The following is a 54,061-nucleotide window of genomic DNA, read 5'->3' as shown; positions in this document are numbered from 1 at the left end:
CGATACGCGCTTCGCGGAAACGCCCCCTCCATTACTCGACACACGCTCCGAAGCCTCGATACAGAACGTCCCATCACTAATTTACATAACTAAGCTAGTAAGGCACTAGGAATCTAAACTGGGGAAATACGACACAGGCACACAAGGGATGAGGGAGATCACTACTGTCCTCTACTGCCAGAAAGAGGCTCAGACAATATACACAAGAGGGAATCAGGGCAGAGAGGAAACACCTTGGGAACACAGATGGACATAATCTAACTGACGAGACAAGGGAACCAAAACTGAACATGATGCACACAGAACAAGTGACTATCAGATTAAAACAGAAAGTACATGAAACACACTGTAACACTGACTAAACACACAGAGAGAGGGAGACACCAGGTAGACATACAAAGACATGGGGGAAAATAAACATGGAGACATGACTGACTTCACAGGGGGACACATATAACTAACACAGGAAACTAGACACAAGAGGATGGGGAACACAGACAAGGAATGATAACAGAAACCTGAAGGCTAGATATCAAACTAAGACCTGGGGATACAAACAGCAGAGTGAATACAAAAAACTGGAACATAACTTCATAAACCCAAAGTCAGTCATTAGTCCTACTCAAAACATTTACCTTATTCTGTCAATGTGTTACTACTCTGGGCTTTTTTGTTGCTATGCCTTACACTTGACTTTTCTGTCTGAAACTTGACAAGGACCAATAAGGAAGTACCTGTCTGCACAAGCCCATAGCCCATTCAGTCTGCGTGTTACCAATCAAATTTGAAATGATATTTTACTTTGGGCAATATTTACATTTTCTTTCTCAAAATAACAAAAAAGAAGTTAAATAAATAAATGTTGACAATAAAGAATTAAATTCAATGGGAAGAACGTAAATTATTGACTGAAAAACTGTAGGCTGAACCTTAAGACACTGCATATTTTAAATAGCAAAGATTTTTCTGACTAGATGTCATCAAAACAAACATGCTCAACTAAATTGTAACATTTTCAGATGTGTAGTTTATTGAATATTCACTTTGTTGGTTCCATTTATAATTCTTAGAGCTTTCGTGTGTAGCATATACAGTGGAGTAGTGTTGGTGTTGCATAAGTTGAACCATACTTCCACAGAGTAGATCACATATGGAACCGAGCTTGCTATTTGGAAGCTATGAAATATATGAAACATGAAATCACACAAGGCCAGTACATTAGATCTCTGTAATATCTCAAAATGATGACGGCTGTCATTCATTTACTTGCGTAGTCATTGGATAGGGCATAAAATATTATCCTAAATATTCTATTCAAGACATAAATCATTCTCATGCTAGAGTCAATTACAGATGATGCAAAAACAGCATAACTCATGTCACGCTCTGATACTTGCACCATATTAGTGTCTCTTTTCATCAGAGCTAAACAAATACAGTGTGATATGGAGCGAAAGCAGGCTGGTGATCTGATAGAAAGAGGCACTTTTTTTTCCTGTTTTGAAAGTGACTGCAAGTTGAAACGTGTGAGCAAAATCCCAGTATCGATTCCAGTAACAACCTCTCAAGTCAGAAAACCCATTAACATGAACCTCCGGCAAACCAATGCATCTCCATTAGGCTCCTTCTATTGTGGTGTGCCGCAACAAATTCATTCATTTGAACTCCCTACTGCACAGCCAAGCCCATGACTCAAGACACGGTGCTGACAACATCACTGTAACAAACAGACACTTTTTTTTTCAACTTGGGGAGTAAAACATCATTATGTTTCCAAATGATTAAGCCTGTGGACAGGTGATGGAGTGGAACAGAAATACTATTGTATGCTATATCATAAAATAATACCCTGAAAATAAATCTAATCAAAACAAAATACGTAATGCACAAACAGTTTTCTTGCCAAACATGAGCAACAGTGGAAAGTATTAGGACGCATGATGCTAACCAACTAACAAGCACGGTCTACTTACCATTTGAGAATGTAAATGAATGAATGTTTCGAGCCTTGGGGCTCCCGAGTTTTTCAGGATTCTTCAGTGTATGAGCTACAGTTATGCATGTATGAGAACACTGGGGGCAGTGAGTGGAGTATTCAGGTTTGTAGTGCTAAATGTTGCTCGCAGGACTACATAAGCCCTGAAGGAAAAACAAGATTCAGTCAGTCAGTGGCACTGCCAACTTTTTTACAATGAAGTAAAGCGAGTGGCAGCATATACCAGTGCAAATGGCCTGTATTTGTATAGCACTTTTCTAGTCCCTAAGGACCCCAAAGCGCTTTACATATCCAGTCATCCACCCATTCACACACACATTCACACACTGGTGATGGCAAGCTACACTGTAGCCACAGCAACCCTGGGGGGCACTGACAGAGGCGAGGCTGCCGGCTGGCGCCACCGGGCCCTCTGACCACCACCAGTAGGTAACGGGTGAAGTGTCTTGCCCAAGGACACAACGACCGTGACTGTCCAAGCCAGGGCTCGAACCGGCAACCTTTCGATTACAAGGCGAACTCCCAACTCTTGAGCCACGATGGCCCAAGTGCAGACCTGGAATAAATCAAAACAGTCGATCAATAAAATAATTAAAGCGTTTTGGGGTTTTTTTGTTGTTTTTTTACACAGTATATAAATACAGGGTGGGCCATTTATATGGATACACCATAATAAAATGGGAATGGTTGGTGATATTAAAGTCCTGTTTGTGGCACATTAGTATATGTGAGGGGGCAAACTCTCAAGATGGGTGGTGACCATGGTGGTCATTTAGAAGTCGGCCATCTTGGATACAACTTTTGTTTTTTCAATAGGAAGAGGGCCATGTGACACATCAAACTTATTGGAAATGTCACAAGAAAAACAATGGTGTGCTTGGTTTCAACGTAACTTTCCCATGTTATTACGGTGTATCCATATAAATGGCCCACCCTGTAGACTATAATTATTTAGTTGTTCTGGCACAATCTCACCTAGATGAATATGAATATGGTCAGACCTTAATCTGGTTACATAGGATCCTTATAACTGTCATGCAATTGTGCATCTTCTTAAAACACAGATGTATTTGATTGCCTGTAACAAACCTGATCTCCTTCAAACGCCCACATACATACAAACACTAGCAAGCTCTGCCAGGTATCTTGCCTTGCCTCTGCTCTTGGAGTTGCAATGCTTTCTCACACATAACAATTTGCTGTTATGAGGTTTTTATAAGACCACAGATGATAACGTTTCCTCTTTGTTGAGACAGGTAAAATGTTCTGATACAATGTATCATTTTAAAATGAAGGAAAATTTCCAAATTTGCAGATGTTTTTACATTTCTCTAACTATGCATTAAATGTGATTTATGGAAATGCCCAGTAACTTTTGTTTAAGAAGAAAAAAAGTACTATAGTGGCAGAAAGCTGCAGACATTGTCTTTGTTTATATTTGGTATTTAATTACTATTACAGTGTACTGTGTGTCCCCATGTGTCTCTAAAGTGACAGTTTGATAAGATGTGTCTAAGCAGCTTGGCATACATTAGCATATCCAGCAACTCGTCACCAACCTTTCACTCTCAACTGGATGCGATTCGAGCTGAAGCGTTACATCCTGTGAGACTCTGGGCCAACAGTGGAGGAGTGAGACAGCCTCTCCCCACATACTACTTCACAACATTTTTTTTCCAGCTAGGTTGAAATAAACATTTATTATTCACAGGCAAAGTCAGTGTCATTTCACTTTCTCCGTATGAGAGCTGAAGTCTCAACTAATGTAATGTGCATTTCACAAAGCCATCACCTAAAAGTGTAATGATTACCCCACATTAGCATAAATTATCCCAGGCAAGGTCAATAGTTATTTATTTTCTTTGATGGAGTTAAGAATAGAGGACGCCGGCTGCTGTGAAAAGCCTTCTGAGGCATGTTTGTGATTTGTGATTTGGGGCTTTATAAATAAAACTGGCCTTACTTCCCTCTAGGAGTCAGCGGCTGTTGTGAGACCCTAGGGATTTTTTCCCCCCAACTGAGTCGTTTGATCGGATTTGGAGGATAGAAGGCGCAACGCTGCGGAAGCAATGTGAAGGTTGTTCGAAGATCATGTGCATTCAGTTTTGCTTCCATCTGTATCTCATCTGCTGGTGGGGGATCAGAAATGCTCAAGGCAAATCTGAAAGGAGCTGATCCACATATTACCAAGTCTGGCTGGCATTTCAACTGGGAAAGGACTTACTCAGTTCTTAGGATGAGGTAAAGATCACTGCATTTACATGAAATTATGAATGTGATCCCTCAGTGCTTTTGACATCAGGATGGCTGTTTGTTTAATCTCAAACCTCTGCAAATAAATTATTCTGGGATTAAAAAATGTTCTAAAAAACACCTTTCGGTTCTAAAGTTTTATATATCAAACATAATTGTAGAAGTTCTTGCTTCTACTTTAAAATAAGGAAAATACAACCTCAGATAAACAACTTATTACAAAATGTTATTAAGTATTTAACAAAAACTGAACCAACGTGCAGAAAAAAAGTACAACCTTACTGCTTCCTTATGAGACGAGGATACGTATCAGCTAAATCCATCAGCCATCATGCTACAGGACTTTGGTAAAAAGCAAAGGAGCAGATCTACAACAGAATGGCTTTGAAAGAAAAGAATCAAAGCGTTGGAATGGCCCAGTCAACAACCAGTCGTTAACCTGACTGAAGTGAAGCAACGTTACAAAGAAGAGTGGGCCACAATTCCTTCACATCAAATAGAGACACTGATAAAATCAGAAAACAATTACTTCAAGTTATTGCTGCTAAAGGTGATTCTACAAGCTGGGTCATGGGATGTGCTTACTTTTCCCCTCACGCTGCTGCGTTTAGGCTTAGTTAGGCTAATGTTTCACTCATCTGAGGTTAAATTTTACTAATTACAGAAGGGTGAGATGACCATATGTTTTTATTTTTTATTTTATTCCTGATACATAAAACCTTTAAACTAAAAAGGTACTTTTTCCACATGACTGTACATTAGTTAAGTCACTTAACTATTAATCGAGCTAAAGTGACTCTTCTCTATAAAAAAAACAAACAAAAAATCACATTGTTTTAGTTTTGTCTATTTGTTTGATGACTATTCATGATAGCAACCATGTCTGTACATCTCAAAATACATCTAGGTCAAATGTTTCTCATCTATCTGTTGTTGCATTGATTTGCTGAAAATACACTGATATCTCTGTTACTTATTTAGCAGGATACAGATGCACTTTCTACACCCATTCATGTTTTTTAAAGTGCTTGGTTTTTGCAGCCTTCCTGTTTGTTCAGCAAAACAAGTATGAGTTTAGAGAGTCAGAGTAGCTAAGTGCTGCAGAGAACAAAATCCAGGTAATTTTTAAACAAGTGGTGCTTGTGTCAAAATGACAGATGGTGTGATTTGAGCTTAGAATCAATCTCACCTGATGGCTAAGCAGCAAACAGCACTGATGTCTGCCAGAGAACTGGCTTCACTAAGAACAAAACCAGGTGATTCAGCTGAAGATGAAACTGAAACAAATTCTTGTTTCTGCAATCGGCGTACAAAGCCACATATTTTGCATTTTAATCCATCTTTGTGATATTTCAGTAAATATAAGTGTGTGCTTCTTAAGTCAATACAGAAAGCCAATTTTGCATTAGTACATAAATTTTAATAGTAGCATATGTCTTTACAAAAGGAGCATTGTGTATGTGGTTTACAACATTTCTAAATATTTCTACATCAACACTTTATTAAAAATAACAGGCTTGAAAAGTCCTCTTATAGTAATTGAGTGTCTAAAGTTTACTTTACATAGTACAATACATACAGTAAGCCAGTTTTTTCTTTCTAGTGTATGAACATTTGAACAGTTATGGTGTTTACAAGACTTGATTATATACTGGTAATGTCTAAATCCCAGGAAAACATGACTTACTTGTCTGAGCAAAGAGCTATCAACCCTCTAAGGCCTTGATTATACTTTCAACGTGGGTCCACTTGGGTCTAAATGATGTCAAATTTTTCAGCAGACAGTGAGGTTGAGGATTCATGTGGCTATCCACATGCCTGCCATGTTTTGTGACCCACACAGACTAATTTGGAGACTTTACATTACAATACACCAACTACGCACGCGCCCCAGGCGGCAAACTTCAGATAAGTATAACAAGAATGACTATTCGGCTGTACTGTCTCCAGCTGTCTGTGTTCATATCCACAAAGGAGTATAATCAAGGCTTATGGAAAACAGTCAGTTTATCATACTAAAAAAATAGAACAGTTGACAGATAAAACAACTTGCCGACTTTAGTAGGCCCATATTTGTATAATTTTCTATTGCAGCTTGTAAGGGACATTTAACCAAAGCACAAACATCAATTAGCAGATCAAAGCCTACTAGCTACATTTTCAGTGTAAGTGCAGTGCATCGTATGGTATGTTTCATGTGAAAACCAATTTGTATCTTTGGGTCTTAAGGTAAAGTTACTGTAACCCCTTTAGGACAAGAACTACTTGCCACTGAAAAGCTGGCACTACCATCCACACTAACACAGAACAAATGACCTCCAGTAGTGAAAATTTTAAAGGACAACTATATATGAGATTTCATACATAGCTGAACATATTTATAACAAGGTTTACCACAGTTCTGCTTAGTGTTACATCATTTCGGGATACATACATTTACTGTTTTTACATACAGTACAACTGTAATATCAGAAACTTCCACCTTCTGCTGCTGGGTGATGAAATACATCGCTTACAGGTGAAAAAGCAACTATGGAAAAGGTTGAGCAGGGGAAAAAAGCTGTGTGTGTTTAATTTGATTTGTGCTTCTAATTACATTTTGTTCACATCTATCTAGTCCTATCTAAGCAGACTATGACAATATGATTAGATTTTGTAATAGCCACTTTTACTGAAGGAATTTGACATTAAGGGCATGACGACAACAAGTCATTACTCCTAACTCACTATTATGAGAATCTGGTCAGCGCACTAACCAGATGCCTTTCTCACACATAAAGGATAATATGAGATGGTCAAGTTCAGATGCATTCTCACAAATGGAAATACCCAGTTTATTTTGGGTAAGGAGAGTTATCAGGATAGAGCATGCAAAAAGCAGACAAATCATGCCCACTCACTCGCTGTGAATTCACAGGTCAGTTAGCTCCTCTATTCTCAGAGGTGCTATACATCAAGCTCTTGTGAGAGTGTACTGGGGAACTGGCTGGTTTTGATCTGACTCTGCTGGACATCTGCACATGCACTTCCATGGGGTGATGTCTAGAAAAATTACTCTTGTGTAATTGACATGCCACTGCTGTAACAGTCAATTTAAGTGTCTTTCATGAATGCAGTTTCCTGTTCTTTCACCTTAGAAAGACACCAAATACACTAATGATCATTATAACCATATGTTCCGTTTCATCAGCATATAGGAGAATCTCAGTGCTGCTTATCTTGCAGATATTTTAACACTTTCTAAATATTTTAACAAGCACCATCTCTGTTCAGTGGCATAATTAAGCTGCTTTGTCCTAAATTGCTTAGCAACTATCTGGTGGTTGTTTCAGATGGCCCAGTTCAACCTGAATCTTAAGCCCCATTTAATCTCCATCCTCCCTCCTACATAATAAGTGAGTGTCGTATGAGCAGAAACACGAAAACAAACTTAAGCTAAAAAAAAAAAAAAAAAGTTTTTGATTAATGGTTGAGAGCAAAGATTTCTTTCTGTTTTTAACTAAAGAGTAGCTGTGCACATAACCTTATTCTCAAGTTCTCAAGCTGTAGCATTCAAAAGTGCTTGTTGCTGATAAATGCTGCCAAATTTCAGTCTTTCCCCTCAACGAAGAAGTATAGCAGTGTATATGTCACTGTCAAGTATCGCTACTTTTACACCCTCAGGTCTGTCCCTCCCCTTCCCTGCCAAAAAGTGTGAGGGATAAAAAGAAAGACAGCGAGAGACACAGAGAGCGAGAGATTGTCTACAAAGCCTCCTTCGGGGGTCCGGAGACTGAGAAAAAGCAGGATGTGTGAGTGTGCGGGTTGTCTTTGTCAGCATGTGTTCATCAGAAAGTGCAGGCATAGACAACGCCCACCACCACAATGTTTCCAATAGTGGCGATGATGGCAATCCAGAGCCAGATGGCATCGCTGGACATGGACTGCGGCTCATCCTGCTGGCCTTGTACCGAGGCGGCTGAGGCAGCGGCATGGACGCTGGCCGAGGAATTAAAGAGCGAGTGCTCGCCGCTGTAGTCATCATTGGGCGAGGAGTCCATGAAGGCTCCTGTCATTACAGGGATCTAGGAAGGGAGAAGGGAAAGTGAGGAGAGAGTACAAAATAAGTTTTGCACTCAAGGGAGATGCAGAGAAAATTATTTTCACATTACAAGATTGTAGGTATATTCTTACATTTCATGCAGAAAAGAAGTCTGAAATCTAAATCTAAACTCCCAAATAAAAACTGAATAAAAAAGGTCACAAATTCATAAACCATTTAAAAATAAGTTTTTCCAGATGGATTTTGGTTGTTTATTTGACAACATAAACAATCATCTTTTTTGCTTTTAGGAATAAACTGTTGCTATTAGTATATCAAGGTATGGACAAAACCTTTTGTGAAAATGTAAATATAAATTGGAATAAAACTAAAAATGTTGATGTAAAGGTGCAATTACTGGCTTTGAATAATAAAGTTATTTTGCCTGTGTTTCTACTGTAAAACACAATATTTTGCTATAAATTCACCAATAGGAATCAGTGTGAAAATTACTTGATTTCATAACAATCATTATTTTTATTGTTAACGTTCCTGAAAATCTGTCATTAAAAATTCACCAACACACTAACCTCACAACTTTCGACATGTCTTAGAAGGTCAAGAAAATTAGCCAATCAGAATTGACCATGAATTATCCCTGCCTCCCTTTAGCAGTTGCACAAAATCTGTCTGAAAAATGATGGTAGACAAATGTCCCATTAGGGCCTCCTCTTCCAAAGAGTTCGTATTAACTGCACTGACATTATCGCTTCAGACCTTTTTCAGAAAGTTAAAAATTTATTTAATTTATTACCGAGCTCCCAGCATTGCCTGTAGTCTCTCATCTAATTCAACTGAATATTAATGTTTTTAAGTGACTTTGTCTTTGATGAAAGAATATAATCTGATATAGACAAAACACAAATCCCCACTTTGAGTGCAGCACATCAAACCTCCAAGACAAATATGCCCTTTCCCTCCAAACCCAGCATGCCAGATTGTAAGGTAATTGGTTAAGTTTCCTAAACAGGCATGGAGTGTCCTTTTAGTTTCAGATACTGCTGGATAAGTTTTTAAAACACAGCATGTGTGTATGCTTGATAAATATGAAAATTAGATTTCAAACATGACAACTGAAAATGACTCATTGCTTAGGAGTCCGAGTCCTATAAATGTTGACGCTCTGGCTTTCGCAACGTGCATGATTGAGAAATGCATGACAGACCATTATATTGTCTGACTGGAGAACTAACTCTGCAGAGGATGTTGGGGAAAAAGAGCAAAAAAACAAAACAAAAAAAAAAAACATTCTAAAAATACCTCGGAGGCATGTTGAGTGCTCGCTTACACAGACGTTCTCTCTTGCTCATTTACTTACCTTCACTCTCTCTCCCGAACACGGGCTAATGCACAAAGACGTTAACACACACACACACACACTTCTCGTCTTTCCCTCGCACAAGGGAAAACACTGTTTAGAAAGCATTCTGCCACTCTCCGTTCATTGGCCCCTGGTGGTGAATAATGACATGACACATCCTGTAAAGCGCCTGCTGTTCACATGAGCATGATGGGGATAGACAGGCATGCATGAGGTCCAGCAACCTGTGTTTTCTGCCCTCCATTCTGTCACTGTAAGTGCTGACTCATCCCACTGTGGCATCTCAAATCAACCTTTTCCATTTTAACGTTTCTTTTTATATTAAAAGTTTGCACGAACAACATGTAATGCAAATCAGAATCAGTGGGAGCCTGTGAAGTAGTCAGGCACGAACGTCAAGGAAGGTGGTTAGAGAAGCAGACTATGCAGACATTTCAGGTTTCCAGAGGTGAGCAATTTACAGTGAACTTAATGTATAACTTAACAAAACTTCCCCCAATTCAATTAACAAACCTCAACACACCATGGATCTGGTGACACCACTCACCTCTCCTCTCTCCTGCATCTGGTAGAGACTGGCTTTAAATAGGGCCATCAATTTCCCTCCAATTGCCCAGCCAGTACCACTCACTCAACTGAGGGATCTAAAACTCTACACAGATTATCTAAAAACACAAAACCTCTACACACTTCTAACATGCACATTTACACAACTAAATGGCAGTATTAACGAAAGGAAAAACATTCAACAAATCCCTTTAAACCTTAACACAAACAAAAGGAAGCATCTCTATGGAAAAAGAAACCCCTCCACTTGGTTTGACCTGCTGATGTCATATGTGACATCATCAGGACTTTAAAATGAGGAAATGCCAGGCGGGCGTTTCCCCACACCTGACCCTTATGAGACTGAAAAGACAAACAAAGTAAGTATGAACAAATGACTTAATCTGTAACATAATAAAGATATAAAGAAACATAACTTAGTATTTGCTTAATTTGCAGAATGTTTGATTTGCCGGCAACAGAACGCTTACACAAACAAACCCGGGATAGTGAGTGAAGCAATGTTACTTGACAAATAGCAAATCATAGCAAATACATAGAAACAGAATAATGTGTACAATGTGCAAAAAAAAGGTAAACCCATATGGGACAAATGGAGAGCATTGCAACTGCTCCTCCACTTTGTCACAGAGCCACACTACACAAGGCCGCACCTAAAAATGTCATACTATATATCTAACCATGTCTCTAAAACAAACCTACAATTGCAACACGACTGACATTAATGACATTTGCATGCACAGTGATCTGTGTCTTTCAAATACTGTCCCACAGGTTTATTTGTTTACCTTGTACCTTTACAAGCCAACTCTAACCTTTCTCCTCAAAAAGTGACTGATTTGATTATTTCACTCTAATCTCTAGACACTACCTTAATTGTAACCTTATCCTGCATTCAGAGCTCAATCTCCATCTTGCCTAATTTAACGTTCAATCAGACAATAACTGATGTGTGCCACGCTGTCTGCATTCTTTACCTTTATGTTTTATTTATTGGTAACTCATTAGCAAGCTGTCTGGATCAGTGGGTATTCATACTAATAAAGTGAAGTGGATAATGGAAGCGTGTGAAATACTAGTTCAGTAATACGTCTTAATATAAATATTTGATCCCCTAGGTTTGGCCCTCTTGTTCAGATGATAAGTGGGACTGCTTCTATAACTACTTCAAGTCCACAATTACTCTGTGGCTCATTCATATGAGAGTAGAGCATCAAGCAGTTAAAAACTAATGGATCACTGGAAATTAGAACCTTCAAGGTCACATGCATCCCATAGCGTTTGAACATTTAGGCAGGAAATGGAGGCCGTCCCCTAAGAATTACTGCTAGGATAAAGCTCTAGTACTGACTAAAGTTTCCTGATATTTGGAAACATTCATCTCCTCAACATAACAGTGAACAAGTGGCTAAATGGCTTCAATAACCACATTCAGCCACTTTCAGACCAGCTTGGTACCAAATTGAAACCTTACAAATGACCTCAGCACTCAAGAGTATCCCACTGGGAAAGGTGAAAAGAGTCTAATTTCTCTGGTTGTTTTGTAACTTGTGGATATTTGTGTTTCAACCACAAAGTAAACGGCGTAAAAAAAAAAAAGGATGATTTTCAAAAAAGCTATTACTTGTGTAATTACTGTAACATTTTCTCTATACTCTTGAAGGCCTTGTGGTACAAGACGTTGTCTTGATACAATTATGACTGTATAAAATCAGCCACCGGATGGGTATGTTCATAGCATTGTGGTTGATATATCCCATCATAAATGGTCACGTGTTTAATAAATCAATTGTTTAATGCACAGTACTTTTTTGTAGCTGACAAAAGCAGTGGACTAGGAAAGCTAACTTCTTCCACTAAAGGCCTTACTCAGCATTGTTGGAGTAAAATGCAGTCATTAGGAGAGATTGTCTGTTTGTTATTTGCAAGTAATCAGATTTGTCTGTTAAGATTTTTCAACCTACTTGTTATGGTTGCTTTAAAAAAAAAAGACCTCCTTGTCCTCCTAGTCTAAGAAATGAAGTTGATTTGGAAATGCCTTAAACTTGGAATTTGTAATATTACTTTCTACCACAGCTGATATCACATTGCATTTTTTTGTAATGCAATGCTATAAAACATTACTAAATTCAATAATCACTTTACAGATGGTGTGTTTTTTGTGATCTATCATTACTTGCATTTCAAAAGTGTGGCAGTTATCTGCATGATGGTTGGATACATGAGAAAAAAATCTAACTTGTATTTTTTTACCATACACACTTATGAATATCATTTTCATTTTCATTCTACCTTAAAGTCTAATCAATGAAGCACTCTTTGCCCTGGTTTCCAACTATGGAACAGTAAAATAAAGATACTGTGTGTCCTCATTTGGATAGAGATTTATGTTGGTGTGCAAGACTACAGCCTAAGGTTTAGGTTTTAATTGGTAGTTATGTGACATTGCACCCCAGGCCAATGTTGTAGAGTAATGCAAAAGTAATATAACAAGTAGTGTAACAAATTACTTTCTCCTGGGAATAAACGAGTAACATAATGTGTTACTTTTTGCAAAATTGATGCAAAAAAAGCCCGATTTTACAGAAGTCTATTAGAAATTGACTTCCCACTTGATTTATGACCTCAGTAAACAGATTCCTGTTACGGTTATGGCTTATGGCATACTTTATGGCTATCCTACCAGAATCATACTCTCTGTTTCCCCCTCTGTGATAATGTCTGTTTTCAAAAATGCCAAATACGAGGTCTGAAAATGAGAGACCACAAAATATAATTTCATATGGCTACATTTTCATACATGCATGTATCAAATTCATGGAGTAGGGAACTTGACTTTCCGATGATTCACTTCCTTGAGTCAGCTAAACAAATACATTTGCCTGACATCTGTGCCTCCTGGATACATTTACACGCTTTCCCAATTTCCAGTAGCTATCGAAAAGTGCAAATAGCTTCTTTCCTTCAATTCAAAGGACCAGCTGTGCAGATAATACATATGATAGTGTAGTATTTTGTGTAATGTTGTGCAGATGTTTATCCTTTATTTGAACACGAAGGGCTAGGATTCAGAAGCTATGGAATAGAAGAGAGAAAATGAAGTGGTTAAAATTAAAGCTATTGAGAGTGGGGTCTGGATTATTCAAAGCCAACACGACCTTGTTTTGGAAAAGACATGCAGTCACTAAATTTTTCAAGTGTAACTTTCCATCCTTGGAGTGGCATCGAATTACGTTACGCCACTCAAATGGGTTTGTTGCAGGCACCTCAGGAAAAAAAATACTCACACATTTGCACATATATACATATATCAGTAAAGGAGTGTGGATAACAAACCAAAAACTATGAACAAGCATATATAAAAAATAAATTTGAGAAAAAAAAACTGTAAAAACACAACTTACTGTTCATCTTTAACCAATTGAATCTGTGGTTTTTTTGTTTGGTTTTTTTATATTAAATGAAATCAACACACACACAAACTAAAACAGTAAAAAGTTGGGACACAACTTCACTCCAATAACAGCGGAGAAATTGCCTAACTTGCATATTTCACACCTTCTTGGCTTTGAGTGATGGCTACACCTGTGCAACACACCATGCAGCAAAACTACAATCTACAGCAGATGATACAGTGAAAATGTACAATTCCACCTGCTCAGCTCTCACAGCTTTGATTTATTCGTCCCAGCTGTTCCTAGAGCTGTGTCCTCCTACATGGATGATCACAGTAATTGTGAAATAGAATGGACTGTAATTGCCTCCTGGGGGATAAACCACCAGTAAGTGTTGAACTGAAATGGTTTTTATTCCAGATAAGAAAAGCCCAAACAAATGTCTCTGAAGAGTGGAGAAACCAACACATATACCTAACCACAAAAGCACTCACGCATGACCATTAAAACAAAATCAGATAGAACTAGGTGGTTCTCAGCATTAATCCACTGGTCAAGTGGAAATAAATGTAGTCAAACTTTTCCTTTCATCCAACCATTTACTTCCACTTATCCAATACAGGAATACGGGGGGCTGAAGCCTTTCCCAGTTGTCACAAAGCAGGGGGCAGTATATACCCTGGACAGCTTGTCAATCTAATGTTAGTGCAACCAATCATGCTAACGGACAATTCAGAAGTACTAATTAAAAAACATGTCTATGAACTGTGGGGGAGGCTGGGGTACCCAGGACCTTCTTGCAATGAAGCAACAGTGCCCCTCCTGTACTGATGTTTATTTATCCCAAATTTTGAGTCACTTGAATTGAACACGATGCTTTACATTGCAGTAAAAATGACTAAAACATTATTTAATACCTGAATTTTAGCCAAAATAGCTGAAATGTTGGTAAAAGGTTTTTTTAAAATTAATATAATTTTGTTGAAATTGGGCTCTTACGATTTGGAATTGCATCAACTATGAAATCCGAATACACCTTTTTTTTTCCTATTTGACCTTTTGACCTCTCCTGTGACCTTAAATTTGACCTTACAATTTGCAGCAAATCTGTGGCTACATCCACACGTACATGGGTATTTTTGTAAACAGAGATTTTCCATTTCTGTTTTGAAAAAAAAAAAAAAAAAAAAACCCAACCAAAACGGCAATTTTTCGTCCACATGTAAACGCAACAAACAAAGTCAAATGCTGTTAAGAGAATGCCAAAGCAACAGGTGGCAATATGATCCTAACCGTCTAGAAATGTTGGCCAATCAGAAGTCTAGAAGCCTGGGAGGAAAAGCATAAACAAATTCATCTCACGTAAACAATAACGTGGCGCACAGCGTGACGTCAAAAAAAGGCGCACACCTTTGACGTTGTGTGACTGAATCTCTATTTTCCTCGTCCACATGTAAACGCAAAAACTGAGTTTTCGAAAATCTCCAGCCTGGCAGGAGTTTTTAAACATTTTGTTTTCAGTGAGGCCCAAAAGCATAGAAAAAGCCACATTTCAAAAATCCCCCACGTAGGTGTGGACGCAGCATGTGCAAAGTAAAGGTAGACTGAAATATCCCACAAATAATATATTTGTTTATTTTCTTCACAATGTGATGCTGAAAAGGCATATAGAACTTGCACAGGTGAAATATAATCCTTATATTTCTTGCATTGGTGTCCTACATTGTTAAATAATAAAAAAGTTTGGTACTGGAGACATCCAAAAAGATGTAATAATACTGTGAGTAAATAATGAAGTCACACCTAGACAGAACATTTTGACCTGGCCCACCAGGCTGGGGCTCTAAATAAATTCAGTACAGGGCTGTGAACAGAGTCCTGCCACACTTAATAATAATAGTAGTAATATGTTTTACATTCAGTCCTTCTTTATCATTTTTATTTGTTTTATTATATTTTTATTCTTATTTAATGAAACAAGATGAAAAATTACTATATATATATGGACAGACAGTTTATGATGAATAAAATGCATCTAAAAAAGTGGACATGGGTCCATAAAGTAAATACATTTAAAAATAAATAAATAAAAAATAAAAGTACATAAAAACTATACAGTCTTTTAAAAGATAGCCAGTTCTTTTTCATCACATAAAAGTCAATAAGAAGCAGCACATTTTATCTCAGAAGCCGAAATTTTTCTGAAAAACTGTTGACCGGTGTAGTGACGCTAGACTGAAATCACACTCAATACTTGCACTCTTGAAGAAAAAAAACAAAAAAACAAGGAGTACTTTAGAGAACAAACAGGCACAGAAGTGGATCCCTGCTGCGTTCAGAATTGACTTTGTGCTTGCAAAGTCAAGCACAATCAATGAAAACACAAAGTTGTTGATTTTCTCAGTCGTCACAGCCATCTTGGCTTTGGTTTCAACATTTTCACAATTAAGTTATTTTGTTGCTTGAAGACAAACGCTCTTCTGCTTTGAAATCATGATTTAGTTAAACATGTCCACGGAGAATATCACACACCATCAAAAGGCAGAAAGATCTTTTTTTTCTACTGAAGGGTGTTTTTATTTATTTATTTATTTTTACAATGTCCAAAATTGATGTCCAAAACCCAAACCTCCTATAATACATTTTTAATAAACTGTTTATTTGAAGGAGTATAACTAAATATTTATCAGAATGTCATGATTTCAAACAGTTATTTTAGTTACTAAAATATGACTTTTATTGAAAGTGACATTTATTTCTTCAGAATTATTTATTGCTGGTTCACCCATGTGCAAAGACATTAGGATGTCAATCAACCACACCCCAAAATAGTTGCTGAAAGCATGCCTAATCATTAAGTTACAGTGAAACCACCTTTGTGGTGAGATGACCTAAAACTGTACATATGCATAAGACATGTATTACTACACTTAAATCTAATCCTGTCTAATCAGTGCTCTTCTCAGAGAAGTGAAACAGGTGGAACAGTGAGATCATCCAGCAACAGATACTAAATGTAACTGCGCACAGATGTGACTTGCTCTAAAAGGCTGGCGGGTTTCTCACATCGCCACCCTGCTGCTTTCATTAGCAATGAATATGGGCAGCAGTAAAGAGTCTACTGAGAGAACAAATTTTACACTCAGAATCCCACAGTACCAGTGATGATGACAGGCTACAATATCTGCACAACATCAAAATGTATATATAGGTACATCATTTGTTGGATAGACACAGCAGACTGAGTGATTCTGGACACAGCCCTACTAAAAATCAGCTTGTTAGCAATGTAATTGTTAGCATATTGGCATGCTGATGTTAGCGTTTATCTGAAACACTGCTGTGCCTAAATACTCTCTCTCAGAGCTCATAACACAGCTGTGGACTCTCATTCTTGTTGATGTATTTCAGACTTATAGCTTAAATCTACTGAACCCCTAAAAATGAAGAAGTTCTTTTTATGTAGGTCCAAACTTTGTTGGAAACAGACCAAATTTTTGTCATTTTCTCTCTGTACACCACCTCTGTGGATTTGAAATCAAATAATAAATGTTAACTCTAGTAATTAAAGTTATTTTATGCATATTACCCCATTTTCAGAGGCCTAATGACTAATGAGTAATTTCATGGCCAGTTGAAGCATTTTTCCATGTTGTTTCACAACAAATGAAGCAGATATAACATCTGAAGAAAACCGTTGAAGTTACCAAATGAACAATCTTTTACTTTCTTTAGCAGAAGGAAAGCACTGATAGCTCAGCCACTTCCAAATCCCCGAAAGACCACAGTAGACATATAGAGGGTGGGATGACAGAATTATTTCTATGGTAAAAACAGCTTTGCAACATCTACACTGACCTGGTTACAACACTCTCAAGCAGGCAGATGTATTATTGTTAAAGTCAGCAATGAAGAGATTCGTGAGTTCGTGAAAGCACCAGATTGCAGACAAATAGCCTGCAAAGAGCCAGCACAGATCTCATAGAAAGAAACCTTTAGGCAGTATTAAAATGTATTACATTGAATACATTGAGTATTACATTACATTTCAATTTCAGAATATTTTTTGTTTCCTTATCTGACAACAAAAAGTTGCAGATTCTGGAGGCGTGCTTTGCAGAACTATATTGACTTTGGGCTTTGGTAACATTAGCTCTCTACAGATGCAACTGAATTACAGTACTAATCAGGGAAGTAAATAAATATACCACTCTGACCACTCTTCTCTATAGGGCTGTAGGCACCAAGAAAAAACTTTGAATTTAGCATATTCCTTAGTAAACTGTAGCAGATTGAGGTAGTCATACCATAAATCTTAAGGGTTTTTAAAAGGTTTCTTCACCAGCACGGTAGTGTTAAACCCCTTTGGTTCCTACTGGTCAGATTTACACCTCTGCTTTCATTGATTTTCCCTGTCTCAGCAGCCCAGCAGCATTTTTTAATAAATCTTATAACTCAATAGAACAAGTGTAGCCCAAGTGATCCTCACTTGACGCCTCGATCAATCTGTCAGGTCAGTGGAAATTCAGCAGGACTGAAGAAAGTTTAATATACTTCTTAGATATTATAAATGATCAGCGTTCCTGGTTTTGTCTCTGACCTCGACTTTATACCTTTCTTTTCCCCCATTATTGCTACTCACAATGCATTAAAAGTAGGACAGCTAAAGAAAAAGGCCACATTTATTTGAAACACAATATCTGTAATAATGCATGTTCACATCTGGGGGTAATTACTCAGTGTCTGCTACTCGCACATTTGTAATTAGCAGTAGTGTGAAAGCTTATAATGTGAGATTAAACTAAATCCATCAGCTTACAAAACATTAAATTGCAGCAAAACAAAGACTGATTTCTTATTCCAACTAGATCACACCAAGGAGCAGACAGATAAGGATTTATAGCAACAAGAAAGAGTGAAAGACAGACAATTATTCAGAGACGCTGAGATGAATTGGCTGATTATACATCAAATATCAAGGGGAGTCTTAAAGTCGAGGTATGTTTAGTGCCTATCTAGGTCTGTTATACCTTCATCCATTACTCACAAGGTTCACACAGGTACAAAACAAGGAGAAATCCTAAAGCTAAAAATGGCATCAGTCAGCAGCACCTAAAAAACACCAGAAATAAGGGAAAATGGAGCTGAAAAGTTAAAAGATGACTCAGGATTTCACTTCTATATCCTCCAAAACAAGTCTTAACGAACTGAAGAGATCAAATCAGAGGCTGGCAGTCTAGAAAATCTATTTTTTTCTGCTCTATTATTTAGATGATTAATGTGCTGACTACCTCTTTAGGCTCTATTCGTGATACACATAATTGTTATTGATGCAAGCATTCAGACTTTTCAAATCATCACATTATTCCTCAAAGTCTAAAACGGCCTGAGATGCTGTGTTCCTGCCTTTACACAAAGAATTGTGAGCTGGATCATTAACTTCATTTTACAAACAAAGCAGGCAAGTCTTTCAAAAGTGTTTTGCTTTTTAGATTTATTTTCTTAAATAAATTAATCAATATCCATGTATCTGTGTAAAAAAATTAGCCACTGCTACCTTTGTTTTTGGAGGTACAAGTAAGCCAATTCTGCAGATGTGGTATACTAATTACTGACACACCCACTATGAATGCGGGCAGATACTTGCTAATTAGTAACATACAAATAAAATACTCACTCATTAAAATTCGTTAGCTTTGTTATGTTTGTATGAGCTGTGTAAGCTGAAAAATATCTGGAACATTATTATATTTCTTTGTATAATTCAGATGATGAATCATGTGGAGCTGTTGCATCTGCATTTGGCAGGCACTTGTCTTTGTTCCACCTCAAGCAAGGTTGTCACAATATATGGACACAATAAATGCTGATTAACTTGCTACCCTTTTCTACAAAACCATATGAGGCAAATGAAGGCAGTAAGATCATAAAAGTGAACTGATAACTCAAATCTCAAAGCAAATCTACTTTCATGACTTTTTACAGGGTTTTTATTTGTGCCTTAACTCATTTCAGTCATATTTTCAGTCTTCTAAAAAAAAAAAGATGCAAACCATAAGCCCATCTCAGAGACACTCTTTAGCAAATAACGAGTAGAGACCTGTACCCTCAAAAACAAACAAACATCTGGGCTCATTTACAGGATTAAATAATCTTTATCATGGTCAAATCTAGAAGAGTTAAACTGAATTTGCATTTGAGATTTTAAAGACAGAGTTTATTCTATTTCCCAATCTCAGTAAAATCTATAAAGTTCAGTACATAGAGTGATCTGGTTTTCATTCTCAAACTTTACTGGTAAGTATCAGGGCAAACAGGTTGAATGTGTATATAAGGAACACTTGTGAGAGATTAGAAAAGACCATGCACTTGCTGTATATGTTGCTGCTGTCAGCCACAGCTACATCTCCATCCATGTCTGCTCATTCACTACAGAGAAACCAAGCGCAGAGACGAAAGTGCTGAATTGAGTGTCCGCTCATGTAAGACTAAGGCTTGAGGTGATGTGCTGCAGGGCAGGCTCTTCTTTGCTCTTACTCTTAATATACAGGCCAAGCAGAAAGACTCACATCTACTTCATTATCTGAAGTACAAAGCAGTTGGCAATAAGATGAAGAATCATCTTTTCAGCTATTGAAATGACGAGTAGCTCTCCTTTAAGCGATCTCAGGGTCAGTGATTCAAGGAACCACATTCTCCTCCACATGCCTACGTACCTTAAGACTACTGCATTTGTAAATTATATCAAGGTAGATATCATTGTAATTATCAATAATGATGTGCAAATTGCAGTATTCAAAAAAAAATCTCGCATTTCATATCATGCACACTTCTGTCTCCCGTCTGTGTTACACACACACACATGCATTGTACTGCAAAGGCAAGTCTTCCCAAAGAGAGGTTTGCTGTTTAAGGAGACTAATCTAATGTCTAATGTTACACAAACAATGAGGTGAACTTATCCAACAGTGGTTACAATGACAATATTGTCATCTGCTCTGTAGGCTAATTTGAGAATCTCACTTCCTCTGCTTGAGCTTGTAAAAGACTCTCATTACGACTAAATTTCATTTGCGACAGTAATAACGGTAATATTGTTGCGGCAACAATATTAACAGAATTACAGCAAGCGTTTGTGAGGATTCATGAATAATTCATCTTCAATTTCACCTCATGTCACTTTTCTCACTTTGAAATCCTAAAAAGCTGAGAATCTGTGCACACCTGCACACTCAACGCCTCCAGGTCATGGTTCAATGAGGTCTGGATGCCAGAGTTCTTCCTGACATCCTTTTCCCCCTCAGTCACTGACTGCTCTGACCTTGTCATTGCTGGTCTCATATCTTCTTCCTCCTGAATCCCAGAGGCTTCAGTGACATGGGAATGGGAGTCACTCATCTTATATAGGCGGAAAAGTTATCTCCTCAAGGATTCTACTGACTCACACTCTACACTATCATCTCACTGTGTTTACAAATCTTTATGTACATATACAGTGATTAATTTATTAGATCACCACCCAATGAAAGATTTGAGCCACAGCTGCACTAAATTAGCAGTGCTGCTAATTACCAAAATCTTTTTTTTTTTATGTTTCTGTTGAGGCTAATCCACCAGTGTATGCAAGCTCCTCCATAATCATTGACTTTACTGCTTTTTTGTAAATCGGTAAACCTCATTATTATTTTTGATTAAGCTGGCAAATTACAGATATTAGAAAAAAATGTTTTGGTGGTTAAATATTATGCCAGCCTCAACTTGTGGTCTATTTTTTAAGAGATTTCTTAAATATATTTGTGTTTAGTTCTATAGCACATTTAAAACAACACTATAAGAGTAACTAAATATACAACACATTTACACAAAAAAAATCATAAAATTAAACAAAGTAAATAAGATCGTGTATAATAAAAGCCAGGGTACCCTGCTCAGCTAGAATTGAAAGCAAGTGAGAATAAGTAGGTTTTTAATAGTGCTTTACAATGGATGAAAGACTGGGTATTGCTCCAGAGGAGCTGCTACTGAAAAGGCTTTCTCTCCATTGCTTTTGAGCCTAGCAATGTACAAAAGCAGTTGGCTTGCAGACCTCAGTGCTCCGTAAGAGTGTAAGGTTGCTAACGTTCAATTAAATAAGGTTGGGCCAAAACCACTGAGACTCTTAAAAACAAGTAATAAAATTTTAAACTGGACCCTAAAATGAGCTGGAATGTAGGTGTAATGTGATCACGCAGTTCCTTTCCTGTCAAAAGGTGAGCTGCTGCATTTTCTACAGCCTGCAGGTGACAAAGTAACGACTGATCAGAGGCAACATATGAAGAATTACTATAGTCTAAGGAAGAGGTAATAAAAGTGTGACTTATTCTCTGGAAGTCATGTGGCGGGAGGTACTCCTTCACCTTACTGAGGATACTTTGTTGAAATAAGCTTGTCTTCTTTCATAATCTGCTTTTCACATTTTAATGCACAGTCAGAAATCACACGGGGTGACGTTAAGAAGCTAAAAGACAAATGGCACTGTTGTACACATTTGGCTTCCCCAAACAAAATTATTTCTGTTTTGGTGAGTTCATCTCTAACCATGTTTGTACCTCTCTAGGACCGATCACCAGTGCCTGAATAGAAGCATGGCTATTGGTTTGTATGTTTGTCTATACTTTATTCATCAGTAGTCACATTTGAATTCTGCAGCCTCATATGCTATTCGTGCAATTTGTGTGTTATGTATATCACTGTATATCCCTGAAGAGAAATGGATGCATTTTGAAACATCTCTGGATAATTTGTATGCACTGTGCATCTCTCTACTTAATGACCTGTCTTATTAATTTCTGTAATTCACAGCTAAGATGATCTATTTTCATCCCACACCATGATATATTTATTTAAAAATTTAAATTATAAATATTTATAACAACAGCAACTTGATTTGTTTATTCTTACTGTAAGGTAAAGCTACTGGGATATGTGACTGAAAGGCAGTAGGATTTTTTTTTAAGGCAGATTAAGAGAATTTCTCTCTTTGTTTGTGAATATGCAGTATTAATATAAATCAACATCCGCAGGGCTGCTGGTATAAATACTGCTTGTGTATGTGTATGACATAATAATGTGATTTAAACGTGGGTTATCAGAGCAAACATCCCCTACCTACAGTAATCCACTTATGTGCACACGTGTTGCGTCAGAGCAGCCCTCAGCTCTGCAGAGCATTAAGAACCAACACTTCCTGTCAAATGTAAACTGCAAATGTAAAGTCATCTCTATGCTATGTGTTTTTCACATTTTTTCATATATTCTTTTCATATATGTTTGAATTTAAGATAAAATGACAAAACCGATGAGGTGGGTAATGTAAGAGGTACGAATGGTTGTCAAAAAGCACTAGAAAAGTGATCCATCTGTTACACAATAAATAGTACTTTGATTTCCTCAAGATTAACTGTAAACACAGTACGCAAGTCAAGAGCAATAAACATTTGTTTTTTGATCAAAGTGATTTGACTTTTGTTAGCACTGCTGCCACACAGGAAGCAGATCGTAGGTTCAAACCCAGGCTAGAGCCTTCCTATGTAGAGTTTGTGTGTTTTTCTTCTGCCTGTAAGAGTTCTCTCCGGGTACTCCAGCTTCTCTGCCTTTTGCCCTGTTACAGCTGGGATAGACTACAGCCTCCCTCATTGACCCTGTAGCGGGTGGAGGGAAATGATGCTGTAAAAGAAGAAGATGGATGGATGGTTTAGTTTCCTTTTTCCTGCTGGGAAGGCATTTTTGTATTGTATTGCTAGCATAATGGATGCTTTCCAGCAAAATATCCCTAACCTCTGAATCAGGGTTGGCAGCAGACCATGAAGTGGACGGGGAACCAACTGTAACAGGGGCCACTTGCCTCAAGTCACTTTGCTATTTTACAATTATTCATTTACTTGTCAATTCTTTTCCATTAATTACAACCATACACATATTGCACACTGATAGAAAATTGTAGTTACAAAACTCCAAAAATACCTGTCTTCAAGGCAAAGCAGGAAAGAAGCACACTAGGATAGCTGACTGTGAGCGCTCAACACATTTCCATTTGTTTTGCAATTTTCAACAAGGGTCGTGCTTTAAAACTAGTGACATGGGTGTTTACGTTTTTCATTACCAATATTGTATGAATTAGTGTAACTTATAGTCAAAGTGTATCCATAGAATTCAGCCTCGGGGGATGCAATTACAGGATACAGAGGCCCATCCATAATGCAAGCGCTGCTCTGAACACAACTAAACTGGTTATGCTGCTCGTATTAACAGGGATGTGCTTTTGTGGTGTTATTATAAATGCTGTTTGCTTTGGTGATCAGGGGCTCTTTGGTGAGGTTAAGGCCTCAATGCTTCTTTAGGTGTAAAAAGGATTTAAACATGCCTCTTTTTAACATTAACCCTAAAGAAAAAAGAAAAGCATCTTAATAATATCCAGTCCATTTAAATGTATCCATGGGTGGCTACTAAAGCCAAAAGACATTTTATGCTTTTCTCTGCAATGACAGTCTCAGTATTATGCTTTTTTTTTTTTCAAAAAACAAAACAAAAAAACATAAACCTGCCAGCTGATATTGATATTTTTATATATTTAATCAAAATAGATTGTGTGGGTGTAAAAAGAGTGGCCACAGGGGTTCTGTGAACAAACACAAGAATAAACACAGAAGGCTCCACAAAGTGCTGCAGGACTTGCTGTAAAGTCTCCAAAATTAGATTTCCCTGTTTATGTCAGTGTGGCCTCATGGCGCATAATGATCTGCAAAGTGAATGAGTTTTGGTTGACCTTTACTTAAGTGGATCTGAAGTACAAAGTGAAAATGTATTTTTTATTATCATTATTTTGTCCTTGGGGCTTGGTGTTGGTAGAGCAAAAAGTGGTCAGTCATATTTATTTGACGCTTGAGCCTTTTTAGTTTGCTGTATGTTGTAGTAAACAACAAAAAGCAAGCATTATTTCATTATCCATGCAAAATTGAAAAAACACAAAGCCTGTTTTAAGCTACGAGGACGATGTTTCTTCAGTGTGTATGTTGTCGGCAGTGAGAATACTTATGCCTACACTAGTATAGTACAGTGTATAACCTATAGACTGTTGTAGGTTGGCATCAGCATTTATGAATGGTTATTTTCCCTGTGGGTGGATGTCATACATTTGCCATGTGTGTGCCATGTTGGCCTAGTTACATTACAGTGGTGCCTCTCTGTTTGTTCTTATTAAAATTCTCGCAGTATGAGTTTATTTAAATGTTTGCATGTACAATGCATCATGAAAACACATTAGTTTCTGAATAATTTGACAGAACAAATCTGGACAAGCCTACATTAATTATTGCACGGCAAAAGAAGGAAAAAAATGAGCATGAAAGATATACACGAAAGCCCACGTATGCACACGAAAGCCTTGCATTTATGTCTCTGGACCTTCTATCCATCAGTCATCATTATAAATAAATAATTTCTGACTTTCGCACTCTGAGATGTATACAAATGACAGGGAGCAATAGTGAGTGGGTGGTGAGACACAGAATGTGTACAGGCTGCAAGTGAGCGGGACTCAGGTGTGAAATCAGTAACTGCAGCAACAAACAATATCATCGCTTCTTAATGACAAGTATGAGCGACAGTAAAGTATAAGACTGCACAGCTTTGACCCTTCAGGGCCTATGCTATGCTTAAAGCATAGCCGTAAGCCTAACCTGATATGGCGTATGCACTACATGTTACAGTATGAATATCCTCACTATCCATTTACTTATTTTGGCTAGAGTAAAACACCCCGGGTAAAATATTGTGATACTTCTTAGTTTGGTGTAAGCTCAGGTCTGAAACTGTTGATTCCAACACAGAGTTATGAAGTTCAAATGCATCAAAACACCTGCTAAGAGAAGGTTCAAGCACTTGCCAACAACTGATTCACAACTCCTTGAAGGCGTCATAAAAAATTAAATGTTAAAAGGGAAAAAAAAATGCAAACTTAGTGTACTTCTCCACAAATCAAGCATACCAGCAGAGATGCCAAATGACTTCCATATGTAATACAGCTTACATACTCTAAGTGCCTGATTCATTACCTGGGCATTAAAGTTGTATGTGCCCAGAAAGGGAAGGTCGCAGCCAGATTTACTTTATATAAAACATCACAAGGACAGTGGAGGCCCTGCTAGTACTAAAATACAACCAGGGTTGTAATGGGAGAGGTATCATATGTTTTCATATGAAATACAGTCAGCAGCCTGTTCTTGAGTTGTGGCTAGAGCTACAACAGAGACTGTCAGCTGTTGCCTTAGAAGCCAATCTAAAGGAAGACTTTTCTCCTAAGGCAGCAGTATTCGTGAGCAGTGAAGTAATATTGTGTGCTATACAACCTAAACTCCTTTGCAGATTGAAGAGGAGTTGAATGAGAGGGAAATGGAGGGAGGGGAAGGCCTCTTTGTACACTTTGTCACTCGCCTTAGGGCTGCTTTCTTTGAACAAACCCAAGGTCACACTCAAAGAGTAAGGCCCAGTGAAAGAGATCAAATCAAGAAGCAGGATTTTGTTGTTGGTATTATTATGGAGGCATTGTTTGAAGCCAGTAAGGTTTTAAAGTTTGGAAAGAGTAACAGCTGACATAAGTTGTGGAAAAGCTGCGAGCGGGTAATTAACTTAAACTGTGGAGATGTAAACAATTTAACTGGCTTCTCCTGGAAAACTACAGACGCCATGTTGGAGACTCACGACCCACTTATACTGCCTTTAGCATACTAATGATTCCAAAAATGCATAATGATACCGATATATTACAGCAGCCGTGGCGATGTTTAACTACAATCATAATTCATCACTGCTTCCTCACTAATAGTGTGTAATCAACTTCTGCCATTCACCATTCACCAAAGCAGAACAACCACTCACTGTTTAACTCTCCACAATTTCCAATCGTGTTTCCTTTTCATAAAAAAAAAAAAAAAACTGCTCATGAGCTGAATGCAGATGTTTTTATTTTATGTTCGTTTTAACGTCTGGAGCATCAGCTTGAAGCTCATTTTCAAACAGCAGGCCGAGGCACTACTCTTCAAAGTTTTACCCTAAATTGTAGCTTAATTATATTTAAAACACATCAATACAGGCTGATGAAGCTACTTTGCAATTATCTAGGGGGAATAGATTATTCATGCCAAAATGTATAATTGATGCTTGCAGAATATCAAAAGCAACACACTATAAGAAACATTTGGCATAGGTCTATCAGGGAAAGATGTTATTACTTCATACTTGGCTGTCACAGTCCATCAAGTCTCCCTTTCATTCACCCCAGGACTTCTTTCAATATGCAGCCACTCATTTTAGGTACGAAACAGCTGGGAGACATTTGCTATTACAGTGCAAACATGTTGTAAAATAAGATGGCACGGTGAAATTGAGAAATTATGTGTTGTAATATGACAGTTATTGACAGTTCATTTAGCCCCGGCTCCCTTGGTTACTGTTGCTACATCCATCAATTATCTGGTCTCACTTGACTAAATTTTGTTTGATAACATTGATAAACTTATAAATCAAAATCTGAGGAATTTTCAAGATAGTAAGCCTTCCATAAGCTGTAGCCAAATACATGTTTGTCCCTCTGGTGACAAAAATTTGGAAGATCCCATTAAAAATCTCTAGTTTGACTTTGCATGAAATCGAATAGAATGACGCTCCTGCAGTAACACACGTTCCAGTCGTGTATTCCAGCCCAAACCCTAACGTTAACCACCACCTTAATTGCGTTAGATGGTGTTTTCCAAAGTGATTTAAATAAAATAAATGTACAGGTGTAGATTCATTCCAAACGGTTCTCGTGTTTCCTAATTTTTCCGAACTTTTCCGAACTCGTAATATAGGGACGTGTTGGGTGGCCAAAGGCGTAACATACCTATGATTTGTCACCTAGTGTAAAATGTTACGCTTTGGGAGTGAGAACGTGTTGCCTCTTAATGTATTACAATATTAAATCCACTAGCTAAATAATTTTTGATCCCACCTGTGACACCAAAACAAAACTTGTATGTCAGATTATTATTATCATTTGAGTGTCACACAATAAAAAAAGCTTTGAGCATATGGACTAACAGCAATGTGCTGGCAGGTATTGCTATTCCATCTCCATCTCTTCCCAACTTTTGCTCGGTGGTCAATAAATCACACCTGCTCCAGTGAAGATTGAGCACACAAAAGGGGATGAGGAACCATTGCTCTTTCTCCTGACCATATTTTACCTTAAGGCTTCTTTCCTAAAAGGGCAGAGATTCATGATCAGGGAAAAACAAGGGGAACTGGACTCCAGTATGCAGTAAAAATGCTGGTTTGTTTTGAAATGTTGCTGTTCTGAAATGATTGAAATGTTAGTTACTGCATCTGCAGTAGATGGGCTGTGTTCTAGCATCCTTTCTCGTTAAATTTAGAGCTCAGCAGAATTTAAGGCACTATTCATCCATCCATTTTCATCCACTCCTTCCAATTTAGGCTCACAGGGGGATTGGAGCTAGCATCCTCTAACCATGTGTAGCCACAGAGATTTCTGCAGGCACTGCTTGCTTAACAAATGCTACATACTCCTGATTTAGATTTCCAAAGGCTAAAGTCACTAACAAAAATATATAGTTTCATAACATTCATAGCTTTCATCCAAGAAAGAAATACTACACCTGTGGATAACTTCACTGCAGTGAGCTCTTACTAATCAAGACAGACTTAGTGAATAGATATTTTTATTGTTTTTTTATTTTTATTGGACAAATACATTACTACAGATGTACTGGTCATATCACTGGGTGGAGGTGCTTTACTGTTGCCTAGTTTAAAGAATTCTACAAGAAGGCAGTTTCATGCTTCATTCCAAGAATAATGAGAGCCAAAAACAGAGATTTGCAATTTCCTGTTAGTCAGGAACTTGATGGTCCCATTTGCATGCTTTCTTTTAATATCATTTTGGCACTTTTATGGCTTTATTTGATATTTGATAAAGACGGTGGAGATAAAGAGAGAGCGAGCAGGGGAATGAACAACAAAGTGCCAGCCTGGTGGGAACTGAATTGGAAACTCGTGGCATTTTTGCTAGTGTGGTTTATGCCCAAATCAGAGAAAGAGGAAGGGTGGGAACCTGGAGCTGGCCATTTAACCACCTGCTGCAGCATTACTGACTTTTCAGCATTTTCTGTCTTCGATATGAGATAATTAATGTATCTGATTCTAGGAAAGACTGCATAAAAAGCAGTTGACAAAACCAACCCACAGTACTACTGTATGCTCGTCTCCCCCCGCTATTCTGTATTACATGCATCCATCAAGTGGGAGTAAACTACGAAGTGGCCCTGCATTGAAGAGCACGACCTCTCCTTCAACCCATCTGTTAATGGAGACGTGTCAAGCAGGGCAACATCTCTTAAGGGTTTGTATAAGAGTTTGTCATTAGCAACTTTTTAATGTTGTTTACTGCCTTTTCACTCTCTCTGTGTCCTTGAATTTATCAAATTTTTATACCCAGAGACATGAGAAATGACTGCATGTACAGACAATAAAGGAAAATAAATCAGTGACCTGCCTTCAAATTGCATTTCTTGATAAGCTACCAGAATAGAAAACAGACCTATCAAAGCACGATTACCTGCTTTTCATCTATTTAAAGCACTGATTGTTTTCCCCCCCCATGCAAACAGCTCCGTGTAATTTGTTTAAGCTGACTGTTTGCATTCAACCTGTGTGCCTCTAAATATGAAGACACATGAAAATCTGGGTCTGTTGCAAGTTTTCACTATCTCAGGACTACAGCTTTCATGTAAAAGCAATTGCTGAAAAAGCAGACAAAAGAAGACCAGAGGGGAAATAAATTCTTCAAGATGAAAAGGCTGCCGTGACATTATTACACTCTTCAAATTAGCCACGACTATAGAAAGCAGGAGATTTTTAATAGGGGCAGTCAGTTCGTGGAGAATTCACAGTGAGATAATATCATTATGTAACTCGACTTTTTTATGAAGTTGGGTTTAAAAAAAAGGAAAAGAGGAAAAAATGGCCTAGATTTACACTTTGTGTCTATTTCCAAAATTGTGTTTAGTGAAAAATAATCTAGTTTGCGAATAAGTCAACTTGAATTTCTATATCTGACTCAATATCCAGGGGTGGTGGTGCGCAAACATATCTTGCTATATCTCCAGCATGTCTTTCTAATTCTAAATTATCAGCTTGTGCTCATTTTTAAACACTTGCTTTTTATGTCATCTGGCAAATAAACTAAAGTGGTTTTGTGTCTATATACATAGGTCTGCTTGTTGCTGCTGTCAACAACGCTTTACTTCATCATCCTGTCACTCTCATCTGTACTCTTTAACACAAGAAGAGATGTACAAAGCCTGTCAGGTAGAATGACTTGGGGCTATAATTTCACGAGAAATCATGATGGCTTGCCATGAAGAGACAAATCAGCCCAAGAGAGAATGTGGAAACAAACCAGTACTCATCCTTAGCTATGAATTTGGCCAGGTAATGAAAATATTTTAAAGCGAAAGAAATAGACATGACAGGGGATTAAATATAACCCTATATGTCAGAGGTGGTTATAGTGCATGTATGAAGAGCTAAAAAATGAGTAAAAGGCAAAGGCCACTGGGACACCCTCCAATGGATAGGCAGACCCTTAAGGGTTTTGCTGCCCTGTGTGGCAGATCTGTCAGCTGAAGCACGTTTGAGACTGGCAGAATGCCCAGGATGTTTGCGAAGCTTGTCTTGGGCTGACCTCAACATTAGTTACTAACACAATGATTCATTTTCTTATGCCTTAAAATCTGCCAGTTAAATAACCTAACAGTGACAGCCTCAACAAGATGCTAAGATATACACAATATAATTAACATCAAAGTAGCAGGATTGGGGAAAAAAAGAAATTCATAAGTATGTGGATGTCAAAAATTAATCTTGATATCCACAGGGATCTAAGGGAAACTGTGTGAAACATTTCTCAGTTCAGTCTAATTGAATAGATAAAACGCAAACTGCCGAATCGCACTCAGCTTAGCATTCAAAAGCTTTGCTGTGATTGTCGCCTATTAATCCATGTTTCACAATGCTCGAGGATGCCACCACTTTAAAGCTAATGCTGTATACCCTTTTTCCATTTCAAACCAGCGAAGCATTGCTGCCAAATGCAAATCATTCACCAAACGCAAGAGTGCACACATTGTTCTGTCAAGAGCTATTTAGAAATGTTTCTCAGATAACATACAAAACCATTTTAACAAAACCAGGAGTGAGAAATGCTGAAAAACAATAGCCAGTAATGCTACCAGTTTCTGTGTAATGGTACACACCGTGCATGTTATTGGTTCTTCTGAATGACAAGCAAGCTACTCAGTTTCTATGGTCAATTTCCTCTTTTCAAATACTACAACAATAATGACCAGTGCATCTTCAAACCCACCAATTTTCTACATAGAGAAAATCAGAAACCTGCTCATCTGAGTTAAAGTTCTTTAAAAAAATTTCCAATCTTTAGGCCAGAACAGCTTTAGCAGCATCCGTCATCTTTTAGAGACAAAGTGGTGGTGAAGGTCCAGTGATTTGCAGGCAGCAGAGCTACGCTGAGATGGATGGGCAAAAAATCATCCATTGTGAAGTCAGTCTTCAAAACTCCAGGGACATTTGCCTGACTTCATTCACAGTCACCATTACAGAGTGACTCAGGGCACAGGAATGAATTTCACTTCAGTTAAATTAGCCATTACCGATCTGAGAGAGCTGCATTCTTTGGGGGGAAGGTACGTGAATGTTGAAAAAGGTGAACTTCAAAAATGGCAAGTGTGAGGTAAAGAGTCAAGAGGGAGTGGTAAGCCACCTTTCTAGTACCAAATACAAAATTCCCTTTAAAACATTTGTTTACTGTTTTTTTAGGACTGAAATTAGTTAAAGGGGAATCGTCTGGTGTGGGGCTAGTAATACACAGCTGTCTTAACTACCAAGATTTTTCACCATTTCATTTCATTCAATTCATTCATTCAAAATGAAATAAACACACAAGTGCCGAAAACTGCAGTTCCTTTATCGGCCATTTGAAGCTGGTGCTCACATGTTAATTGAACTGAAGGTGTTACAGACACATATGGCAGATGTGCGATCAAGCAAATGTTGAAAAACAAGTTTTATCTACTTACCAAACATCCTTGGAGCATTATCTACTGGTGCGCTGTAAAAGCTATTTTGCTAACTGAGTTAAGGTCGCTATAAATACATATAATAAAACATATTAACATTCTGTTAGTCTTTTGTTGGATTCATCGCTTTACCTACAGTGTAAGTATTTCACACTTTTGTCCTTTACTCTTTAAAAACATGTTTCCTTTGTCCATAATATATTACTAACAGACAATAGGACAAAGGACAATATACACTCACTTCCCACTTACTTAGATAAACCCGATCAACTGCTCATTAAAGCAAGTATCTAATAAGCCAATCATATGGCAGCAGCTCAGTGTATGTAGCCATGGTTAAATGACGTGTGGAAGTTCAAACCAAGAACAGGATGGAGAAGGAGGGTGATTTTACTTTGTGTGGTTGTTGGTGCCAGACATCGGTAGTATGAGTATTTCACAAATGCTGATCTACTGGGAACTTCACACTCAGTCATCTCTAGGAGTTACAGAAAATGGTCTGAAAAAGAGAAAGTATCCTGTGAGCAGCAGTTCTCTGTGCTTTGTTGATTCCAAAGGACAGAGGAGAATGGCCAGACTGCTTCAAGCTGATAGGAAGGCAACAATAACTCAAATAACCACCCATTACAGCCAAAGTATAGAAAGAGCATCTCTGAATGCATAAAATACTGAATCTTAAAGAAGATGGAACAGCAGCAGAGTCTGTAGTTTACGTGGGCTCATCAAAATTAAACAACAGAAGATTCATGTTGTCGTCTCAGAATTTGGCTTAAACAACATGAATCCTGCTTTGTATGCAGAGTTCAGCCTGGTGGTGGTGCTGTGATGGCGTGGGGGATCTTTTCCTGGTTAATTTTGGCTCCTTCTTTCCAACAAAACATTTTTTAATGCCACAGCCTAGCTGAGTATTTTTGCTGACCATGTCCATCCATTTATAACTACGGTGTGCCCATCCTCTCGTGGCTGTTTCCAGAAGGATAAACACAAAGCTCAGATCATCTCGAACTGGTTTCTTGCACATGACATGGAGATTACTTTTCTCAAATGGCTTCCACAGTGATCAGGTCTCAATCCAATAAAGCACCTGTGGGATGGGGTAGAACGGCAGATCCACATTATGGGTGTTCAGCCAGCAAATCTGCAGCAACTGTGTGATGCCATCATGTCAATATTGACAAAAATCTCTCAGGAATGTTTCAAGCACCTTGTTGAATCTATACCAAGAAGGATTGAAGCAATTCTGAAAACAACCGAAAGTCCAACCAGGTACTAGTAATTTGTAATTAAGTGTCCTGTGATTGCATATTTCTCAAATATTTACATTTTTTCACTCTTTTTCCCCTTATGTACTGAAAAGGTTGCTGTAGTTGTCTGGTATTCATCTCATAAATTAATCAGTTGATCCATCTCTAAACATTACTTGTATCCATTACCCATTTTGGGGACCTTTGCCAAGAATTTCGTTTTTGACACACTGTTTTTCTTCCTTGCATGAAGAAGAAAAAATACAAAACTAATTCCAGCATCTTCACTTTTGACTTGTGAGGTTTCCATGCTCTCCATAATGTATTACTTTGCTTCTCTTTAAATCAGGTAATAGTGAACAACAACGTATTCTCAGATGTGTCCATGCTCCAATGCATTTCCATTTAGAGGTCCTTGATTTAAAAAGATTTGGGAGCATTTGGCTTCATCTTGCCTCAAAGAACAGCCCTTGGCAGAAAAAAAAATAATGCAATGAACCCTTTAATAGTAGTTGTGCAACGAATGGCAAAGTAGATGGCACCAGATAAACCACAAGCTGCCAGACACTGAGAGAAAGAGACGAGAAGGAGGAGGAGGGCAGGGAGAATATCAAAACAAACCCCATGTTCTAAACAGATGCACAATAGCACATGTCCTCCATGGAGCCAAAATCACTTCAGCACGTATTATGCAAAGCAGTGCAATACCATATTTGCATGAATTACAAAAATGATTTGGGCCAGTGAAGCTGGTGCAATTCAAATGCCAAAAATAAAACGAAATGAAGAAGAGTATCACATCCACGATGTGGTTAAAGCTTAAAATATACATTTGGAGCTCTCATTATTTTGAATTCTCTGACACAAAAGCATACAGAAGTGCAGCAACTCAACGCCTAATGGTGACACATGAAGCAAAGAAAACCTGCGAGCTATAAACTTTGAAAGGATAAGGAAGGAAACTAAAGTATTTACTTGAAGACTGTTAGAGTGATGCTGAAGTGCAACAACGTCCCACTGGCCCTCACACAATGATATGCGCGCATAAAGACGCGATGGTATCCATACTGAACCATGTTTAAACACTGCAATTATTGGAAAGTGTCAAAGCGTGATATGAACTTAATCCTCGGCCACGCCCTTGAAATCCACGGGCAAAATACATTCATAATAATTTTTTAAAAGTTCAGACAAGCTAAATATATTTGAGCAGTTTGGAGGCAAAGCGTCTCACCTGTGCAGCCATGAATGAGAGATCCATACTGTTGCTCCGTTCAAGCCAAGGCACTCAACGAAAGATGCGAACGTGCGTGTTTTCTTTTCTTTAATTCCCCGTCAGAGCATTTGCCTGCTTTTGTTTACTCGACATCCACCGACTCCGCAAGTTGGTAGGTGGACTTCACGTGAAGCGCATGTCGAATATGAATATGAAGAGTGGAAAAGAATATGAGGAGGAGAAATGAAGGGGGATAACGAGGAAGGAGGAAAAGGGGAGGGGGCGAAGCAGACGGGGTAATGAAGAGATGTGGCTGCGAGAGAGACAGCGCGAGTGAGAGGGAGAGCGTGGAGGAGGCAGGGGAGCCGGACTGCCTCATAAAACGGAGGAGGTGCAAGTCCTCCCTCTCTGTCCTCAGTCTCTGTCGCTCTCTCACTCTCCCTTCGTGTATGTGTGTGTCATGCTTCTTTCTCTTTGTGCCTCCCTGCTGTTTCTTTGTCTCTTCAAGCAGCGTTGTACGTCATTTTCTCATATTTTACCTTTTAATCGGTTTGTTTTACTCATTTTCTTCTGTTTTATTTCATAAATCAAAAATGAATGAAAGCGGGGAAAGTATTTTAATCTTTTCCCACAATGAGACTGCATTTCCTAACAAAGACAGCATTCAGTGCTATCATTTTTCATGGAGATTGTTCCAGTCTTTCATTGTGGAGAACAATTGAAAATGTTTTTTTGCTTTTTCAATCATTGAATCTAAAACTAGGAACTATAGCTCTTTATTCTTTTGGTTTATATGCACTGTTTTTTATAAGAACTGAAGAGTTCTTTAATGATGCAATGCATGTATAAAATATATTCACTCTTCAATTCAGAGAAATCTGGATTTCAACATAACAATAGCACCTTTCCCAGAGCTGGGTCTTTTAATACCCCTTTACCATCTCTGTGTTTGGGAACAAAATCTAGAGCAGGGATGTGAAACTCTTTCTAAATTGGGCCAAACCGGTGAAACTGCCTTTTCTATATTTGCTGAAAAGTCTTAATATGAGGAAAACAAGTGCAACTTCTACAGTAGATCTCGGTTTTTCTACATGATAACTGTGTAAAATTACAGACAAGATATTTCTTGAGTAGATTAAAAACATGAACTTTTGCTTCATTTAATTGTTTATCTATTGCTTTACTCTGGTGTAGTATAAATTGCAAAATACTCTTAGAAGTTAAAAATCTATGCAGTCCTTCACAATTTCCAGATTGTGGGCCAGACTGGAGTCTTCGCTGGGCCGATTCTGGACCCACAGCCTTATGTTTGAGACTTCGATCTAGAGTCTGTTCTGAGAATTTCCACCAACGAATACTGGTGCCACTGACAAACCGCTGATACTGGCACATCACCACAAAATTTCTGGGGCCAGAGTGATATCAGTGGCTTCAGGAGCAGCTCTGAGAAATTCAGATGCAGCTCACGGATTTCGCCCATCATAATTTCCTTCCTGCCTTCTGCTAATAACACTGCATAACACTCGGAGTTCGTCTAAATGTGGGCAAGTTTTTATAAGATTCAACCGGCTGTTTGTCCAATTTTGTTTGTGACCTTATGGGGAGAAAAATACAGTTCTTGAACAACAGCAACAAAAGTAACATAACTAAACTAACAGAAAGCCTTTCTGATAAGAGCCTGAACCTTTGTAGCAGAAAGTTTTAACTCCATTATTTTAAATTAGATGCAACATGCATGTGATGATTGCAAAGTGCATTACATACTTAAGCTATGTGGTATAAATGTTGCAGCCCTGGTCAGTCAGAAGCAACAACAGGTGTGTAGCTGTGGTGCTGAATATGTAGACTGACAGGTAGAGATGCTGCAAATATGTGCGACTGTGTCACCTTTCCCCAGAGCTCCCCTGCAAGGCTCTGGTGAAAAATTCCAACCTAAAAACTAATGACATGCTGGTGAATTAACTAGGCCTGCAGAATAAAGGATGCTGCTATTATTCATTGGAGAGGCTCGTCAAAGATCCAATTAGCACGCTCTACTTTGGGTATTGGGACTGATTAATTTAATGGTGACCCCGCTCTTCAGTGTGCATACTAAAACTCTTTCTGTGTTTGAGTAACACTAAAGTGCAAGTGCATCTAACAGTATTTTGACAACCCAGACTTTATCTGTTGTTTTTCTGAAGTTGATAATTAATCATCCAAGGACAGTGATGTGCCCTTTCTAAGAGAAATACAGCAATGTACACGAATGGACTGATGATAGTCTTTTAGGTTAGTGGAAAATATTGATGGCACTTGGCTTGGGCTAGCACGATTACAGTAGCTTGATCCCATGTTGTGATTTTTATAGTTTACCATAACCTCTGCCATGGAGGGGATGAAGCAGATCTCCTAGATCAGCAGTTCACTCTCCTTCCTCCTGTTTGTTTTTGCTGAGCACGCATACAGAACATCCAAATCCTCCAGTGTAGAAGATTTGACTCCCCCACTTTCAGTTTCCAGCTTCAGTTATACTTTTCAGACTAATCCAGGCCTTATTTTGTAATGTCTGTTGCCTCACTGGGAAAATAAAGAACTACTAAAACCAGAAGTCATAACAATACATTAGTTAAAATACTGTTTCCCACTCATGTTAAATAATTTCACAGGGAAATCACTGAAGATCTGTAATAATTCTGCTTTAAATGTTTTTTCCAGTGACATCAAAGTTGCCCTGTTTTCTATCTGATTCAAAGAAGCTTCAGTGGAGTGAATTTCTCAAAATAAACTTATGGCTGTACCATGCACATTCAAAAAAATGGAAATAAATATTTTAATAAACCGATGATGAAAAGAAACTGTGAATTTATGCTTTGATGTGAAATCAAGGTTTCCACCAACAAATGTTGAATTCTTTAGTAGGATTGTGGCTTTGAAGACTGCAATATTTCCTAAAACCAGACAGTGGAACACTCTGCCTCAAGTGGCTCACTGATCCGGTTAGAAAAGCAGCGCATATCCATTTCCATACTGATGTTGTGTTTTATTCCTAAAGACACAAGCGTACTGACAGATCTAGCTGCTGAAGACTGGTTAATGATGCCATGCTGCTGTAATGAATTACTGTTTTATGGCAATGTATGAAGCCATTACCTGAACACAATTTTTTTGAAAGAATCTTGGTCTTTTCCATGAACACTTTAAACTTTTTCCATCCCCATTTTTGATATATACACTTAATATTCCTTTTGTAATAATAACAATCAAAGCATCAAAAGAAGCATCTTTGTCTCAGTACTTACATGAAAATACATAGATTGTTTTTAACAGCCCTAAAAATGATCACATTGTAAGGTTCGATGATATCCGTTGACTTTGATGTGTGCTTCTATGTCCTATGCTGTTGTCTTTCATGTTAATGTGGACATGCTACTGGCCTTGATTCACAACTTGGTAAAAATAGATTATTAATGAGCATCAGTTTGGGTCTTGTCATGTAACAATAGTCCTGGTTGATAGTTATAGGTTGGAATAATGTCATGCCACCTACAGCACTAGGCTGGCCTGCTCAACATTTATTAAAGCCTGTGATGTGACTGATGTGGTCTGTCGGCCAGGCCTTCATTTCTCGCAGAGCACATGTTTGCACTAGTGTGGCTTCATGTATTTATGTACACAGCGTGTGCGTGTATGGGTGGACACTTGGATGATCAGTCACCCTTAATCTTGGGGAGAGAGCTTGTTGTTGTTATAATTTGGGTTTTGACAGCTGTGTGTCAGAACCTATGAATATCATTACTCCCACTGAAAATCTATGCATAATCAACCAAAAAAAGAGCAAGGCATCAAAAGTCAAACATGGGAATATCTGAGCCAGAACCACCAGAGAAACGATATGTAATGAGAACCATCCACACAGTCCTCCCACACATGCTGGTTTATTATTTATTAAAGGAGTAAATTTATGCTCCTCCTCCCACACTTGTGCGCACAAACACATTATGCATGCAACATGCAGGCGCACACATCTTTCATGTGCTGGATAAGGTTTTTTCTCACCTTCGAGCAGTACGGTACATCTTGGTTTGCCTCTTCACAACTGATGCAGAGCCAACGACGCAGCTGATTCATTATTAATACTCAGCTGTATATACTGGAGTTCTTCATGTGTGTTTGACCATGGGAAATCCACAGGGATGTAGTCTTGACTTTGCTTTACAAACAGCACCTGCTTCTCACAGTTCTCATGTGAGCCACATGAAAGTTCATTTCTGAGATATTCAGTCGCGTTTCAGGCAGCCTTTTGAAACCGAGAGCTTCTAAGTTGGTTACTTTCCTTGCTGTACCACTAGAGTGCTTTTTTTTTTTTTTTTTTTTTTTTTTTTTCAACACTACAGAGAGAAGCTTCTGTTATAGGCCAGGGTGCATCTGCAAACAACATCTGTCCTGGCTAAATTAATGCATTTCAACTCTATCACAGTCCAAAACTGCAATAACCTCTCTGGCTTTGTTTCTCTGACAGTGGGTGTTATTGTCCAGCCAGATTTGATAAAGCACATTGGCATCAGACTCACAGCAGGAGGTATTCCACGGCCACACCTTTCACTGCTCACTGTGTATTTTCTTCTATTAGTATGTCTGTGAAGGTTCTCAGTCATCCAGGTCATCGTAGTCAAAGGAGCTTGCAAAGAAAAGCGTCTGGACTTCTTTAAGTTACTTGAAGACTATTAGTATGAATTCTTTTGCATGAACAAGCTGCTTTTTGATTTGTTGCTTTGGAGCTTTTTTCTCAGTTTACCCCCATTTATTTTTAAATAGCCAATGTACTTTTTTCCAAACAAGCAGACAAACAGCTCGGATGCTACAGCGTTTGACTTAGTCCGGCCAAATGTACATGCAAGCACCGTCAGATTGTATGTAGAATCCTAATAATGCAGGAACAATTTGTGACATTTTCAAATGCCTTCCTGTCAAAAGGGCACAAAGAAAATAAATCTCCGTAACACAATGAGCTAAGTGCCTTGTGTGCCCCAGCTGCTTTGTTGTACTTTAATGCCACAAGGCAACTTGTCAAGCACTGGGAAGATTACCAGTCACATCAAAAGCCCCAGCTGCCAATCTCAATATAATGAAAACTGATGAGTTTCTCCTTTAGTTTTCCTCTCCTTTTCACAAGGCACTGGAAAACCTTTAGCTTGTCATCAAATTGACCCATGTCTGATCAAAATGTCAGCAAATTTCTTTCTAAAATGACAATTTTATTCTCATTTTTCAATAAATTATAAATTACTACCCCCTCTTAAGCTCTTACTCTTAAATCAGTGTATACACAATGACCACTTCATTAGGTACTAAGTTGCAGCTACTTAGGCTATATCCTTTTTGCCTGCAGAATTTCCTTCTTCATTCTTCATGGCACAGATTCAATGAGGTGATGAAACATTCCTCAGAGATTTGGCTCCATACTGATAAAGCATCACACAGTTATTGTAGATTTGTCAGCTGCACATCCATGATGTTAACCTCCCATTCAACCATATCCCGAAGGTTCTCAATTGGATTCAGACCTGATGCCAAGAAAATATCCCCCACACCATTACACCAGCAGCAGCTTGAACCGTTGCTACAAAGCAAGATGAATCTATGTCTCTGCATTGTTCACACCAAATTCAGACCCTGGGATCTGAATGTCGTAGCAGAGATTGGGGCTCATCAGACCAGGCAGCATTTTTACAGTCTTTCATTGTTCAGTTTTAGTGAAACTTTGAACTGTATCCAGTTTCCTGTTCTTCGCCGACAGGAGTGGTGCCCACTGTGGTTATCTGCTCCTGAAAGCCTTGAGTTGCTGACTTGTGATTGCCTAATTAAATTTTTGCATTTTAACTTAATAAAGTGGCTAGTAAGTTCATATCTTCAGTCACACAAATACCCAATAAAAATACCAAACTCTTATTTTTGTAGCCATTTTTCAGTTTAATCTACAGGAAAATTTGTTTATAATATCACATTTAAAAAAAGGTGTTATTTTTTCCTATTAAATCTGTCAGTTTAAAGCACACAGCTAAGAGAACGATACAGCCAACATCTTCATGCGACATTATATTACTGAAGTAGGTATTTTAATGAAAGGGTTTGGGCAAGTAAGGACATAAGAACAAAGAAAAAAATTCCATAAAAGAACATTGTGAAGTACATGCGTCTGGAAGTCTACGAGTAAAAGCTTTTCATTTTATTTATTTATTTCCCAACCGCTCTAAAATCAGCCCATTTTGTTTCCCGTTTCTTTTCTCCATTCTTTTTTCCTGTTGTCATATTTATGAACAGTGTAACTAATATTTGTTTCAGTAGTATATATTCTTTGTCATCACTTGGCAAATTAATCTTCAGGGAGATATGACAGACAGCAACCTGCTGTATTTGAGGAACATTTGAGCCTGATTTTCCATCATTTTAACATTATTAGACCTGTTAATTTACACTGTGTTTTTATCATTTTAGTTCTGTTTTGTGTATTTAAAATAACAGTCAGATTTTGTAAAATTTACCAAGATAAACTTACAGGAAAAAACTCTTTGCTTATTGCAAACATTTCATGCTTTACAGTCATGTGGTACTATTTGATAAAGTGCTTATGTGTAACTGGTTTTTGGATCGAGAGTTTAATGATTTTGTTGTAATTTAAAAAGTCCAGATCTAACTGTAATCTAAAGCCCACATATAAAACCTTGTCGTTACAAACTCCCTTTTCTGTTTCCTGTCTCTCACTACATTAACCACAAGTGAAGAGGAGAAATGTATTCCCTCCCTGGGTTAATCACTATTAAACTTCCACAGTAGAAATGCCATTGTTCCCCCACTGAACACTCAACTGTGTTTCACCCCATCCTTGAGCTTCATTCATCCACCTTTCAACCTCTCATTCAAATTGTATATTTTTTATTTGTTTATATTTGTTTTTAAAGAGTGAAACATTTATCAAATCACAGATCTACAGATTTAACATTGGGTTTGTTTCCCAACATGTCATACTGAAGAAATCTGCTCCTCATGATTTCTTAATAAAAACCTCCAGGGGATCAATAAACTGTAATTTACCATGAATATTTGGGTTATGTTCATTATTTATCATCAAGGGCATATCACACAAAAGGCACTACACAAACTGTCACACCCAGCCATCATGTTTTCTCTTCATACATAATTTGTGTTAGTACAATTTTAGAAATGGGTGCCCTTTTTCCCCTGAAGTAATATTTAATACAGTCTCAAATATATCTCCTTTCATTTAATGTGCGCTCTATGACATCTTCACCCTGAGGTAACCATGTGACACAGCAAAACTCATTTATTTGATTTTTTTGGCCACCCTCTCTTCCCACATCTACCATGTGCTCTCACCCATCCTAAATTAATGGAAATGAGCTGATACTCTAAAATCTACTTCTATGATCACCTGATTAATTTTGTGGATGCCTGTCTGGAACATTCATCTTAGCCTGAGGCTGGACTCACCCGTTGTAAATAAAATTGACTTTCAAATGTCTTTTTGTGCACTTCCTGGCAGTGATTGTTTTGTCCTTTGTGGTGATACATTCAATTGGACCAAAAAAAAGGAAAGCTTAGAAAGCAGGGTTTTACAACAGGTTTGGTTCAATCCACAGGCACGCACATTGCTCAGTCTGTCTCTCATGGCAGTCTGCCATTGGGCCACTTGCCAATGGGTAGAAATATGCACATGATTGACTTTTAGCAGCAAATGTGTGGCAAATTGTAATGACCTTTGTGGTATTTTTGTCACTCCGCGGATCTAGTATGTCTGTGTGCGCGCTCAACATAAAAAGATGGAAACACCTTGGAGACTGAGCTGATTCAGTTGTATGTCAGTTACTGGAAAGCCTTGTTGTGAATCTGACCTCATGACTGCATATCATCATGGTCTCTCACAGCTTTACTCTGAAATGTCCAGATAAGATAGGTTTACCTTTACAATTGTAATAGTAATTGTGCTATTTATGCAAGTATCTTAAAAATGTATAACCCACAAGCATCATTTTCATTAGTAATTCAAAAAGCAGTTGGAAAACCCCACCACTACTGTCCTGGTCCCAAGCTGTGGTTATGTTTATGAGTTTGGGATCCTCAATATATACAGTATATATTTGTTTATTCTTATAATAATAATGGATTGGATTTATATAGTGCTTTTCAAGGCACCCAAAGCGCTTTACAATACCACTATTCATTCACTCTCGCATTCACACACTGGTGGAGGCAAGCTACAGTTGTAGCCACAGCTGCCCTGGGGCAGACTGACAGAAGCGAGGCTGCCATATCGCGCCATCGGCCCCTCTGGCCAACACCAGTAGGCAAGTAGGGTAAAGTGTCTTGCCCAAGGACACAACGACCAGGACACAGAGCCCAGGGATCAAACCAGCGACCTTCCGGTTACAGATGCGATTCCCAACCCCCTGAGCCACGGTCGCCCCATCTTAGTTTGTTTTGTTTTTTGGTTCCTGATATAATCCTTTTTATTCAATTATATTTATTTTTGTGGCTTTACTGATTGTTTTCACCTCTTCTTAATTGTTTCCTCCTGTGTCCTGTTTTAGTGCTATCTGTATATAAAGTGCTCTGCTTCTTCTTGTGTTTGTACATTTGTTTCTCCTCGATGTTTCAGTGTGGACTTTGCTGTTCTTCTGTTGGATTTGCTTATTATTTGGACTGCATCAGTCCAATAAAGACTTGCCTTTTGTTTTCATGTCTGACTCCATCTGTACCTCGACAGCCGTTTTGTTGAGCAATATGGGGTGATGGTAAATTGCAGTTTGGCCTATAAAAAAAAACATCATCCCTGCAGCAATCTATAAAACTACATGAAGCATTTTAAAAATATATTTTAGCATGAACAATATTTGAAGCAACATTTGATTTTTGCTCTGCTGCATCTCATTTGTCTAATTCCCATATGTTTGAATGGTGACCTATCTTCCAAAAGGTAAGTGTATATAACATTTGCCAGCCTGAAGGCAGGGGCCAGACAAATAAAAGCAAGAGAGATGGATAAGTAGTGTTCTGCAAATGAATGCCAAGAGCACAAAAGCATTTTATGACAAACCATCCAAATGTTGTCTGTTCATCTCTTTGTACCGCTATAATTCTTGTGCTATCTCTTATATACAGCTGTCGTAGTCAGTAGTTCTTTCAACATTGTTTTGTCACAGTTGTGTCAGGTTCTGTTTAAAGAAATAATACTAATCATAAAAAAACAACATTTCTTTTCCTAGATAAAGAAAGCAGGGCTTGCGTGGCCTACACCTCGTGTGTGCGCATGATGATGTCGCACTAATAGATAAAATAAGCTCTGCTTTACAGGTGATGTCACACTTTATTTGTGGCCTCATAGACAATGTCACACTCTGTGAACTCATTATGTCACCAGTTCAGGCAACATAAATAAACCTATACTGTCTGTAGCATCTACTATCACTGATGCTAACATGTCTCTGACACTGCATTTTAATCTGTCAGTGCTGCACATTTGTGTACTGCAAGATTTGTTTGACCTGTGCACAAAGAAAAAAAACTATATGTACAATACTAAACTTGCAAGGGTTAAATCAATAACACTCTGGCCCTAAGACAGTTCCCTACTTGCACCCAAACACACACAACATGCTGGTGGTCATCCAGTCCCCATATCTGGAAGATTAGATGACTTGTGACCATGCAATTTCCAAAAGATCCTGGACACCTGACCCTCCTTACCCAATCAGCAAGCTGATCGGGACAGTTGGGGTAATTCGGATTGAGACTCTGACATCCGTGTAAACAAAAGGTGCCCCTAATATTCTTCAATACAGCAAAAGCTACACAGCATTACATCTACAGATCAGTTCCAGTCAACATTCATATTCAGTGAGTTAGTGTTGGTTTAAATGTTAACATTGATCCAGCTCTAGATCTGTCATATATTTTCAATGATTTTTCTTATCACCAAGCCGTTGGCACACATCAGTGTTGTGTTGAGTGTTGCTGACAGGCCACTAACCTGCTTTCAACTAGTACAGTGATCAAATTTTATATTATGAGTGTGTGTGTGTGTGTGTGTGTGTGTGTGTGTGTGTGTGTGTGTGAGAGAGAGAGAGAGAGAAGAGAGAGAGAGAGAGAAATAATTGTCCACTGTCTGTGAGCATTGATAGGTCACACTTGTGACCTGTAGAGACTTTTTTACTCATCACAGCCAAGTCAAAGGTCGTACTGATCTAGACCTACATTCAAGGACAATGTGTGGTTCAGCTCTCTGATTAAACCTGCCGCATTAAGCATCATCGGCTGTTTTCTGATTAGAGTCCATTTAAGTATTAGTTTCTTTTATTACCCTGTGCACATTCAGGAATAAATCCAGTGTAACCTGTTCAAGGTTATTTTCTAAGAGGCAAGCTTTATTTAGAAGCTACAAATAAATGTCAAAACACAGAGTTTAGGATTTAACTATTTAGATTAATGTGAACTCTTATAGAGATTACACTGCAAATCAAAATGTTCTCAGTTATTTATTAAACATTTAGCTACAAAACATTTATTAAACGAATACCTTTGAGTCGTCCCTCAATGGAAAGAAATTATTTGTTCTGTTTGTGTCGTTTATCCCACATGGGTCAGTTTTCTTTTGTGATCTAATACCAAATGCAGCCCATCAACCCGTGAGGTCATCGACACCACTGCCTTGTCCTTATTGCCAGCTGTAAACAATAAACAGCAGCAATTTCTCAGAGCTATAACATATACCTGCCAAAACGCGTCCACAATAACCTGCCCTGCAATGACTGCAGTCCTCGACTTCACCTTTCACTTCTCATTCTGCACAGCTGCTCCTCCTCTTCCTCCCAGCACCTCATAGCCAGATTGCTGCCTGAATATGTGATGGCGCACATGGAAGAAGGTTATGGCTTTGTGCTGTGTTATACATGGATAGTGCAGAGTGTCACAAGGCATCTGAAGGCAAGAAGTGACAGGTGCTGATGTGACCACTCTTTAGGCAATGTCCTTCAAATGGTATAGAAGCTGTAGCTCTTCTATTTTTTAATCAAGTCTAACGTACCATGATTCAGTTTATAATAGTCATTAAAAAGCATTTAATAAACTGCACTTTACATCATGAAAGATGAAAAATAACAACTGAGTAAGTATATTTGCTTAGTGCTTCTTCGGGCATGCTTCAGAGGTCTGTGTGCATGCTCAGTGTGCGTGATTGTTTGAGCACTTAAGCCACCGATCATGGTGTCCTGTCTTCCTCCTCCCTTCAACAGATTTCCCTGTAGGAAAGCCTTTACCTTTCTACACATGGTGTTGTTTTCCCCTTCCATTTCTGTCCAGTCTTTTCACTTTAAGCTGCAGGCCATTTTAGCTCTGTCATTTTGATCCTGCGCACCAGCAAACTGGCTGTGTGTTTTGTTTTTCCTGTAGAACTGTGACAGTATAGGAAAATAAAACTAAATGAATTGAACGTAGTAATTTAATTTGATCATTTTATTCTGCAAGCATGCCCTTTGAATTAACAGTCATCCTAAATAGTTGGAATATTAATTAATTCAGCACTTTGCTCATGAGGTGTAACACAAAACATTCACACATATAATTACACACTGATGAAGATACTCTGCTGGACTTTGTATACATGATGCTATATATCTTTTTTGTTATTAATGTTGCTTTATAGAGGTATATTTAGTAGAGTTATTATATTGTAAACTGTTATATTTTTCATTTACATTTTTTTCTGTAATACTGTGCCATTAAATTTAAGGATCACCAGCTTGGCTATGTGGTCATTAAAGGTAACCGACTTGCTTCAGCTGTTGTATTTGTGCACAAAATACCAACAAGTTTTCACACTGCTGGTAACTTTTTTGCCAGTGAAAACCAGATGTAAGCATGGTAATAATGTGTTTTTAATTGTAAGTTATTGTATTGTATAACTGCGTTACTTAGCAGCATGATCGTGCCACCTCACAGCAAGAAGTTTGTTGGTCTGGGGACTTTCTATTTGGACTTTGTATGTTCTCCCCCTGTGTGGGTGGGTTCTCTCACGGGTCACCCACTCACATCCCACCGTCCTGCGGGGGGGGGGGGGGGGGGGGGGGGGGGGGTTTAACTGGTAATTCTAAATTGGACCTAAGCATGAATGGGTGTGAATGCTTTGACTGTCTCTGTGTTAGCCCTCTGATACACCAGCAGCCTGTCCACACTGTGCTACACCTTTTGCGCTAAGACAGCTGGAATAGTATAAGTGGAAGCCCCCCTGTGACCCTGAATTGGATAAGTGGAAGAAAATGGAGGATACTGATTTAAGCAGTTAGTCATGTTCTTGTTCATTTTATGACTATAACTCTCTTTTTTCTTCTCTTTGACTTGTATAAATACAACAATTTTCACCAGCTTTCTGTGTTCGCCTGCCTTTTGCTGTCGAGCAATTAGTGTACAGTGGATGTCAGAGCTTTTTTGTCAAGCACAGCTGCCTCCTGTGCCCTAAAACGACTCCATGTAAGACCAAGTCAAACCAGTAAGGTTTCTGTTCTCACAAATAATCAATAAAACAGGTGAAACACAAAAGCTCTACACATTTCTGCAGGTGCATTGCTATATATAACCCCTTTAGTAATGTCACATACATATTTTATACATTGTTATTTAAATATGTGTCAGAGAGTTCTAGCTCGCTGACATGATCTAATAACTTTATTAACATTAAACGCTGTTGGGTATTTATTCTTACTTGCCATCTTATAGTTTCAATGTAGACTCTTAAACTTTAAAATATATTTTATTGAAATAACATGAGTAAAAAAATGTATAAGTATATTGTATTGAATACACAACAAGTAGTGCATACATGTATCTATATGTTTAGATTATTCAGCCCTTTACTTACATAAAGAAACATAAATGAAAACCAGTTTCATATTTCTTTATAATTGGGTAAACATTTGGGGCTTTTTCTTTAACAAAGGGGGGTCACTGCAAACGGCAGAGGGATCATCATCAAAGATTGTTGACAGAAGCTGTGCAGTTTAGCCTTTAACTGAGAATGCTCTTAACCCCCAATTTTTAAAATATTTATTTTTACTGTACCTTGGAGTCTCTTTAGCTCTGTAAGTAAAATCTAGCTTTCATTATGCTTGGCTGGTAGCTTCTCTGTGTTCCCTGCCTGCAATTTATCACTTCAATCAGCCAGTTACTGTACATATTATTCCCACAGTCACAGCAATCCGACTGAATGAGGTGGGATGCAATTGGGTGATGACGTCTGGAGGAAGCTTTAGAGGCCAGTAATGAGCTGGCGTGTCAGGACTTTAATCTCATCTGGATGTAAATGTATTCTAGTACAAGTTGGCCAACTAATTTATTCATCCAAATGTAACTCCATCAATTTATTCCTCAGTGTACTATCAATGCACTGCACGAGTCTGCCTGGAGAGAAGTGTGGAGCAGGGATGCCTGATTTCTCCATAAGCTTTTGAAGTTTTTCACAGAACAGGGGAATTGGTCTTTTTTATTTAAAATGCAAGACTAAGAAGCAGCGTGGATGTGTAAATGCTTCATATTTAATATGAAAAACATGAAGCCGGGTAGGTGAGAGGCTGCCTCAGACAAAGAGAAAAGTAGTTGCGTGCCCCATGCTGGTGTTCTTGCTTTTATTCTCGTCGGCCTGTTTCCGGTATGCACTTCTCATGTTTGCAGCAGCGGTGCGTGAAACCAAGCACTCACAGTGAACCAGTCTTCAGGGTTGTGTGTGCAAGTCGTATGTGTGTGTTTACTCCTAGTGGGTTAGTTTTGTACACTGAACTTGACGGTTTTTGAAATATTAAACCTTGAAATACTTTTTTCTCAGTTCGTTGTCCTGAGGGCTGAGGGCTGTGGCCTGAGTGTCATTTTAGACTCATAATGTCCCCGGTTCAATCTTCCTCCTGTCAGTTGGAGTGTTTGTGTGAGGAGAGAAAGAGCAGATAGAAAAGAGTGTTCAAAGTTGAAGAGGAATAGACATATTGACTGTATAATCCAAGCACCCAGGACACTGTTTACTTTGACACTGGCTTCACAAGTAGAAGAGGACCTGCTAAAAAACTTGGGTAATGTTCTTCAAAGTTGATGAATTTCCAGAAACATTACAGAAAATTGGGAATGTTCCTAAAACCTGTCTTTTGTTTTTGCAAATCCTCTCAAAATGACATCACCTTCTCCTATGGTTTCTGTTAGTCACAAGGATGCCTCATTCATTTGGGGCACAAAGAAAATCTTCTCATATTCTTTCCTGTAGGTCATACAAAATTGTTCCCCTCAGGGCTTTTAGGATACTGCGTTACAACATCCTGTACTGATGCCCCATGAAATTTTTCCAGAAAGTTCTGAATGTCTCCTGAATTGAATGATCCTGATTATCACTTATAGTACTTTGATAAAGTCTTAAACTACCCCTCATTTCTTTATGCTTTGCTTCCAATGACGTTCCCTGTAACTTTCTAAAGATGTTCTGGTCTTGAGCAGTAGTCCTGAGTCTTTCTGAAGGTCCTTAAAAGTTTTTTTCTTTGGTCATTGTCTGCGTTTTCCCTTATTTGCAGTCCAGTCCTTGTATGTGACTACTTTCAGAGGATTTTTGTTTGGTTGTTCCATTTAAGGAAGGAAAACTAGGAAACATGTCCCAGTTTTCCAGTAGTATTCAACCATAACAAAAAGTTGGTTGTGTGTGTTGTGGGCTGGTGACCTGCTTTATCTTCTGCCTCTCACAGCCCTTATAGTAATCAGGTGAAAAAGAAGAATGGTTGGAAGACTATTGCCTGTTGCTGTCTGAACCCCTAAAATATGAAGTGTCGCCACTAAAATATTGATTTTGTGTTTTCTTGCTGTCACTATGCTGTCTGGGGGCCATGATTCGATCACTATGTAGTTTCACTGGAGGGTCTAATCTTGTAGACCAGATGAATGGTAAGTGGTCTCTAAAAGGCTGTCAGGGTTGATTAAACGATAGCTCTTTGAAAAGGTCACCAACCCTGTCTGTTCACACGCATACGCACACACAGACATAACCACGATTCCTTTCCTGTCATTCCCTCCAGTCGTGAAGATTTGCAGTGTTGACTACACCCAAGGATAAACAATGTCAACTAACTGAGCCCTGAAGTCATGGAAGTCATTCAGTAACAACAGTCTGCACAATTTTAGTGGCTTGGAAGTCGATATTTGGCATGAACTCTGCTATTCTTCAACACAGCCTGAACTTTCTTGGGTGTGCTCTTTTGTAATTTCTCTAAGCAGTTTTCAGGAATATTTCTCCAGGCTTCTTGAACAACATTTGAAGCTCTTCCTTGGATGTTGGCTTCCTTTTAATTCCTTCTCCGTCAAGGTGATCCCACACGCTTCAATAATGCTTGGGTCCAGATTCTGGGGAGTCCAATCCATGTCTGATCTTTACCCCATAGAACGATAAAGCTGCTGCCTATCAGATGTTTTCCAGATGTTGATGCATAGTGGATCAAAAGCTGTGTTCTGTAGTTCCATCAATTTTAAAAGATCTCCAGCACCACTCACTGAAATAAAGTGCTAACCATGAAAAAGCCTCCACCGTGTTTTAGAGATGGCTGTACAATACTTGTACAATACTCTCTCCTGATGTCATCTGAACATACTGATGGTGATTTAAACCAAAACATTTCACATTTGGATTTATAAGATCTTCACCCTATAAGCTCTATTGCTACTGATTTTCAGTCCAATTCTTGGGTAATTTGGCATCCCACAGCCTTCTTCCTTTCCTGAAGAATGGCTTCCATTCCACTGAAACCATTTCTGATGATGCTTTGGTAAAGAGTAAATGGATAAAGTGAAGGATCAGATGCATCTTTCAGATCCTGTATGAGGTCTTTGATGGATTTTTAATGATATGACAGATACTGTTCATATCCTGTAGATCATTTCTAAACCTGTCACTTCTTCTTCTGTCCTCCATTTGTCCAATTTTCTCAAATCTTTCAAGGACATACTGCGTATCATGGTGAGATATGCCAAGTTTTCAGCTAATAGCTTTTTGGGAATCACCTTGTTGGTGCCAAAGAAATATTTTATGCCTGTCAAGCTGTGTTATCTTTGGCATTTTTCATAGATTCAAAGAAAGAAATGGAAATAAATGTTGAGTTTTTGAAACGGGGTGTTAGTATTAAAGAGCCACAAGATACTATCTAAAATTGGTTCTTTGCATACAAACAACCAACCGACAGAAGAATGTGTTTTGAGCATCTTGGCGAGTATATTTTGTAGCTACCGGTCTTTTCCTACACACCGAGAAGACAATGAGGTTTTCAGTCTCATCAGATAGATGCCACTAAATTGTTCACACAGCATCATTAAAATGAAATGTGTCATGCCACAAAAACAGTTTGTTTACAATAAATAAAAAACCTACATAGTTATTCTCAGAAGCAATCACCAGTATCACTGAACAGACACACCCACAGCACAGAAACCCAAGTATGTCGCATAAAAATGTCACCCAAGTGGTTAACAGAGAAGTAGATCTTCAAGCGGGCAACAGAGGAGGGCTTAAGTCTCCAAAAACTGCTAACTCCTAACACGCTAAATGTTTTAAGCTTCAGACAACTCTTATGAAGGTAAAACATTTTCTGACCCTCTTAATGTTTCAAGTGTTTACATAATGTGGTTTCATTTATAAGGTGGGATGAAGCCACGCAATAGGTGCAATTAATTATTATTAATTATTGATGTATACATGAAGATGCTAGATGTTAGCAATTAATCCCCAGAAGGTGACACATCCTCGGCCCAAGCTAATGGAAAGATTGTCACCTCTAATTTTGTCAGGGAAGTGAAATGAACACGCGTTTGGAAATGACAAACTCCAGAGGTCCTACCTCGTGTAAGACTCGTATTTGACCAGACATTTAAAGAGGAAGTGGGATGATTGCAAGGTCATGCCCATTTGTAGCCTCATTAATAAATTGCTCAGCTGGTGTTGATGGCATATTTATTAGCTGCATTAATGTTTAAATCTTTATGATGCTGCTTCTCTTGAATGTTTGATGTCTTTATTTTCATTTGAACTTTGAGAAGTATGAAGTGGTGCAGTATTAACTCAAATTATTCCTTATTCTCATTCAGCTTCACGTAATCTTGCTTAAGAATGATGTCTGATTGTGCTTAAATTTACGCTTGCATGTAGATAAAAATCTGCTTTTTTTACAATGTTTAAAAAAAAGCAGCCTACAAAGAAAGATGTAATTGATAGTATTCCTCTATAAGTCAAGCTTTTCAGTCCCGAGTTTAAGTCCTCTAAAGCTGGTTGCATTATGCTTGTCAGGGTCCTGGGATTGGGCGACCCAGGATCCCTGAGCAGTTATGTATTATATTATTATTATCATTATTATATGTATTTTGGTGTTGCTGCTGCTCTTCTCCGTGTGTGTGTGTGTGTGTGTGTGTGTGTGTGTGTACGTCTGCGGGTATGCTTGGAGGATGGAGCTCAGCCACCTGCAGGCCTGAGGGGTGTGGCCCTGTGGAAGGACTGGCCACACCCGAAGCCACACACCTGCCGCTGATCAGGGCTCGTCGGGGGAGCTACTTAGGAGAGTCTTGGAGCTCCCACCGACGCGGGATCATTGCATGAGACTCCACGTTAGTCGTCCTGTTACTGTTAGTGTGTGTATGCCCGCAGTTGCGTGTGTCCTGACGGCTGCGTCTTTTATTTCCCGCAGGAGGAGCGTGGAAGACACGGGAGCAGCGAGCACCGGGGGGGTGCTGACACGGGAGCGGAGAGCACAGAAACACGGACTATTCACGGGGAGACACGACACGGGAGTCTGGGAGAACACGGGGATTTATTGTTACGTCGTTTTTTCACTTTGTAAATAAACACTGTCTATACATAGAGCACCGCGCCTGGGCCCTCCTTCCCCACACATCCCCACGGTCTGCCAGCCAGACCGTGACAATGCTGGTTTGTAATTTTTTAAAGTGCCTGATTATCTAAAGGATGTGCTTAAATGTGGGGTTTTTACATGATTGCATGGAAAGATGGGCAATTTCAGCCCACTTAGTGATTTTTTTTTTTTTTAAAAGTGCCGTTAAGAGACCTAACCTCAGTTAAATCCTTTTCATGTTTCTTTCTCCAAGCATGGTTTGAGATGACAAACCCTCAGCTGTCATGGTAGATTTGTGTTGTGTCATTTCTAAAGTGCCTCCCTTAACTTTAATATTACAGGGAACACAGAATCATAAATGAGATTTGGTTCTGAGGAGAGCACCACCTTTTTAAATCAAACGCTCACCCTGGTGAATATCAATGGAGTCTGTCAACGTGCCACCAAGTGGAGTGGACACCATTACAAAGGCCTGAATACAGATCAGGCACAAAGTCAGACTTTTCTCTCTAATGATTTTTTCCCTTGGTTTTTTTTCTCTTCCAAATGGGGTCATGGTTTTATGATGCCATTTAAAAATACAAAACAAAACATGGGAGGCAAATGAATTTTTTATGCTTTTTGAGTCAAACATGTGTGTTTGAACTAAAGAAAAATGACTTAAGTGTAACCAAGTCTTGCCACTAAGGTAAACAGATGATTTTACTTGCACATTTGGAGGGTCCTGCTAACTGCTGTGTCAATTACAGGAAGATGATTTTGTCAAGACAATCTGCTGTTACCTTCTGTATCAGCTAGAGGTCAGCAGCTTGCAAACATTGGTTGGATGAAATGTTAAAATATCCTCATATGCCATTGTGCATGTAATATATGTGAACTGGAGCTTTTTACGATGTCATGCAACCAAATCTAACAGCAAAGCCATGCTTGACACTCCAATGACTTTTTGTTTTTGGAGGCTTTGTAGAGTTATATGTATTTTTGTATTCTAAGCACCACTAGATCACACTATTGATATTGTATGCATGTCTATTTATTATGCATGAATTTTAGAATTTTTTTCATTTTCTCTTTTTTAATGCACAAAACACATTAAATCCTTAGTGAATTAAGCTTTTCAGTGACCACCAGCAGGTGGCAGCGTGCCTCCGCTCTGAAAGAGATTTGAGTTTGGACCTAAAAATCTACCCTGGCAGCTCTTATGAAGATGTCGTCTCTGTTCTTTGGCAGTCGTCTGCATACTTGTCCCGTCTGCCTCAGAATCCCGCTTTTCTCCTCGCAGTATTGTTTTAATGCTGAACAAATCAATGTGAATGTTTTTCTGCTGAAGGTGCACGCATCCAACGAGCAAACAGCCTCTGTGACCCCATTAAAATAGGACTCTGTGCCAAACTGGAGTGGACTGCTGCTGCTGCAAACACAGGGTGAGGTGTCCACTCAATTAGCAAACAGTACTCGAGCGAACAGAGTCATGATGATGATTATTAATGCTGTAACTCATCTATTTAATCGGCTTTGCTTTATATATAAATATATACATACTTTCTGCTTTTGATGAATCAAAGGTCAGTATTTCCAATGTAGCATTTTTTTTAAGATATTATGAACTCTCTCTTCATGACATAGGAAACCCAGTGCAGAAAACCCAAGATAAATCATATGATGTGATGATGCTCATGGAAATATAGTCCAATTATGTAATTACATATGTGAGGATTGAGTTAAAGCTCAAATACAGTTGATTGCAGCATGGTAGCAAAGTTTCCAAAGCCCACTGCAAACTAAAAAATGCACACTCTCATCTTTTGAGTGTTTGAAATCTGTATTGTTTCATAAAGCAAACTCTCTAAAGAGGGCATTTTTATGTGTACTGAGAACACTATATATATATATA

The 54,061-nt window shown here is 38.4% G+C and overlaps 1 protein-coding gene across 1 annotated transcript; it reads right to left on the bottom strand.

Moving 5' to 3' along the window:
* Positions 1–6,699: 6,699 nt before the first annotated feature.
* Positions 6,700–34,684, bottom strand: LOC106633255 (uncharacterized protein C14orf132). Its single transcript, XM_014334617.2, has 2 exons — positions 34,280–34,684; positions 6,700–8,313 (listed from the first exon to the last, which is right to left on the bottom strand). Exons 1-2 carry the CDS (start codon positions 34,304–34,306, stop codon positions 8,077–8,079), a joined length of 264 nt encoding a protein of 87 aa, XP_014190103.1. The 5' UTR covers positions 34,307–34,684; the 3' UTR covers positions 6,700–8,076.
* Positions 34,685–54,061: the final 19,377 nt, after the last annotated feature.

The sequence above is a fragment of the Haplochromis burtoni genome, unplaced genomic scaffold (assembly GCF_018398535.1).
Source record: "Haplochromis burtoni strain Fernald_Lab_line unplaced genomic scaffold, NCSU_Asbu1 Contig_86, whole genome shotgun sequence".
NCBI lineage: Eukaryota > Metazoa > Chordata > Actinopteri > Cichliformes > Cichlidae > Haplochromis > Haplochromis burtoni.
The sequence above is the reverse complement of the archived record's forward strand: the minus strand, read 5'-3'. Positions and strand labels throughout refer to the sequence as shown.

What these genes read in the sequence shown, in the direction of transcription:
- LOC106633255 (XM_014334617.2), bottom strand. Translation starts at nt 34,306, where the DNA reads ATGGATCTCTCATTCATGGCTGCACAG. An exon ending in TCTCATTCATGGCTGCACAG is followed by an intron (nt 8,314 to 34,279) that starts GTGAGACGCTTT and finishes CTCCCTTCCTAG; the next exon opens with ATCCCTGTAATGACAGGAGC.